This window comes from Salmo salar, chromosome ssa29 (genome assembly GCF_905237065.1).
Source record: "Salmo salar chromosome ssa29, Ssal_v3.1, whole genome shotgun sequence".
Classification (NCBI taxonomy): domain Eukaryota; kingdom Metazoa; phylum Chordata; class Actinopteri; order Salmoniformes; family Salmonidae; genus Salmo; species Salmo salar.
The window spans coordinates 2,621,803-2,693,891 of record NC_059470.1 but is presented as its reverse complement, the minus strand read 5'-3'; the positions used below and the strand labels follow the sequence as shown (position 1 = coordinate 2,693,891).

The window sequence follows — 72,089 nt, the reverse complement described above, 5'->3', positions numbered from 1 at the left end:
ACATCTGTTTTTCCTGCAACTCATCCAAGCTTCCCTGGATCTGCATGCCATATCTCTCTGTGTAACAATACATATTTTGGTTCATTCATCCCTGTTTTCTCAGCTGAGTCTGCTCTTGGGTTCCCCTGTGTCGCTCCGCTTAACAGTTGAGATGTGTCTGTTACTTGAACTCTGTGAAGCGTTTATTTGGGCTGCAATCTGAGGTGCAGTTAACTCTAATGAATTTATCCTCTGCAGCAGAGGTAACTCTGGGTCTTCCTTTCCTGTGGGTGTCCTCATGAGAGCCAGTTTCATCATAGCTCTTGATTGTTTTCGGAACTGAATTTTCAAAGTAATTGAAATTTCCTGGCTGGATGACCTTCATGTCTTCAAGTAATGATGTACTATCGTTTCTCTTTGTCTTTTTGAGCTGGTCTTTTACCAAACAGGGCTATCCTCTGTATACCCACCCCTACCTTGTCACAACAGAACTGATTGGCTCAAACGCATTGAAAGAAATTCCACAAATTAACTTTTAACAAGGCACATATGTTAATAGAATTGCATTCCATGAAGCTGGTTGAGAGAATACCAAGAGTGTACAAAGCTGCCATCAAGGCAAAGGGTAGCTATTTTGAAGAATCTCAAATAGAAAATATATTTTGATTTGTTCAACACTTTTTTGGTTAACACATGATTCCATGTGTGTTATTTCATAGTTTTGATATCTTAGAGCGTTGGGCCAGTAACCGAAAGGTCGCTGGATTGAATCCCCGAGCTGACAAGGTGAAAATCTGTCATTCTGCCCCTGAGCAAGGCAGTTAAACCCACTGTTCCCCAGGCGCCGAAGACATGGATGTCGAATATGGCAGCCCCACCGCACCACTCTGATTCAAGGGGGGTTGGGTTAAATGCGGAAGACACATTTCAATTGAAGGTATTCAGTTGTGCAACTGACGAGGTATCCCCCTTTCCCTTCACTATTACAATGCAATTTGTTTTTAATAAATAAAAACCCTTGAATGAGTAGGTGTGTCCAAACTTTTGACTGGTACTGTATTTGAATTTAATGGACAATAAAGAATATTGGCAGAAATTCTTGTCATTGTAAATAGCGAAAAGGCTACCCACCACAGTGAGTGCTAAAATAGATTACAGTGGAGGTGTCATTATACCCATAAAACCTAGCTGTCAAACAGGAAAATGGTTCTAATCGTTCTTCCACCATTCATTTTTCCCAAAACATCACGCCAAGGTAAGCCCACAAGAAACACAGCCCTTGTTTTAAGTGTTTCTAAAATCCTCTATGGGAAAAATGAATGGTGTAAAAACAATTGGAACCAGTTCCCTAGTTTTATGGGTATTATGACTCATACTGTGGTACTCTATTGTGGTACAATGGTAACGAGAGTCAATAAACCTGTGCTTGTGTTATTAAAAAACATTTCAGATAAATCACGTATACACTGAGTGTACAAATAATTTGGAACATCTTTTTTTAATATTGAGTTGCACCCCCTTTTGCTCTCAGAACAGCCTGAATTCGTTGAGGCATGGACTCAACAAGGTGTTGAAAGCACTCCACAGGGATGCTGGCCCATGTTGATTCCAATGCATCCCACAGTTGTGTCAAGTTGGCTAGATGTCCTTTGGGTTGTGGACCATTCTTAATACACACAGGAAACTGTTGAGTGTGAAAAACCCAGCAGTGTTGCAGTTCTTGACACACTCAAACTGGTAGCCTGGCACCTACTGTACAACCATAACCTGTTCAAAGGCCCTGAAATCTTTTGTCTTGCACATTCACCCTCTGAATGGCAGACTCACACAATCCACTTAGGCTCCCGAGTGGGGCAGCCGTCTAAGCCACTGCATCTCAGTGCAAGAGGTGTCACTACAGTGCCTGGTTTGAATCCAGGCTGTATCACATCCGGCTGTGATTGGGAGCCCCATAGGGCGGTGCACAATTGGCCCACTGTCGTCCGGGTTTGGCCGGGGTAGGCTGTCATTGTAAATAAGAATTTGTTCTTAACTGACTTGCCTAGTTACAGTTTTTGACAATTGCTTACATATGATTTCTGAAACTATAGCTCCTTTTCCCTAGACTCTACACACAAAACCACAAAACACATGCAAACGTCACACATCTCTTGCAAAACCAAACACTTCATTCAAAACTATTTTAACTCTTCTCAAAATTGTGTTTTTGCATCAGAACTCTACACACAAACCATCAAATGATTAGCTCTTATACACGCCAACTACACACGGAAATGTCAAACACTACTATCTTGTGTCTTTTGCATGTTCAGTGTGCAGTCCACGGCAGTTTGTCATAGCACTCAAACGTACATGAATGTGCACAAATATACTGCTCAAAAAAATAAAGGGAACACTTAAACAACACATCCTAGATCTGAATGAAAGAAATAATCGTATTAAATACTTTTTTCTTTACATAGTTGAATGTGCTGACAACAAAATCACACAAAAATAATCAATGGAAATCCAATTTATCAACCCATGGAGGTCTGGATTTGGAGTCACACTCAAAATTAAAGTGGAAAACCACACTACAGGCTGATCCAACTTTGATGTAATGTCATTAAAATAAGTCAAAATGAGGCTCAGTAGTGTGTGTGGCCTCCACGTGCCTGTATGACCTCCCTACAATGCCTGGGCATGCTCCTGATGAGGTGGCGGATGGTCTCCTGAGGGATCTCCTCCCAGACCTGGACAAAAGCATCCGCCAACTCCTGGACAGTCTGTGGTGCAACGTGGCGTTGGTGGATGGAGCGAGACATGATGTCCCAGATGTGCTCAATTGGATTCAGGTCTGGGGAACGGGCGGGCCAGTCCATAGCATCAATGCCTTCCTCTTGCAGGAACTGCTGACACACTCCAGCCACATGAGGTCTAGCATTGTCTTGCATTAGGAGGAACCCAGGGCCAACCGCACCAGCATATGGTCTCACAAGGGGTCTAAGGATCTCATCTCGGTACCTAATGGCAGTCAGGCTACCTCTGGTGAGCACATGGAGGGCTGTGCGGCCCCCCAAAGAAATGCCACCCCACACCATGACTGACCCACCGCCAAACCGGTCATGCTGGAGGATGTTGCAGGCAGCAGATCGTTCTCCACGGCGTCTCCAGACTCTGTCACGTCTGTCACATGTGCTCAGTGTGAACCTGCTTTCATCTGTGAAGAGCACAGGGCGCCAGTGGCGAATTTGCCAATCTTGGTGTTCTCTGGCAAATGCCAAACGTCCTGCACGGTGTTGGGCTGTAAGCACAACCCCCACCTGTGGACGTCGGGCCCTCATACCACCCTCATGGAGTCTGTTTCAGACCATTTGAGCAGACACATGCACATTTGTGGCCTGCTGGAGGTCATTTTGCAGGGCTCTGGCAGTGCTTCTCCTGCTCCTCCTTGCACAAAGGCGGAGGTAGCGGTCCTGCTGCTGGGTTGTTGCCCTCCTACGGCCTCCTCCACGTCTCCTGATGTACTGGCCTGTCTCCTGGTAGCGCCTCCATGCTCTGGACACTACGCTGACAGACACAGCAAACCTTCTTGCCACAGCTCGTATTGATGTGCCATCCTGGATGAGCTGCACTACCTGAGCCACTTGTGTGGGTTGTAGACTCAGTCTCATGCTACCACTAGAGTGAAAGCACCGCCAGCATTCAAAAGTGACCAAAACATCAGCCAGGAAGCATAGGAACTGAGAAGTGGTCTGTGGTCCCCACCTGCAGAACCACTCCTTTATTGGGGGTGTCTTGCTAATTGCCTATAATTTCCACCTGTTGTCTATTCCATTTGCACAACAGCATGTGAAATGTATTGTCAATCAGTGTTGCTTTCTAAGTGGACAGTTTGATTTCACAGAAGTGTGATTGACTTGGAGTTACATTGTGTTGTTTAAGTGTTCCCTTTATTTTTTTGAGCAGTGTATATACAGTATGTATGCATATTCATTATATATTTACACTATAAACAGAAATGCAAGGGGGGAAAAACACAATTGATTTATTTCTCAAAACATATTTTCGGGATGAACAGTAATAGACAAAACAAATACAGTAGAAGATAAACAAATAGGCTTGTTACTATAAAGAAAAAAACAATTAGGGTGCATCCTGTCTCCTATTTGGGTCTGGCCACAGCACCTCATCAACATCACAAGCGATGTTCTCTCTGGCTAAACAGCGGGGGAAGTAGCGTCTGGAGTGGAGTATCCAGCCCTGGCATGCCCCTTCATCTATGTCACCACAGGCCTCCTCCTTGTCCTTGTCCTCGTCCCCTTCTTACTCCTCTTCCCCTAACTCTCACTCCAAAATTGGCCTCCATTGTTGTCCAAATCAAGAAAGCCAACCTGAAGCCTATTTATGGTGCTAAGCTCTGATTTCTAAGTGAAGAAATTAGCTAAAAGTGTTTTCACACAGGTGTAGGTAATCGGTAAATGAGTGTGGCATTTGAATGGCAGTGTTTTCCAAACGAAACACAAGACCTGTTAGTTTTGAATGATGTGTCTAATGTAGAGAACTGTGTTTAGTGTTTTGCAAAAAGAGTGTTTTACAATTGCAAACTGAGTGTAAAGCAGATAATGTGCTTGCAGTTTTGCAGACTTGGTCCGAAGATTAGGTACATGAGTTAATGGTTTCAGTGAGTGTGCCTCAAGTACCACTTTTGTGTGTAAGCGATTGTAAAAAAAAATGTAAATAAAGGTTAAATATAAAATAAATAAATGTTTCAATTGTCTTAAGGTTTAAAAATCCTTAAATTTAATATTTTAATTATGTAATTGTGAAAAATATGAATAACATTCTACCCATGTGTCCACTATAGGGCAATTTGGTTATTTGACTACAGGAAAGGGGTAGCTACCCTGTCTTCTCCCCGTCATCTACACTGATTGAAGTGGATTTCACAGGTGACATCAATAAGGGATCATAGCTTTCACCTGGATTCACTTGGTTAGTCCGTGTCACTGAAAGAGCAGGCGTTCCTAATGTTTTGTATGCTCAGTATATGTGACACATGGGAAAGCATAATATTTATGAACAAATAAATCCCCAAAATAAACTAACACATTCTAGCTCAAAGATCTATACCATGCAGGAAAATGCATAAGGCTGGCCTATAACTGTAGCTGTGGAGTTATGGATTGTAAATATTAATTCATTTCCCTCCGTTCTCTTGATCCATGCAGAATTTAAATAGAGGTACTACTTTACATAAAATGCTATTTCCTTTCGTTTCTCTCTCACACACTTTTCATTGACATCAGAGACATATATACATAATCGTATTGGAGCTGTTAATGATGTTTGCTCTGCATCATTTAAAATGTTAATCATTTGAACAAAGCGACTTGCAGTTTGTGTCTTTATTTACTCATCTGTGTGTGACAAATAGGGAGAAAAGAGTAGATTAGTCTACATTGACAGTGGTGATGTTGCTGTATTTAATGAAAGGAGAGGAGCTTTAGTTGGCAGTTTGGTCTAAGAGTGCAGCTCTGCTTTTATGTATTGGAGTTCATATCTCACTAACATTTCTCAGGACATATTTTCATCGCAGGATTCATCAATACTGTGTGATAAATGATTCAATACATTCATTTTTCCCTCCTCGTCTCGTCTCTACTGTGGAAGAATAAAAACTGTGTGGGGGGACGTATGTGTCTGTGTACGGCTTTACGCTTGTGTGTGAGAGAGCGATACCCGGCGCAATGAGGAATAGATGGTGGCATTAATGGAACTGAGATTCATTTGACAGAGTGCTCGCTAACATGTGAAGTCACTCACAGTTCATACGAATAATATTAACTGTTCATTAGTATGCTGCACGGCTTTCTTTTTTTGGGAAGTCAGTGCCATGGCTGGGCTTATGAGTACATCCTAAAGCTATGCACAACAAGAGAACCCTCATTCCACTCACTGTCCCAGACCTAAATAGTAGGGATGTAATGCATTGTTCCCGACCCAAATGTTTAAGTTATGACTGCATTGGTCCGAGGAACCCAACCGATCCAAATGTAGCATGCATTTGTCAGAAAATCGATTAAAGGTGACGAATCGCTGATTCACAAAAATAGTTTGCTCATATTACTTTCTTTCTACCTTCCGAAAATACCTAATCTTTTGTGACAACTGATACACCCTCTGCTTCACTGTTGAACTAAGCATGTAATGCCCAATAATGTTTGTACAATGTTTTGTGCTGCTACCATGTTGTGTTGCTACCATGCTGTGTTGTCATGTGTTGCTGCCTTGCTATGTTGTTGTCTTAGGTCGCTCTTTATGTAGTGTTGTGCTGTCTCTCTTGTCGTGATGTGTGTTTTTTTTTTTTTTATTATTATTTGTTTATACCAGCCCCTGTTCCCGCAGGAGGTATTTTGCCTTTTGGTAGGCCGTCATTGTAAATAAGAATTTGTTCTTAATTGACTTGCCTAGTTAAATAAAGGTTAAATAAATAAATAAAAATGTATTACAGTGATGGGCAATCCGGCTCTTTTCAGTGAGCCGACTTGTTCAGCTCAGCTCACCAAAAAGAGCCGGCTCTTTTGGCTCCCAAACGGCTCTTAAAAAAATATATGTTTTGTATTTTTTCAAGTCAAACAGTTTGCGATAGTTTGACTATGATTGGTGTTAAAATAATTCTAATTAAATTATTAAATGAAATCATACTCCCCCTTAACCACAATGTATTTAAAAATGCATTGGTTTGTTATGAAAAAGAATGCTATTAAACATTTGCATTTAAAGTATAACTTTTTAATGTGTATAAACAAAGTGCATATAAATGTAACAATTCAAAACTAATACAATCTGAACAACATAATAATAGAATATTGCACCATATCAAAGAAAAAATAAATCACAATGTGCAAAACTGCAGCATCCCACTTAAAACATTAAACTGGTCCCTCTTTTCTCTCTCTTCTTTATTGCCATGTTATAACCAGCAGCACACAGCAATGCTGACCATATTTTGCTTTTAAGAGAGAAATTGCATTCAGAAATGCAAGCTGCCTCACTTTCGAGGGGCTGATGCGGTTTCTTCTCTCAGTAATTATTTGTCCCGTTTTTGAGAAGACCCTCTCAGAGGGAACGGATGTGGCCACTATGCAAAGTCTCCTTGTCATGACTTTATTAAGCTGTGGGTAGACAGAGGCCTTGTTCTTACACCAGCTCAGGGGCTCCTCCAAATAGGATCGGACCTCCATTATGGCATCTGCTGAGGGATTCCTTCGTGCTGCATCCCCAGTTGCTCACTCGTCAAACAGCATCTAAACAGCAGACGTTTGTGGCACTACTGCTGGTGCTTCTGCTCCATCTGATCCCTCTTCTTCCTGTTGCCCTGGTGCCTGAGCCAGCTGACTGCTGGGGCTGTCCCTCCCTGCTGCTGAGGTTATTCTTTGAAGAGCCTCATCAATCGCTCTGGCATCACTGAAGGCTAACTTCTTAAACCTGGGGTCAAGTGCAGCGGTTTCTGATAGCACGTGATTATATTCCATTCTGTGGAACTTTCTGTCCATTGATGAACATAGGGCGTCTATCAACTCAGTCACATGTCCTGTGGTTACATTTGCTTCTCTCTGGTGGCTGGCTGTGATTCTCTGCAGACCCTTACACAGGAGTATCATTTTTGAGACTGTCACATAGCTGAAAAGAGAGAACAGTAACTTATTAGTTTAGGTTCATGTTTTGTCTACTGATACTACATTCTCATCTACTGCTCATATACATATATAATACTCGATTAAATAATGATGTAGTAATAACTGCTTACTGTATCTCTCTCCACTGATCTCCACAGTGACCTGCTCAAAGGGTTCCAGGACTCTGCACACCTCCTCCACCACCTCCCATTCCTCTTGGGTCAGAGCATCAACAGGTGCATTGACAATGGCCAGGGTAGAGATGATGGCAACCTTTGCCTCAAGAAACCGCTTCAACATCTAAAATATTGAATTCGACCTTGTAGTGCAGTCTTGTTTAGGCCTTAGCTCAGGCCTCCCCATCTGGTGTTGTGTAGACTTTAGTTTTTCAGCACCCACTGTGCTCCTGTGGAAGTATTCCACAGCTGCTTTCACTTTGTCCACAGTGGGCGTCATCACCTTCAGAGCATCTCTTACAATCAGGTTGATTGTGTGGGCAAGACATGGATGATGGGTCCATTTTGAAATGTTCAATTATTTGGTTATGTTAGCTGCATTGTTGCTAACACAAGAGACCACTTTTCCATCTACTTGCCATTCTCTGGCCACTCTCAACAGTTCCTCTGTCAAGTTCTCTGAGGTGTGTCTGTCGCTGAACTCATACCAGTCCAGAAGACAGCTAGATATCAAACATTTTTCAATGAAGTGACATGTAACCGACATGTAAGAGGTGGTTATCCTTGATATCCAGCAGTCAGTGGTAAGGCAAACTGCAGTAGCTTTTTGGACTCTTTCCCGCACTGAAACCCGTGTGCTCTCGTGCAGTTGTGGAATAAGTGATTTGAAAGGATTTTCCTGCTTGGAGTTGTGTACATTGGATTTAGACTATTGCTATAATTTCTGAAACCTCTGTCCTCCGCGATCGAAAATGGCTGGAAATTGGTGGCAATCATTTTAGTCAATGCAATATCAATTTGGACTTGTTTTGCTAAAGACATAGACTTTGGCATGAACTGGTCCATAGAAGACTGCGTTGTTGTGGGTTGCGGAGTAGGCCTACTTGACTGAGTGGATACTACTTGACTGGTGGCTCCACCACCATCAATAGCAGGCCCGCTAGTTTCTCGAAGTTCTGCTAAAGCTAGCTTCACAGTTGGGTGCACAGTTCGCATATGCCGGTGTAGGTTGTGCGTAGAACCGGCTTTATATGAGATTTTGTTTTGGCAAATTCTACACTGTGCTCTAACATTGTCTACATTATTAAAATGCATCCAAATGCTACTGTGCTTCCGACTCATTTTCCAGCTGTTGTTTTCACAGCTGTCATTCCTCTCTCTTCTCGGCTGCTAAGTGAGTTGGCTCGGTCCTCCCTCATGCATCTTTGGTTCATTGGTTAACATTTACATTTACATTACATTTAAGTCATTTAGCAGACGCTCTTATCCAGAGCGACTTACAAAATGGTGCATTCACCTTATGATATCCAGTGGAACAACCACTTTACAATAGTGCATCTAAATCTTTTAAGGGGGGGGGTTAGAAGGATTACTTTATCCTATCCTAGGTATTCCTTAAAGAGGTGGGGTTTCAGGTGTCTCCGGAAGGTGGTGATTGACTCCGCTGTCCTGGCGTCGTGAGGGAGCTTGTTCCACCATTGGGGTGCCAGAGCAGCGAACAGTTTTGACTGGGCTGAGCGGGAACTGTGCTTCCTCAGAGGTAGGGGGGCCAGCAGGCCAGTGGTGGATGAACGCAGTGCCCTTGTTTGGGTGTAGGGCCTGATCAGAGCCTGAAGGTATGGAGGTGCCGTTCCCTTCACAGCTCCGTAGGCAATCACTGCATGTCTGATTGACAGGAACAACAGGTGAGGCTGTTAGTCTGAGCAGACAGCCATAACGAATGTGTGTGCGCTGGAGCATTTAGGCCTATATTATTTTATGTCTTTTTTCGTTCTTTGAATTTGTTAATTACATTCATTTAAATCTTTTGATTATTCATATCTTTATTTTTTTATATTTTTTATAAATAGATTCAGATCTTCTGATATGCGAGGCTGGTCCCAACATTAGAGCCAACTCGTTTGTGAATGACCCATCACTAGCATGTAACCATGTTGACAGTCATTAGCCTCTCTAGGGTAGGTGGCACCAAATCGTCCCACCTACGTAACAGCCAATGTAATCCCGTGGCGCATTATTCAAAAACCTAAAAAATGCAAAAACTTCAATTTTTCAAACATATGACTATTTTACACCATTTTAAAGACAAGACTCTCGTTAATCTAACCACACTGTCCGATTTCAAAAAGGCTTTACAACGAAAGCAAAACATTAGATTATGTCAGCAGAGTACCCAGCCAGAAATAATCAGACACCCATTTTTCAAGCTAGCATATAATGTCACATAAACCCAAACCACAGCTAAATGCAGCACTAACCTTTGATGATCTTCATCAGATGACACTCCTAGGACATTATGTTATACAATACATGCATGTTTTGTTCAATCAAGTTCATATTTATATCAAAAACCAGCTTTTTACATTAGCATGTGACGAGCATGTGACTAGCATTCCCACCGAACACTGCCGGTGAATTTACTAAATTACTCACGATAAATGTTCACAAAAAGCATAACAATTATTTTAAGAATTATAGATACAGAACTCCTCTATGCACTCGATATGTCCGATTTAAAAATAGCTTTTCGGTGAAAGCACATTTTGCAATATTCTCAGTAGATAGCCCGGCATCACAGGGCTAGCTATTTAGACACCCAGCAAGTTTAGCAGTCACCAAAGTCAGATTTACTATAAGAAAAATGTTATTACCTTTGCTGTCTTCGTCAGAATGCACTCCCAGGACTTCTACTTCAATAACAAATGTTGGTTTAGTCCCTAATAATCCATAGTTATATCCAAACAGCGGCGTTTTGTTCGTGCATTCAAGACACTATCCGAAAGGGTAAATAAGGGTGACGAGCATGGCGCAATTCGTGACAAAAAAATTCTAAATATTCCATTACCGTACTTCGAAGCATGTCAACCGCTGTTTAAAATCAATTTTTATGCCATTTTTCTCATAAAAAAGCAATAATATTCCGACCGGGAATCTGCGTTTAGGTAAACAGACGAAAGAAAATAAAGCATGGGGTCGACTCGGGCACGCGCCTAAGCCCATAGTACTCTGATCGGCCACTTGCCAAACGCGATAGTGTGTTTCAGCCAGAGGCTGCCTCGATATCGTTCAGCTTTTTCCTGGGCTCTGAGAGCCTATGGGAGCCGTAGGAAGTGTCACGTTATAGCAAAGATCCTCAGACTTCAATAAAAAGAGCCAAGATAAACAACAACTTGTCAGACAGGCCACTTCCTGCATGGAATCTTCTCAGGTTTTGGCCTGCCATATGAGTTCTGTTATACTCACAGACACCATTCAAACAGTTTTAGAAACTTTAGGGTGTTCTCTATCCAAAGCCAATAATTATATGCATATTCTAGTTACTGGGCAGGAGTAGTAACCAGATTAAATCGGGTACGTTTTTTATCCGGCCGTGTCAATACTGCCCCAAGCGTCCCACCTAGCCCATAGAGGTTAACAATGTTTTCGAATAGTAATTTTGTAAATTGTAGCGCTGATTCACCGGAAGCATTTGAGGGAAAATATTTTCTGAATGTCACGCGCCGATGTAAAATGCTGTTTTTATATATAAATATGAACTTTATCGAACAAAAAATGCATGTATTGTGTAACATGATTTCCTAGGAGTGTCATCTGATGAAGATTGTCAAAGGTTAGTGCTGCATTTAGCTGTGTTTTGGGTATTTGTGATGCATGCTAGTTGCTTTGAAAATGGCAGTGTGAGTTTTTTTTGGCAGGGTACTCTCCTAACATAATCTAATGTTTTGCTTTTGCTGTAAAGCCTTTTTGAAATCGGACGTGGTTCGATTCAGGAGAGGTGTATCTATAAAATGGTGTAAAATAGTCATATGTTTGAGAAATTGAAGTTATAGCATTTATGAGGTTTTGTATTTCGCGCGACGCGATTCCACTGGCTGTTGACTAGGGTGGGACGCAAGCATCCCACGTTCCCAGACAGGTTAATGGAAGTGAAACCTTTCACAAAAACCAGGTAAACAGAAATCAAACGTTACGCAACTGTGGCGCACACAAACACTCACAGAAAATAATAATTACCCACAAACACAGGTGGGAAAACGGCTGCTTAAGTATGATCCCCAATCAGAGACAACGATAAACAGCTGCCTCTGATTGGGAACCATACTAGGCCAACAAAGAAATAGAAACATAGATATGCCCACCCAAGTCACACCCTGACCTAACCAAATAGAGAATAAAAAAGGCTCTCTAATGTCAGGGCGTGACAGTAACTGTTTTAAAATCACCATTGGCATTATGGTGAAACCTTGGAGCAGTTTCCTTACTCTTCGGAAACTGAGTTAGGAAGGACGCCTGTATCTTCGTAGTGACTAGGTGTTTTGATACACCATCCAAAGTGTAATGAATAACTTCACCATGCTCCAAGGTAAATTCAGTATCTACCAATTGGTGCCCTTCTTTGCGAGGCATTGAAAAACCTCACTGGTCTTTGTGCTTGAAATTCACTACTTGATTGAGGGACCTTACAGATAATTGCATGTTTGGGGCACAAAGATGGGGTAGTCATTCAAAAATCATGTTAAACACTATTATTGAACACGGAATGAGTCCATGCAACTTATTATGCACATTTTAACTCCTGAACTTATTTAGGCTTGCCATAACAAAGATGTTGTATACTTATTGACTCAAGACATTTCACCATGAACTTTTTGTTTATTCATTTAAAAAAAGCACTACAAACCAAATTCCACTTTAACATTATGGGGTATTGCGTGTAGATCAGTGACACAAAATCTCAATTTAATCAATTTTTAATTCAGGCTGTAACACAACAAAAGTTGGAAAAAGTAATGGAGTGTGAAGGCACTGCCCCCTTACCTTAGTAACAATCAGTATGTATAATACGACACTGTGGGGCTATACAGCAGCATACCACCCAGCTTCCAATTAGCTCATTCATCCCTCCTCTCCCCGTAACTATTCCCTAGGTTGTTACTGTAAATAAAAATGTGTTTTCAGTCAACTTACCTGGTAAAATAAGGTTTTAAAAAAAGGTACAAAATAGAAATGGGAAAACATGCAGCCTCTACAATACGTCTCTAACCCGTTGAATAGAAGTATGCCAAGAACCTGATGGTCACTCTGTGGAGATGGGAGAACCTTCCAGAAGGACAACCATCTCTGCAGCACTCCACCAATCAGGCCAGACGGAAGCCACTCCTCAGTAAAAGGCACATGACAGCCCATTTGGAGTTTGCCAAAAGGCACCTAAAGGACTTTCAGACCATGAGAAACAAGATTCTCTGGTCTGATGAAACCAAGATTGTCACGTCTGGAGAAAACCTGGCACCATCCCTACGGTGAAGTATGGTGGTGGCAGCATCATGCTGTGGGGATGTTTTTCAGTGGCAGGGACTGGGAGACTAGTCAGGATCGAGGGAAAGATGAACAGAGCAAAGTACAAAGAAATCCTTTATGAAAACTGCTCAGGCCCTCAGACTGAAGTGAAGGTTCACCTTCGATTACGACAAAGACCTGTTGGAAGGTGGCAAAAGTCTCTGAATGTCCTTGAGTGGCCCAGCCAGAGCCTGGACTTAAACCCGATCAAACATCTCTGGAGAGACCTGACAATAGCTGTGCAGCAATGCTCCCCATCCAAACTGACAGAGCTTGAGAGGATCTGCAGAGAAGAATGGGAGAAGCTCTACCACCTGTGGGTGGGGGGGGGGGGATACTACAAAGCTGTTTCAATGAGTTAGCCAGCTAACTTGTTGAGTAAATGCCCATCTTTTTGTTGTTGTTATTTCAGAATATTTAGGAAAGATAGCTGACTAAGTTATTGATCTTGATTTGTAGTATACCCCTCTGGACATTAATGTGCTATTGACCAGTAGACCATTGTGCCCTCCAAACCTGTTGACATGTCCTGTTTAATTCAGCACAGTTGATATTAAAGGAGAGAAGAGCTGTCAGAAGCTCTGTCTGTCCTATTGTAAACTCTCAGTGCTTCCATATAATAACCTTTCCAGGGCAAAACACAGGTAATTTACTGTCAGCCACCTCTAATAAACCCCTGTTCAGACCCGGCTGTCCCTGAGAGAGGCGTCTGGACTGGACCAGGGGATTTAATTAAACCTGCTGAGTGTCCCATTCCACAGTGACACACACAGACTGGAATAATGACACATACAACAACTCGCTCTGTCTGGATGGATGATAGCTGTCTGCCTTTGTCTGACTACCTGTCTGTCCAAACATAGCCACACACTGGATGATGTCTCTAACCAGGTTCCCATACAACCTTTTTATGCGAGTAAAGTGCTTGTCTGTAAAATATCAATAACAAAAAAATACACTAGACAAGGAGGGATTTTTTTCAGTAAAATGAATCATGCGAGAAATGTTTGTGGAAAAACATTTATGCGCAAATATCAGTTTAAAAACCATGATATTGAAGTAACTTGGAATCACACGATGACATGTTGTGTCGTTCTCCCACCACGACTGCGTGGCCAAACACGACTCAAACACCATCATTAAGTTTACTGACGACACAACAGTGGTAGCCCTGATCACCGACAACGATGAGATGGCCTATAGGGAGGAGGTCATAGAATTGGCAGTGTTGTAACAGGACAACAACATCTCCCTCAATGTGAGCAAGACTAAGGATCTGATCGTGGACTACAGGAAAAAGAGGGCCGAACAGGCCCCCATTAACATCAATGGGGCTGTAGTGGAGTGGTTCGAGAGTTTCAAGTTCCTTGGTGTCCACATCAGCAACGAACTATCATGGTCCAAACATACCAAGACAGTCGTGAAGAGGGCACGACAAAACCTTTTCCCCCTCAGGAGACTGAAACGATTTGGCACGGGTCCCCAGATCCTCAGAAGGTTCTACAGCTGGACCATTGAGTGCATCCTGACCAGTTGCATCACTGCCTGGTATGGCAACTGCTCAGCATCTGACCGTAAGGCGCTACAGAGGGTAGTGCGAATGGCCCAGTACATCACTGGGGCCAAGCTTCCTGCCATCCAGGACCTATATAATAGGCAGTGTCAAAGGAAAGCCCATAGAATTGTCAGAGACTCCAGTCATCCAAGTTATAGACTATTTTATCTGCTACCGCACAGCAAGCACCAAGTCTAGGACCAAGAGGCTCCTCAACAGCTTCTACCCCCAAGCCATAAGACTGCTGAACAATTAATAAAACCACCACTGGACAGTTTACATTGACTCCCATACCCCACCCCCCCCCCCTTCTACACTGCTGTTACTTTCTGTTTATTGTCTATGCATAGTCACTTCAGCCCCACCTACATGTATAAATTACCTCAACTAACCTGTACCCACGCACACTGACTCGGTACCGGTGTCCTCTGTATATAACCTGCTGTTCTTTGTATGCCATTTTTATATTTGAGAATTAACCAATGATATTAGGCCACACTTGGCCATGACTACAGACCACCTGTGTGTCTTTTGACACTATATAAACGAGTCATCCCGCAGTGTTTGTGATTATACCCTGATGAAGACAGCTTGGTTTCGAAACGCTGGATATTACATTTTTGCATCTGAGCTCATAGAGTGTGCGGCTCTCCTTTATTTGGCGCATGTGACAAATAAAGTTTGATTTGATTTGCTGCAGAGGATAAGTTCGTTAGAGTTACCAGCCTCAGAAATTACAGCCCAAATAAATGCTTCACAGAGTTCAAGTAACAAACACATCTCAACATCTACTGTTCAGAGGAGACTGCGTGAATCAGGCCTTCATGTTCGAATTGCTGCAAAGAAACCACTACTAAAGGACACCAATAAGAAGAAGAGACTTGCTTTGGCCAAGAAAAACAAGACATTAGACCAGTGGCTTTTTCTTGTTTCTCCAGTTCTAAGAGTGTAGGAAAATGGAAAAGATAAGAGGTTGGTGGTGTGGATAGAAGGATGGAGGGAGATAAAGAGATAAAGAGGAGAGAAAACACCTCTTCCGTCAATGTGTGTTGTGGAGAAGCAGCAGCTGAACTAACACACATTCCATTAGGCAGTAAATATTGACTCAGCAGTGAACAACTGGTTTCTATTGCACAGCAAACAAAAGCATTGTGTGCCTGTGTAGTGGACCTGCTGGGGCTGAATGGCATCTGTTTGCAGATTACACTGATGGTAGATTGATAAGTGGGCTTCACTGGGTAGCCCCTGTACTGCTCACCATGAGGGTCTATGGTGGTATTTTCTCATCTGTCTCTCAAAAGCGAGCTGTACACAAAACAGCCTATTTCACCATTGAACAATCTTTTGTCAAACATGTTCATGCCTTGGGAGTGTAAAGTTGAGCTGTGTCCAACTGTTCCACAATAAAATTATTGTTTGAAAGGTACACTTTCAAGTTAGCTGTAGCCTACATGTCTTGTTCACCAACCTTGAACTGATATTTAGTTTCATATTTGTAATTTGTTTATTTAACCTTTTTTTTAACTAGGCAAGTCAGTTAAGAACAAATTCTTATTTTACAATGACGGCCTACCCCCGGTCAAACCTTCCCTTAACCCGGACGACGCAGGGCAAATTGTGCGCCACCCTATGGAACTGCAGATCACGGCCAGTTGTGATACACTATTTAAATAACATTCCAAACTGGTCACACTTGTAACGCAGCCTGTCTTTCAGTCAAAACCTGTCATTGCGCAAACATTTGGATTGTAAACATCTCTCACCACACAACCATTGATTCAAAATACAAGTTTATTGCAAAATGTAATGAGAACATTGGTTTAATCACCAAAACACAACATAATATATTTTCAATTAAATTTTAACTACCAGTTAATCCAGTAGCAATTAATGCAAGATACATGTTTCAAATTGCCCTCAGAAGTGCTGAATGTAATATGCTACAGTCCTGTAAATTATAGCATATTACATAGTGTTCACATTAGACAGTCCACTTTTATAAAATTGACAGAAAATCTATAATTTCCATAATATCTATCCAATTTGTAATCAAAGGTGTGATCAATGATGTAAAAAAAACATGTATTTTTCAGATATAATTGCAACATAGGTGTACTGTCTGTAATCAAATAAAGAAATTAAATGAATAAAATGAAATGGATGAAAATAAAGCAATGATTAGCACGCAATAATTGACAGTTGATCTTTTCAGATTGAGGTGAACTAATCTGGCAGCCTCTGCCATAGTAAGACCTCTGTTTACCACATGTTCAATGACAATGGCCCGTGGACAAGGGGCCCATCAGAGAGGTGGGCATGGGCCCCATCAAAGAGGTCAAAGAGGTGGGCATGGGCACCGTCAAAGACGTGGACATCAGAGAGAGGGAGGTAGATGTCAGGGAACTGTTGTGTCTAATGAAGTCTGGGCTATCGCTGTTGAACATGTGATTAACATAGGCCTTACCATGGCAGAAGCAGCCAGATTAGTTCACCCCAATCTGAAAAGATCAACTGTCAATTCGATCATGAGAACATTTCACCAAGAAAACCTGCAGGATATGCACTATGCTTTACCATTAAATTTACAGTAAATTACATATTGTAATGCATGTAAATTCAAAGCACATTACAGTATGATCTATTGACCATATACTCTGTTCTATCCTCAGAATTGACAGAAGATCACATGGTGGTGGCCGTGGCCGTGTGCTGACCGACTAGCAGGAGAGAGCAGTGGTGGTAATGGGGAGGGTCAGGAATGACATATGGCTGTCCGAAATAAAGCAGGACATTGAGGAGAACGATAACACCTTTGCCAATGTGGCATCCATCAGCCTACCAACAATCACCTGCCTTTTGAAGAGGCACTAGGTATCTATTAAACACATTTACCTGGTTCCTTTTGAGAGAAACAACAACCGGATGAAACATTTGCAGGCAAAGTATGTTCAGGTTCAGCACTATATACATGTTACTATTTGATGCACATGCTACTTCACTATATATATATATATATATATAACCTTCATTTAACTAGGCAAGTCAGTTAAGAACAAATTCTTATTTACAATGACAGCTTACCGGGGAACAGTGGGTTAACTGCCTTGTTTAGGAGCAGAACGACAGATTTTTACCTTGACAGCTCAGGGATTCGATCTAGCAACCTTTCGGTTACTGGCCCAAAGCTCTAACCACTAGACTACCTGCCGTCCAATATCATATTAGAACTATACTGTAAAAATAACTAACCAAAATATATTTTTAGAGGGTGATGGTGCTTGATGCTGCTGTGAACCATCACATGTATATCTTTGTTGATGAAGCAGCTTCAACCTGGCCAAAACTCGGCTCCGTGGGTGCAACCTCATTGGCCAAGTGCCTGGACAACGTGGGGAAACATCTCCATGGGTGCAGCTATCTCTGAAGATGGTGTAGTAGGACGTAGGCCATTACTTAGATCCTACAACGCTGCAAACCTCATTGTATTTCTCAATGAAATTGAGCAGGCCTGTCAATATGAAGGGGTCAACTTTGTTATTGTGTGGGACAATGTCAGGTTCCACCATGCAGAGGTGGTTCAGGTATGGTTTCGGGCCCATCCCCGATTCGTGACCCTATACCTGCCCCCATACTCTTCTTTCCACAATCCTATTGAGGATTTTTTTTTGCATGGAGTTGGAAGGTGTATGATCGCCATCCCCATGAGCGTGCCACCCTCCTTCTCTCAGAGGAGACATTTGACGATTCTTTCATTTATAGTTTTTACAGCCCACTCCCAGCACACACACACAATTATTTTAATTTATTTAAAGGTTGCTAGATCGAATCCCTGAGCTGACAAGGTAAAAGTCTGTCGTGGCTCTTAAAAGAGCCTTTGGGTTCGTGGAGAGGCAGGCAAGCGACAATGAGTGTGGTGGTGTATACTACTGCGTGTGTCTTGCCAGAACGGTGGAGAGACCAGCTCTCAGACTCTCAAGGAAGAGGTCGTTGCCCTCATCTGTGAGATGCATGCCATCCCTACAGTACTTCCCAGTGTGTCCCAAGTCGTTTCCACTGAGGTGGATGACTATGATGTCAGGGGGAGCAGCAGAACAGGCCCTCTGCTGGCGCAGAACATGGAGCAGCCAGTGGATCCACGAATGCCCAACAAGCCAGGTTTCCATGCCGATGTCCATGTTTTTTATTCAATTTTTTAAGGGGGTAGATCAGCTTTAATATTGCAGATAGATTGTAGTTCCATCAACGTAATTGTCTATATCACTTCCAATCCCCCATATAATCCCCCATACAATCCCCCAAATGTATTTTATATTTGAGATTCTTTAAAGTAGCCACCCTTTAGCTTGATGACAGCTTTGCACACTCTTGGCATTCTCTCAACCAGCTTCATGAGGTAGTCACCTGGAATGCATTTCAATTAACAGGTGTGCCTTGTAAAAGGTTAATTTGTGGAATTTCTTTCCTTCTTAATGTGTTTGAGCCATACAGAAGATATCCCTATTTGGAAAAATACCAAGTCCATATTATGGCAAGAACAGCTCAAATAAGCAAAGAGAAACAACAGTCCATCATTACTTTAAGACATGAAGGTCAGTCAATACGGAAAATTTCAAGAACTTTGAACGTTTCTTCAAGTGCATTCGCAAAAACCATCAAGTGCAATGATGAAACTGGCTATTATGAGGACCGCCACAGGAATGGAAGACCCAGAGTTACCTCTGCTGCAGAGGATAAGTTCGTTAGAGTTACCAGCCTCAGAAATTGCAGCCCAAATAAATGCTTCACAGAGTTCAAGTAACAGACACATCTCAACATCAACTGTTCAGAGGAGACTGCGTGAATCAGACCTTCATGGTCGAATTGCTGCAAAGAAACCATTACTAAAGGACACTAATAGAAGAAGAGATTTGCTTGGGCCAAGAAACACGAGCAATGGACATTATATCGGTGGAAATCTGTCCTTTGGTCTGATTAGTCCAAATTTGCGATTTTTGGTTCCAAACCCTGTGTAGGTGAACAGATGATTTCTGCATTTGTGGTTTCCACCATGAAGTATGGAGGAGGAGGTGTGATGGTGCTTTGCTGGTGACACTGTCTGGGATTTATTTAGTATTGAAGGCACACATAACCAGCATATCTGCCACAGCATTCTGCAGCGATATGCCATCCCATCTGGTTTGTGCTTAGTGGGCATCAGACTTCCTGTCCTCCACAATCACCCGACCTCAACCCAATTGAGATGGTTTGGAATGAGTTAGACCGCAGAGTGAAGGAAAAGCATTCCTCTTGAAGCTGGTTGAAAGAATGCCAAGAATGTGCAAAGCTGTCATCAAGGCAAAGTTTGGCTACTTTAAAGAATCTCAAATCTATTTTGATTTGTTTAACACTTTTTTGATTACTACATGATTCCATATGTGTTATTTCATAGTTTTGATGTATTCACTATTATTCTACAATGTAGAAAATATTAAAAATAAAGAAAAACCCTTGAATGAGTCGGTGTGTCCAAACTTTCGACTGGTACTGTATATAAATATTTAATTTATTTGGTAAGGAAGTTGGGGACTCTACCTCTCTCTCGATGTGCAGAATTTATTTTATTTAACTTGTGATTTGTAAAATAGTTTTTTGTTATATTCATATGCATGTATTGGTGATGTACAATGGGTGAGAGAAACAGCCAAAACATTTACCTCGGGTCTCTTGTTCAAAGATGAACAACAGACCTGAAAATGATCTCCCTCCCTGAGGTTGATGACTTCAGGCATGGTGGGGATGGTGGGGATGCCAGTCTGTGGAGAGGGTTCCAACCCGTTAGTGTTGGGAGGGGAGACTGCAGGTTCCACCCACTGCTTTGACATAAATAAAAGAGAATAATTACATTCTGTTACATGCATGAGCTGCATCCAGCAACACCTATTCATGAAGGTAAAGAGATTAAAACCCAAAAGTAATTCTAAATAGCTAACAATGACCTAATCCCACATTGGGAATTTTATTTTCACTTTCAATTCACGATTAACCAGATTAAATCATCAACTCAGAATATAATTCCAAAATACAAATGCTAGCTAGAGTAGGTAGACTTGACCCCAATCCACAGTATTTTAGACCTAACCTAAACTCTCTAGTATATACAGCATGCCAGTAATAGTTTTCATTGCAAGCTCTCTTTCTCTGAAGAGGGTAAATGATGGTGGGAAATTCAGAGAATGCGATTTAATTGGCATTCAGGCGGAGTAACTGTTCTCACTCTGCCGATCAGAGGGCCAGCGAGGCATGACAAGCATACACTATCTCATACTTTTCATTAGGCCATAGCTGGGACTGCATGGGGCTGGTGTCATCTATGAATGTTATGCTCTGTCTGATAGTCCCAAAGACCTTTACGCAAAAAAAGCAGGATACAAACCAAACAATGTGCCAAAGCAGCTCTTGTTCAAAGTCTGAAATGCAAATCAAGGAAATGAATAGCCAGACAGATTTTTAACTGGACAGAATTATGAGTGAATAATTAAACTGAATTTAGATAATCAATTAATAACTGTCACCAAAATGATTAACAGACTTAAAGTTACATTTATTTCCAGCCATTCATTGAAAAATGCTATAAGTATAACTTCACAACGTCTGTAAACAAAATATATTTTTAATTATGTCTCTATTATCAGGCATTTAGACATTAAGGAATGCTTGCTTGTGTTTTTAACAAACAAAGGACTGATTCTTTTTCAGTTCTGTTTCATTTGTTATAATGTTTCTGTCACAGCTCCATTCTGCAGAGACTTTGGAGTGACTCATTGCGAGGTGGAGACCAGACCAGACCAGAGCTGTGCCCTCCCCTTTCTAAGTACAAGTCCACTTCCAGGAAATGAGAGAGCTTGGCACTGGCCAGGCAGAGCAGCAACAGCAGCAGCAGAGCAGCACAGTATTGTTGGGAAATGGATGGAGTGATCATTCAGAGGCCTAATTATGGGGAATCATCACCAAGCTGATCTCACAGAGAGGGGAAATGACCTCACAGAAGGAAAATCACCGTTCCAATGTGAGGAGAACACCAGCTCATAATAAGGGAATTAAATGGTCTTCGTTCTAAATGGCACCCTATTCTCTACATAGTGCACTACTATTCCCTATATAGTGCACTGCCCTATGGGCAAAAGTAGTGCGCAATATAGGGAATAGGGTTCCATTTGGGAAGCTACCCTCAGTCCTGAGTAATGTCTCTGAAGGAGGATGAGGGGTGTGAGGGTGTCATGTCATAACCTCTAATAGCTGTTTGGCTTGGTTGACTCTTAAAACCCTAGAGGAGACTATGGTTAGGACTGATTGTTGTACAGAGCTGACTTTGAAGGGTGGAATTGACAATATGCAATCAGACATGAAAACCAGAGCTTCTGATGGTGAGATTGCTGTCTCATCTTATATGAAGAGGAGGCTATTATGTGGTGTGTTCATAGGAAAAGTACAGCACTTAAATTAAAGCCTAACAACTGAGCCCTCAGCAGGTGCATGACTTTTGTCTTTCCAATGCTTGCCTATTTTGATCTGGGTGGCCAAATATTTGGCAAGCGAGGTTGGGAATGCATTAATTTGAACACAAGCCCCTAATAACAAATGCCTAATTTCCAGCCATAAATATTTCTGGAAGGTGGTATTCACAGCAAGTGACTGTTAATAATATGCAGTATAGAACAATTATGTCATAGTGTTTGGTCTCCCGTGTGAGAAAGACACGAGCTAGCTAGAGCAAGAGCCCTTCCCCAGCCCTCCCCATAGCAATACTGTATGCAAATGTGGAACAGCCTGAGTATGAGAAGCTAATAGAGTCGAGCAGAGCAGAGCCCGGTTACTGTGTGACTGTGTTCTGTGGGTGAATGACATCTGTAAGACATTCATTTAGAGAGAGGGGGATTTATGTAGAACGGGATGTGAATTGGAGCAACATTCCATGGGAAATGAATTGGGAGAGTTGTGTTCTTTTTGTCCCATTATACCTTTACTATGTGGATGTCTGTGGAAGGTGCAGGGTGATACAGAATGTATTTAAATTGTACCCATGAAATGCAGACAGGACTACATTTCTTTGCATTTACAGTCATGCTGTGTGGTGTATGGGCTCAATTCTGTTACTTGAAAATAATGTAACTTTCTAAACTTATTTTCTACTTTCTCTGACTCAAAATCACCTGATACATGTCCTTAGGGCTTTAGTATTTAAGTGAATAATTAATGTTTGACCATACGGGTGTCCTACAAAGTATGCAGGAGTATATTCAGGAATTACTTTGTTGAGATGAAGGGAGAGGCACATTAATATTCTGTGTAAGTATTTTACTTTCCAAAAGCATGTGCTCATTTCTGGATAAGGATTAATTGAAATGCAAATATCAAATACAGTTAATACCATCCTTAATACACATGAAGGTAATTACTTCATATCCAAAATTAAATAGACCACACAGGTTTATCACAAATGGAATATACAAAAGTAGCCTAACTTAAATAACAAATACATGTTGAATAATACATTTTTAATCTGTATGTGTATTGCTATTGTGTTCTCTCCCTGGAGCAGTTGAGGACATTGTAAAATCAGTGAATTACTTCATTCTGCAGGTCTATGAGGAAATGTAAGGGGACAGCAGGCAGCTCTTCGGAACTCCTAGTGAAGGTGTCATTCAGGTGTCCATGCACCATGTTCACATTATGGAAAAATAGTAACATTTAACCATTGTAGTTATATGTCACCAATGTTTTGCAGGATGGTTGTAGGTACAACTTAGTACCTACTTTCATATTCTCAATATCAACACAACTGGTACTCCTACTACATCCTTTCTGTGGTGGAGATACAGGGAGAACATCAGAGGCGGGGGCAGAAGCTGAAACTAATCCAACATTTGTCGAAGCTCTGGCAAATTTGAATGGATGACACTGTTAGCACAAAGTAAACATTTGCAAAGTGTGAAATTAGAATACACATATCTCTCTCTCTTTCACTCTCGCTCTCTCCCTTCCTCCACTCGGAATGACAAGCGGAGAGGAGGCAGTTGTCATGGTGATTAATGCAAATGTTTGGAGCTAACCTGGAGAAAGGATAGGAAGGGGTTTTCAGTCCTTGAAACAAACTAATAAAGGTCTCTGTTCTCTCCGGGTGTAGGGCTACTCTTTCAAAGATTGAAAATCATACTGGATTTTATTAGAGCTTGATATCCCCCTTAATGTAAAAACATGCAGTTTTTTGATTGCGGGAGCAGAGGTATTTGAATGGCTGGAACAATTCCCTAGGTGTGTCACAATGTCCTTTGAAAAGGTTGAAAAATAACCAAGGGAATATACAGTGTATGGATTTCAAAGGAACATATTGCCTTTACAAGGTATTATTAATATAAAAAAACAAATTTTTAAGTAAATATTAGCTTTAGTCTGAAGCCGAAAAAGACTGGAAATTCAATTGCTAATTAGACCTATGCACTAACAAGGATTTTCAGCATAATTAGCTTGACTAGTGCTAGAGTACTGTAGAGTTATCAATCTACTGTACTTCCAACAACTGTCACGACTTCCGCCGAAGTTGGTCCCTCTCCTTGTTCGTTCGGCGGTCGAAGTCGCCGACCTTCTAGCCATCGCTGATCCTCTTTTCATTTTCCTTTGGTTTTGTCTTGTATCACACCTGGTTCCAATCCCATTCATTATATGTTGTGTATTTAACCCTCTGTTCCCCCTCATTGTCCTTGTCGGTGATTGTTTGTTTGTAAGCTATGTGCAAGATATGTTCTGGTGTGCGACGGGTTTTGTACCCACTTGTATTATTTTGTATATTTTGGTTTTCAGAGTTTGAGAACTTATTAAACTGCTCCGTTTTATACCAAGTTCGATCTCCTGCGCCTGACTTCCCTGCCACCAGCACGCATCCTTACAACAACAGATGTACTCACATTGGATTGGTTGATTAGGATTCAAACCTTCTCTCAAACAGCCTAATACATACGTACTCAAAGAGTAGGTTTATCCCATTAATGTACTTGGAAATGTAAACGTGTTTTTCAATGTAAGACATCATCCCATTCCACTCATTTAAACATTATGGGGAGGTTTTCCCGGACACAGACTGAGCCTAGTCCTGGACTAAAAAGCAAGATCAATGGAAAATCTCCAGCCAAAATTATTTTTAGTCCAGGACTAAGTGTAATCTGTGTCTGTGAAACTGCTCCTTAACCTTACATTTGACCTAGCCTAATACATAAACCTACTCAGATTGGAAATGGACAAGGTAGTTGACAGCTTTTGAACATATTTTGAAGCTATACATGGTTTATGTTCCTGTTATAAACAATGGAATAATGCAACCTTATATTTTGGGTTATGATAGCGTAAGAAAGTTGTGCTATGCTCAAGACATTTAGAAATTATAGTATTTAAAGGGTCAATCAGATTGCTTCATACATTTTTGGACTTTTATATGATTTACACACCCATTGATTTTTTAAATAATATAACTTGTATAATAAATGCCTCATGAACTTGGTCCTATTGTTATACCCCATCAGAAGCCACATATTTGCTTGTTCTACTAAATTTTTGTAAACAATGCGATTTTAAACAAACACTGTTTTGCCTCTGTATATGGTTAAAATGGTAATTTTGTATCCATAGCTCTATTGATGAATTGCAGCTTTTTACCAAAACAGTGGCGGGGCGTTGGCTTTGTTGTTGTTTGAACTGCAGATTGCCCTTTTAAAAACCAATGGGTATATATCAAGATTACAAACATTGAACAGATTCCCAGATGGAAGATTGCATTTTACCTGAAAAAAATGGACACGTTTACAGTACCCTAATGGACTAAACTCAATGTGAGTACATCTGTTGTTGAAGTACAGTAGATCAAAGCTACAGTACTCTAGCAGTAGTCAAGCTGCTAATGCTGAAAAGCCTTGTTAGTGCATAGGTCATATTAGTTATTGAATCTCCTGTATTTTTCGGCTTCAGACAAAAGCTAATATTTCACTTAAATTGTATTTTTTGTATTCATTTCCATGGGTTTTTCCCGGGAGGTCTGATAATAGCTGAAGTCCTGCCACCAAACATTATTACTGTGCATTATAACTATTTGAAATCGCATAAAACAACATGGCTGTCAATGGCAGCCTAAAGTGGTTGGTTTTCAAAATGGTACAGCTCTTTAACAGTTTAAGCTAGAGACAGTAGAACATCTGTAAAAAGGTCTTACAATTACAAAACTAGTTTACGAACTATATAAAGATGTAAATGACCTTTTGCATATATTTGCATTAATATTACGATTTTTGTATTTTGAGTTTTGCACTCTGCAATTTCATCGGATGTTGTCGTAGTAGAACGCTAGTGGGACACCAATCCCAAAGAGCTTTTAGAAACTATAGTTTTGGCAACTCGGTTAGGACATCTACTTTGTGCATGACATGTCATTTTTCCAACAACTGTTAACAGGCAGATTATTTCACTGTATCACAATTCCAGTGGGTCATAAGTTTACATACACTAAGTTGACTGTGCCTTTAAACAGCTTTGAAAATTCCAGAAAATTATGTCATGGCTTTAGAAGCATCTGATAGGCTAATTGACGTCATTTGAGTCAATTGGAGGTGTACCTGTGGATGTATTTCAAGGCCTACCTTCAAACTCAGTGCCTCTTTGCTTGACATCATGGGAAAATCAAAAGAAATCAGCCAAGACCTCAGAATTTCTTTTTTAGACAAATCTGGTTCATCCTTGGGAGCAATTTCCATACGCCTGAAGGAACCATGTTCATCTGTACAAACAATAGTATGCAAGTATAAACACCATGGGACCACGCAGCCGTCATACCGCTCAGGAAGGAGACACATTCTGTCTCAGAGATTAACGTACTTTGGTGCGAAAAGTGCAAATCAATCCCAGAACAACAGCAAAGGACCTTGTGAAGATGCTGGAGGAAGCAGGTACAAAAGTATTTATATCCACAGTAAAACGAGTCCTATATTGATATAACCTGAAAGGCCGCTCAGCAAGGAAGAAGCCACTGCTCCAAAACCGCCATAAAAAAGCCAGACTACGGTTTGCAACTGCACATGGGGACGAAGATCGTACTTTTTGGAGAAATATCCTCTAGTCTGATGAAACAAAAATAGAACTGTTTGGCCATAATCACCATAGTTATGTTTAGAGGAAAAAAGGGGAGGCTTGCAAGCCTAAGAACACCATCCCAACCGTGAAGCATGGGGGTGGCAGCATTATGTTGTGGGGGTGCTTTGCTGCAGGAGGGACTGGTGCACTTCACAAAATAGATGGCATCATGAGGCAGGAAAATGATGTGGATATATTGAAGCAACATCAGTCAGGAAGTTGAAGCTTGGTCGCAAGTGGGTCTTCCAAATGGACAATGACCCCAAGCATACTTCCAAAGTTGTGGCAAAATGGCTTAAGGACAACAAAATCAGGGTATTGGAGTGGCCATCACAAAGCCATGACTTCAATCCTATAGAAAATGCGTAGGCAGAACTTAAAAAGTGTGTGCGATCAAGGCGAAGAATTCACCCAACTTATTGTGGGAAGCTTGTGGAAGGCTACCCGAAATGTTTGACCCAAGTTAATAAAGGCAATGCTACCAAATACTAATTGAGTGTATGTGAACTGCTGACCCACTGGGAATGTGATGAAAGCTGAAATAGCTGAAATAAAGCATTCATTCTACTTTTATTATAACATTTATTATTTTTATTAGGATTAAATGTCAGGAATTGTGAAAACTGAGTTTAAATGTGTATGTAAACTTCCGACTTCAACTGTACATGCAATACCAAATAATGACAAAGCGAAAACCGTTTTTTCTTATACATTTTTGCAAATTTAGACCAAATAAATAACATATATACCTTATTTACATAAGTATTCAGACCCTTTGCTATGAGACTCGAAATTGAGATCAGATGCATCCTGTTTCCATTGATCATCCTTGAGATGTTTCTACAACTTGATTGGAGTCCACCTGTGGTAAATTCAATTGATTGAACATGATTTGGAAAGGCACACACCTGTCTATATAGGGTCCCACAGTTGACAGTGCATGTCAGAGCAAAACCAAGCCATGAGATTGAAGGAATTATCCATAGAGCTCCGAGACAGGATTGTGTTGAGGCACAGATCTGGGGAAGGATACCAAAACATTTCTGCAGCATTGAAGATCCCCAAGAACACAATGGCCTCCATCATTCTTAATTGGAAGAAGATTGGAAACACCAAGACTCTTCCTAGAGCTGGCCGCACGGCCAAACTGAGCAATCGGGAGAGAAGGGCCTTGGTCAGGCAGGTGACTAAGAACCCAATTGTCACTCTCACAGAGGTCCTTTGTGGAGATGGGAGAACCTTCCATAAGGACAACCATCTCTGCAGCACTCCACCAATCAAGCCTTTCTGGTAGTGTGGCCAGAAGGAAATCACTCCTAGTAAAAGACACGACAGCCCGCTTGGGATTTGCCAAAAGGCACCTAAAGGACTCTCAGAACATGAGAAACAAGAATCTCTGGTCTGATGAAAGCAAGATGGCCTGAATGCCAAGCTTCAGGTCTGGAGGAAACCTGGCACCATCCCTACGGTGAAGCACGGTGGTGGCAGCATCATGATGTGGGGATGTTTTTCAGTGGCAGGGACTGGGAGACTAGCCAGGATTGAGGGAAAGATGAACGGCGCAAAACAGAAGAGAGGACCGCCATAATACCATTGAAAAAGAATACAACTGGGGTATTTTTGTGTATGGACATCTTCGTAAGAGATTGGATTATTGTACCAGTGTTGAATGTCCAAATGAAATAGCTAAGTAGCTATTATGTTAATGTGTTATTATTATAGGTAAAAGTTGTTGCTTTGCTTGTTGAACGAGTTGCTGGGAAGTGACTTTGTTAGCATTAGCTTGCTAGCTCCATTTATTTAAAAGAAACCAAAGGGGACTGTTACAGAATCCCCCTGTCGAGGGTGCTGTGGTACTAATTTCCAGTGTGTGTGTTGTTGTTTATGTTTTTATTTATTTAAAAAAAATTCTACATTGTAGAATAATAGTGAAGACATCACAACTATGAAATAACACATATGGAATCATGTAGTAACCCTCATTTTTTTAAATCAAAATATATTCAATTCTTTAGGTTCTTCAAAGTAGCCACCCTTTGCCTTGATGAAAGCTTTGCACACTTTTGGAATTCTCTCAACCAGCTTCATGAGGAATGCTTTTCCAACAGTCTTGAAGGAGTTCCCACATCTGCTGAGCATCTTACACAGACTAGAGGTGTGTTTTGGGTCATCGTCCTGTCTAAATAAATCCCCAACAGTGTTATCAGCTAAGCACCCCTACACAATCACACCTCTTCCTCCATGCGTCATTGTGGAACCACACATGCGGAGATCATCCGTTCACCTACTCTGCGTCTCACAAAGACGCGGTGGTTGGAACCAAAAATCTAAAATTTGGACTAATCATCCACCGGTCTAATGTCCACTGCTTGTGTTTCTTGGCCCAAGTAAGTATTTTCATCTTATTGGTGTCCTTTAGTATTGGTTTCTTTGCAGCAATTCGACCATAAAGGCCTGATTCACGCAGTCTCCTCTGAACAGTTGATGTTGACATATGTCTTTTACTTGAACTCTGTGAAGCATTTATTTGGGCTGCAATCTGAGGGGCAGTTAACTCTAATGAATTTATTCTCTGCCCTTAAAGGTCAATCTGGGTCTTCCTTTCCTGTGGCGGTCCTCATGAGAGGCAGTTTCATTATAGAGCTTGATGGTTTTTGCAACTGCACTTGAAGAAACTTTCAAAGTTCTTGAAATGTTCCGCATTGAAAGACCTTCATGTCTTAAAGTAATTATGGCCTGTCGTTTATCTTTGCTTATTTGAGCTGTTCTTGCTATAATATGGACTTGGTATTTTACCAAATAGGGATATCTTCTGCATACCACCCCTACCTTGTCACATCACAACTGATTGCCTCAAATGCATTAGGAAGGAAGAAATTCCACAACATAACAAGGCACACCTGTTAATTGAAATGCATTCCAGGTGACTACCTCATGAAGCTGGTTGAGAGAATGCCAAGAGTGTGCAAAGCTGTCATCAAGGCAAAGGGTGGCTACTTTGAAGAATGTCACATATTAAATATACACTGCTCAAAAAAATAAAGGGAACACTTAAACAACACAATGTAACTCCAAGTCAATCACACTTGAAATAAAACTGTCCACTTAGGAAGCAACACTGATTGACAATAAATTTCACATGCTGTTGTGCAAATGGAATGGACAACAGGTGGAAATTATAGGCAATTAGCAAGACACCCCCAATAAAGGAGTGGTTCTGCAGGTGGGGACCACAGACCACTTCTCAGTTCCTATGCTTCCTGGCTGATGTTTTGGTCACTTTTGAATGCTGGTGGTGCTTTCACTCTAGTGGTAGCATGAGACGGAGTCTACAACCCACACAAGTGGCTCAGGTAGTGCAGCTCATCCAGGATGGCGCATCAATGTGAGCTGTGGCAAGAAGGTTTGCTGTGTCTGTCAACGTAGTGTCCAGAGCATGGAGGCGCTACCAGGAGACAGGCCAGTACATCAGGAGACGTGGAGGAGGCCGTAGGAGGGCAACAACCCAGCAGCAGGACCGCTACCTCCGCTTTTGTGCAAGGAGGAGCAAGAGGAGCACTGCCAGAACCCTGCAAAATTATCTCCAGCAGGCCACAAATGTGCATGTGTCTGCTCAAACGGTCAGAAACAGACTCCATGAGGGTGGTATGAGGGCCCGACATCCACAGGTGGGGGTTGTGCTTACAGCCCAACACCGTGCAGGACGTTTGGCATTTGCCAGAGAACACCAAGATTGGCAAATTTACCACTGGCTCTTACTCACTTACTGTACAGAATCTTCTCACGTTTTGGCCTGCCAAATGAGTTCTGTTATACTCACAGACACCATTCAAACAGTTTTAGAAACTTTGGAGTGTTTCCTATCCAAAGCTAATAATTATATGCATATTCTAGTTTCTGGGCAGGACTAATAATCAGATTAAATCGGGTACGTTTTTTATCCAGCCGTGAAAATACTGCCCCTAGCCATAACAGGTTAATAAGATTATTTCTTTCATTCAGATCTAGGATGTGTTGTTTAAGTGTTCCCTTTATTTTTTGGAGCAGTATATTTTGATTTGTTTAACACTTTTTTGGTTACTACATGATTCCATATGTGTTATTTCATAGTTTTAATGTCTTCAATATTATTCTACAATGTAGAAAATAGTAAAAAAATAAAGAAAAACCCTTGAATGAGTAGGTGTGTCCAAACATTTGACTGGTACTGTACGTGGTTATTAGATACAGTCCTTACATATTGTGCTATTGCAGTTCTGTTCCATTTTTATTCACTGTTGTAGCCATTTTATATGCATACATTCATCTTGATCTATTCATTGCATTCCAAATGTATAACTCTCTGTTTCTGTACCTTTACAGAACCATTCCCATGTTTATCTTCTCCTGTGTGTGAATAAAGTTCCTGTGTGTGTTTAAAGAATATTTAGAAGATAAATACACAACGCACAGGGCGAAAGGTCAATTGAGTACTAAAGGTCTGTCACGACTCCTGCCGAGGGTGACTCCTTGGGAGTTTCCATCGGTGCCACGTCGGTGGAGAGTTCAGACCAGGTTTCCACTGTGCGCATTCCCCCTGAGGATGCCGATTTGACTCTCGCCTTCTGTAAGAAGAAGGCGACTGAATTACCAACCCATCGACAGGGGGATTGTATGATAAACCTCCTGGCAAACGCTGCACTTCCCAAGAGTCACGTGTACCCCTTGTCTCAGGAGGAGACGTTGGCTATGGAGACATATGTCACAGAATCTCTGAGACAGGGGTTCATTCGGCCCTCCATCTCACCCGTCTCCTCGAGTTTCTTTTTCGTGAAGAAAAAGGGTCTGCGTCCGTGCATTGATTACAGAGGTCTCAATTCCATCACAGTGGGGTTTAGTTACCCACTACCTCTCATCGCTACGGCAGTGGAATCATTTCACGGAGCGCGTTTTTTTCACAAAACTGGATCTCAGGAGCGTGTATAATCTGGTGCGTATTCGGGAGGGAGACGAGTGGAAAACCGCATTTAGTACCACATCGGGCCACTAGGAGTACCTCGTCATGCCGTATGGGTTAAAGAATGCTCCAGCCGTCTTTCAATCATTTGTAGACGAGATTCTCACGGACCTGCATGGGCAGGGCGTGATAGTGTATATCGATGACATCCTGATTTACTCCACCACCCGCGCCGAGCATGTGTCCCTGGTGCTTGGGAGGTTGCTGGAGCATGACCTATATGTCAAGGCTGAGAAGTGTGAGTTCTCCAAACGAGCCGTCTCCTTCCTGGGTTATCGCATTTCCACCTCGGGGGTGGTGATAGAGTGTGACCGCGTTAACCTGTTAGGGCTAGGGGGCAGCATTTGCACGTCTGGATAAAAAAAATGTACCCGATTTAATCTGGTTACTAATCCTACCCAGTAACTAGAATATGCATATACTTATTATATATGGATAGAAAACACTCTAAAGTTTCTAAAACTGTTTGAATGGTGTCTGTGAGTATAACAGAACTCATTTGGCAGGCAAAACCCTGAGACATTTTCTGACAGGAAGTGGATACCTGATGTGTTGTATTGACTTTAAACCTATCCCATTGAAAAACACAGGGGCTGAGGAATATTTTGGCACTTCCTATTGCTTCCACTAGATGTCACCAGCCTTTACAAAGTGTTTTGAGTCTTCTGGAGGGAGATCTGACCGAACAAGAGCCATGGAACGATGATGTCCCATTAGACACCTGGCGCGCGAGTTCATGTTGGGTACCCTCGTTCCAATACGTTATAAAAGAGTATGCATTCGTCCACCTTGAATATTATTCATGTTCTGGTTAAAAAGGCCCTAATGATTTATGCTATACAACGTTTGACATGTTTGAACGAACGTAAATATATTTTTTCCCCTCGTTCATGACGAGAAGTCCGGCTGGCTTAGATCATGTGCTAACAAGACGGAGATTTTTGGACATAAATGATGAGCTTTTTTGAACAAAACTACATTCGTTATGGACCTGTGATACCTGGAAGTGACATCTGATGAAGAGAATCAAAGGTAATGGATTATTTACATAGTATTTTCGATTTTAGATCTCCCCAACATGACGTCTAGTCTGTATCGCAACGCGTATTTTTCTGGGCGCAGTGCTCAGATTATTGCAAAGTGTGATTTCCCAGTAAGGTTATTTTTAAATCTGGCAAGTTGATTGCGTTCAAGAGATGTAAATCTATAATTCTTTAAATGACAATATAATATTTTACCAATGTTTTCTAATTTTAATTATTTAATTTGTGACGCTGACTTGACTGCCGGTTATTGGAGGGAAACGATTTCCTCAACATCAATGCCATAGTAAAACGCTGTTTTTGGATATAAATATGAACTTGATAGAACTAAAAATGCATGCATTGTCTAACATAATGTCCTAGGAGTGTCATCTGATGGAGATTGTAAAAGGTTAGTGCATCATTTTAGCTGGTTTTATGGTTTTGGTGACCCTGTCTTTGACTTGACAAAACATTACACACAACTCTTCTAAATGTACTGTCCTAACATACTCTAAATTTATGCTTTCGCCGTAAAACCTTTTTGAAATCGTAAAACGTGGTTAGATTAAGGAGATGTTTATCTTTCAAAGGGTGTAAAATAGTTGTATGTTTGAAAAATTTGAATTTTGACATTTATTTGGATTCAAATTTGCCGCTCTTGAAATGCACCTGCTGTTGATGGAGTGCACCACGGGTGGCACGCTAGCGTCCCACCTAGCCCATAGAGGTTAAGGCCGTGCGTAATTGGCCGACTCCAGCCACGGTGAAGGAAGTGCAGCGGTTTTTGGGTTTTGCCAATTACTACCGGAGGTTTATCCGGGGTTTTGGCCAGGTACGGCTCCCATTACCTCACTACTGAAGGGGGGACCGGTGCGTTTGCGTTGGTCGACAGAGGCGGACAGGGCTTTGACCCAGTTGAAGGCACTGTTCACTGATGCACCTGTGTTGGCGCACCCGGACCCTTCTTTACCATTCATAGTGGAGGTGGACGCGTCCGAGGCTGGGGTGGGTGCCGTGCTATCTCAGCGCTCGGGTACGCCACCGAAACTCCGCCCCTGTGCCTTCTTTTCTAGGAAGCTCAGTCCGGCGGAGTGTAACTATGATGTGGGGGACCGGGAGCTGTTGGCTGTGGTCAAGGCTTTGACCGTGTGGAGACACTGGCTTGAGGGGGCTAGACACCCTTTTCTCATCTGGACTGACCACCGGAACCTGGAGTATATCCGGGCAGCTAGGAGACTGAACCCGCGTCAGGCACGGTGGGCCATGTTCTTCACCCGGTTCCAGTTCACCATTTCATATCGACCAGGTTCCATGAACACGAAGGCCGACGCACTGTCCCGTCTTTATGATACTGAGGATCGGCCCATCGATCCTACTCCCATCCTTCCAGCCTCTAAGCTGGTCGCACCGGTGGTATGGGAGGTGGACGCGGACATCGAGCGGGCGCTACAGCTGGAGCCTGCGCCTTCCAACTGTCCAGCAGGGCTTAAGTACGTGCCGCTTGGTGTCCGTGATCAATTGATTCGATGGGCTCATACGTTACCCTCGTCGGGTCATCCTGGGGTGGCGAGGACAGTGCTAGGCCTTAAGGGGAAGTACTGGTGGCCCACCTTGGCTAAGGACGTGAGGTTTTATGTCTCTTCCTGTTTGGTGTGCGCCCAGAGTAAGGCTCCTAGGCACCTCCCTAGAGGGAAGTTACAACCCCTCCCCGTTCCACAAAGGCCGTGGTCCCACCTGTCGGTGGACTTTCTCACCGATCTTCCCCCGTCTCAGGGGAATACCACGGTCTTGGTAGTTGTGGATCGGTTTTCTAAGTTCTGCCGTCTCCTCCCGTTGCCCGGTCTCCCTACGGCCCTACAGACTGCGGAAGCTCTATTCACCCATGTTTTCCGGCACTACGGGGTGCCGGAGGACATCGTTTCTGATCGGGGTCCCCAGTTCACGTCCCGTGTATGGAGGGCATTTGTGGAGCGCCTGGGGGTCTCGGTCAACTTGACCTCCGGTTATCACCCCGAGAGCAATGGGCAGGTGGAGAGAGTTAACCAGGAGGTGGGTAGGTTTTTGCGGTCGTACTGCCAGGACCGGCCAGGGGAGTGGTCCAGGTACATACCTTGGGCCGAACTGGCCCAAAACTCACTCTGCGACTCACCATTTCAGTGTGTGTTGGGCTACCAGCCGGTCCTGGCACCGTGGCATCAGAGCCAGACCGAGGCTCCTGCGGTGGAGGATTGGGTGCAGCGCTCCAAGGAGACCTGGGGGCAGCCCAGGAGGCCCTTAAAGAAGCAGGGGGACGACAGAAGAGAAACGCTGACCGCCACCGCAGTGAGGCCCCCGTATTCCAACCAGGGGACAGGGTCTGGCTCTCGACCCGAAACCTGCCCCTTCACCTGCCCTGCCGGAAGCTGGGTCCGCAGCGTGTAGGGCCCTTCAAAGTCCTGAGGAGGATAAACGAGGTGTGTTACCGATTACAACTTCCTTCGTATTATCGTATTAACCCCTCGTTTCATGTGTCTCTCCTCAGGCCAGTGGTAGCTGGTCCCTTACAAGACGGTGAGGTGTCGGAGGTCCCCCCGCCCCCTCTGGACATCGAGGGGCCCCCGGCGTATACAGTACGTACCATTCTGGACTCTAGGTGCCGGGTGAGGGGCCTGCAGTACCTCGTGGACTGGGAGGGGTACGGTCCGGAGGAGAGGTGCTGGGTGCCGGTGGGGGACATACTGGACCCAACACTATTGAGGGATTTCCATCGTCTCCACCCGGATCGCCCTGCGCCTCGCCCTCCGGGTCGTCCCCGAGGCCGGTGTCGGCGCACTGCAGGAGCCGCACGTCGGGGGGGTACTGTCACGACTCCTGCCGAGAGTGACTCCTCTCCCTGTTCGGGTGGCGCTCGGCGGTCGTCATCACCGGCCTACTAGCTGCCACCGATCCCTTTTTCCCTTTTCTGTTGGTTTTGTCTTGATTGTTTGCACTGGGTAGGATTAGTGTTTAGTTTAGTATTTAAGCCCATTTCCCCACCTGTTCTGTGTGCGGGCTTACTTTCTGTTGTCATCTGTTGTTTATGCAGTGGTACGTGTTATAGGATCCTTGTGTTTGTTGGATCAAACCCAGTTGTGTTTTCGTGGGTGTACTTTTCTTTTACGGTGCAATTCATTAAAAGCCCGTTAGCAACTACTCCTGTTTCCTGCGCCTGACTCCATACCCACTACTGCAAGCGTTACAAGGTCAATAGGACTAAAAGTCAATAGAGTACTAACGATCAATGGAAATAGTGTTTTTTCTGTAATAGGGGATTAATAAGACATGGGAGGAATTTCAGTCTGGGTCTCATAGCTACATGGCAAGTTCTCATTGGTCCAAATTGTTTATACATTGAACCTGAAATTGGATACTTGTTATTTGGCCATTAGCCCAGTTTTAGCGATTCTAACTGGTCAACCACAGGCTAGGGCTGGGTTATGAAGTACATCCTGTCCCTTTGTTCTGTGGAGAGAATCACAGGAGACAATCACTGAAGAGAATCACTAAGGACAGGGGAGAATGAATATCTACCTCCGCACATGATTTGTTCTCTTTGAATAACCTATTTTTCGCCCCGATTTGCTTTGGAGTCTGTGCTATTGAAACATAACATCAACTGCTAACAGTTGGTGCCGTGTCCCGGATTAATTGGTCTGAACAACAACAAGAAAACTCATCAACTGTGTGTTGATCCAGAAGAAAGAAAGAAGGCTGACCGCAACCCACCACGGGATTCAACTCTTAATCTCCTGATTGACTGCTAACATATTGCTGGGTGAGTCTAGACCGATATCATTTAAAAGAACCAAAGCAGGCCAAAATTAGTGCATGCAATGAGTGAAACTTATCTGTGATAAGGTTCAAGTCCTTTGTTCTGTTATGACAGTGGTTCCCAAACTTTTAGAGTCCCGTATCCCTTCAAACATTCAACCTCCAGCTGCGTACCCCTTCTAGCACCGGGGTCAGCACACTCTCAAATGTTGTTTTTTGCCATCATTGTAAGCCTGTCTCACACACAACACACTATACGTGACCCGAATCAGGAAACTAGGCGCATGTCGCAACCTAGCTAGCTATCTAGTTACATTTCTTAACAAAAGACTCGTCTTAGTGTGCCAGAGCGCAGAATAACTGATGAATTTTTGAACGCTCAACACCCGTTGAATATGTCTGTTGTCAGTAAACATCGGCAACAAAGCGTAATTCAATTGTTGCCAGCAGCACAGTTACAGTCACCAACGCTCTGGATAACCAGCTCTGCTAGGGTGAGTAAAATGGTCAGAGTGGGGTGTTCTCTTATTATGTGTCTGGAAGTAGCTAGCCAATGTTAGCCAGTTAGCTTGGGTGCTTGACTGTCGTGAGGTGAGAGCTTTCGGAACAACCCTACTTATTGGCCAGAGCATCCAGTGTGCACTCTGAAAGCGAAACTCTCGGAATTTATGAACGGACAATCTGACATCACAGTTGTAGTCACCAACCCTCAGGATAACATAAAAATCTAACCTGCTCTGCTAGGGCGAGTAATGTTCAGTGAGCTGTTCTCTCTCTCTTAGATGTCTGGAAGTAGCTGGCAAGTTAGTACAGAACACTCGGATCAACCCTTAAAGAGATGGGCGGGGCTAAGGCTTAACAGGGTGTGAACAATACTGAGTGGGTTTAGACAAAGAAGGGCTCTCCTGCATAAGGGACGCCGATGGCATTACCATTATGGTTGATAAGGATCTCCATATTGCAAATGTATGGTCCCTTACTAGATGTCCGCGAGTGTTATTAAAATAGGCCGACGGACTCAGGTCGTGCCCCAGGGCCAGATCTTCCGGGAAGTCATCAAATAAAGTCTCTCGGACATTTGGTTCCCGTTTTATAAAATGTGGTCATTTTTCCACTGTTCCAGAAAATTCCACCAGATTGCGACTGGCTGCTTATTGCAAATGGACAAAACATCACCAAACAGACATGGCCGTTTCTCCTAAACAGAAAAGACTTTGAAGACGAAACATGGTGAGCACAGGTTTGGCCAAATGGGCTTTTAGTCCAGAAATAAGATGGCGTCGAGAACTCAAAATGTGTTGAGGCAAGGCCCATTTTCTGGGATTAAAGGTCAAAAACGGCAATACAGCTCTAATTTGACCGCTTCACGTCAAAGTACATAAACCTACGGTGTAAAGGGGAAAAACAACAGCCACTTATCTATCGGACTTTAAGATAAACAATTCAATGTCCTTTTGATTATGGTTAAAGAAATGTTTAGTTTTTTTTCAAAAAAGGTATAAATCTAGTTGAGGCGTGTTCAGACGAATCCATTAACGTTTTAGTGACAGGGGGCAGTATTCAGAAATTCGGATGAATGACGTGCCCAAATTAAACTGCCTACTACTTGGGCTCAGAACGTAGGATATGCATATTATTAGAAGATTTGGATAGAAAACACGCTGAAGTTTCTCAAACTGTTTGAATGATATCTGTGAGTATAACATAACTCATATGGCAGGCAAAAACCTGAGAAAAAAAACAACCAGGAAGTGGTTTGTAGTTTTTCAAGACAGGGCCTATTCAGTATACAGTGACTTAGGGTTCATTTTGCACTTCCTAAGGCTTCCACTAGATGTCAACAGTCTTTAGAACGTTGTTTGAGGCTTCTATGGTGAACAGAGAGCGAAGAAAGGAAGTTGGAAGTTGTTGACTCAGGAAAGGACATGAGTCCAATGGCCCACGTTCACGTGAGAGGTAGCTGTGTTCCATTATATTTTTCAAGACAATGGAATCGTCCGGTTGGAATATTATTGAAGTTTTATGTTAAAAAGGCCCTAAAGATTGATGCTATACATCGTTTGACATGTTTCTACAAACGTAAATAGAACTTTTTTTGACTTTTCGTCATGAAATTCTCGGCGCGCTTCCTACATTTGAAGTAGCTTACTGAACGCGCTAACAAAGAGAACAGAAATGATGGACTTTATCAAACAAAACAACATTTATTGTGGACCTTGGATTCCTAGGAGTGCATTCTGATGAAGATCAAAGGTAAATGAATATTTTTAATGCTTTCCCCATTTGCTTTCCTCGTGAAGCTTTTTTGAAATCTGTCACAGCGGTTGCATTAAGGAGATGTTTATCTATAATTCTTTGAATAACAGTTTAATATTTTATCAATGTTTATGATGAGTATTTCTATAAATTGATGTGCTCATTCACCGGAAGTTTTCAGAGGAAAAGCATTTCTGAACATTACGGGCCAATGTAAAATGGGGTTTTTGGATATAAATATGAACTTTATCAAGCAAAACATACATGTATTGTGTAATATGAAGTCCTATGAGTGCCATCTGATGAAGATCATCAAAGGTTAGTGCTTAATTTTAGCTGTATATCTGTTTTTTGTGACGCCTGTCCTTGCTTGGAAAATGGCTGTGTGGCTTTTATTTTTTAGGCACTGTCCTAACATAATCTAATGTTTTGCTTTCGCCGTAAAGCTTTTTTGCAATCGGACAACGTGGTTGAGTTAAGGAGAAATGTATCTTTACAATGGTGTAAAATAGTTGTATGTTTGAGAAATATGAATTATGCGATTTTAGCTGTTTGGAAGTTGCCGCCCTGCTATTTCACTGGCTGTGTCCCACATGCTAGCATACCACATAGCCCATACTAGTTAAGGCGGGTTTCAGAGCTCTACGTGATTTCTGTGATTTTCTGAACTCATACACACACAGTCAATGGGGAGTGACACCGTGTGAGGCTAACAGACACAGAGCCTGCAATAGTTACCTGCGTTCGAACTATCAAAGAACCGTCAGACCTAGAGCTCTGAAACTTTATATACATGTTCTAGAGTTTAAGTCGATAGTGCACAGTGAGTTATGTGGCTCTAGAAGGTTTTCTGGCTGAGAAACAGCCACGTCCATTTGCAATGACTTCAATTCATTTTGAACATTGCGAAAATGACGACATTTAGAAAAGTCCCAGTATCACAATGCTAGGTGCATTGAAACCGCCTCGGCCCATAGAGACAGATCCTAAAGGTTCTGTCCGATAGGTATTTCAGGAACCCCGTAACAACGCCCGGAAAAAGTAAATTTTCAGGACTGATTAAGGTCACTGCTCGGTCTCCGAATGACCGATCGAGCCAAAACTCGGGATTTGGGGTCGCCTCAGCTAGGCCTATACATAATGTCAGAACTGGACCCGCGGCTAGAACGTAACTATGTGTTTTAAGTTTTTATTATGGTTTAACCTGTTTTGGATAGGGGGCAGTATTTTCACGGCCGGATAAAAAAACGTACCCGATTTAATCTGGTTATTACTCCTGCCCAGAAACTAGAATATGCATATAATTATTTGATTTGGATAGAAAACACCCTAAAGTTTCTAAAACTGTTTGAATGGTGTCTGTGAGTATAACAGAACTCATATGGCAGGCCAAAACCTGAGAAGATTCCATACCGGAAGTGCCCCGTCTGACCATTTCTTGGCCTTCTATAGCCTCCTTATCAAAAATAGAGGATCTCTGCTGTAACGTGACATTTTCTAAGGCTCCCATAGGCTCTCAGAAGGCGCCAGAACAGGGAATGATGACTCTGCAGTCCCTGGGCGAAAAACAGTAGGGGTTTTGGAAAGTGGTCGTTCTGAGACCAATGACACGGGCGCACGCGTGCATGTGAAGACTCCATTTTCTATTTTCAGTGTTTGAACGAAAACAAGGTCTCCCGGTCGGAATATTATCGCTATTTTACGAGAAAAATTGCGTAAAAATTGATTTTAAACAGCGTTTGACATGCTCCGAAGTACGGCAATGGAATATTTTGACATTTTTTGTCACAATACGCGCCGGCCCGTCACCCTTCGGATAGTGTCTTGAACGCAAGAACAAAACGGAGCTATTCGGATATAACTATGGATTATTTGGAACCAAAACAACATTGGGTGTTGAAGTAGAAGTCCTGGGAGTGCATTCTGACGAAGAACAGCAAAGGTAATCCAATTTTTCTTATAGTAAATCGGAGTTTGGTGAGTGCCAAACTTGGTGGGTGTCAAAATAGCTAGCCATGATGGCCAGGCTATCTACTCAGAATATTGAAAAATGTGCTTTTGCCGAAAAGCTATTTTAAAATCGGACACAGCGATTGCATAAAGGAGTTCTGTATCTATAATTCTTAAAATAATTATGTTTTTTGTGAACGTTTATCGTGAGTAGTTTAGTAAATTCACCGGAAGTTTTAGGTGGGTATGCTAGTTCTGAACGTCACATGCTAATGTAAAAAGCTGGTTTTTGATATAAATATGAACTTGATTGAACAAAATATGCATGTATTGTATAACATAATGTCCTAGGAGTGTCATCTGATGAAGATCAAAGGTTAGTGCTGCATTTAGCTGTGGTTTTGGTTTTTGTGACATTATATGCTAGCTTGAAAAATGGGTGTGTGATTATTTCTGGCTGGGTACTCTGCTGACAATCTAATGTTTTGCTTTCGTTGTAAAGCCTTTTTGAAATCGGACAGTGTGGTTAGATTAACGGGAGTCTTGTCTTTAAAATGCTGTGAAATAGTCATATGTTTGAGAAATTGAAGTAATAGCATTTCTAAGGTATTTGAATAACGCGCCACAGGATTCCACTGGCTGTTACGTAGGTGGGACGATTTCGTCCCGCCGGCCCTAGAGAAGTTAAACTTTGCACATACTGCTGCCATCTTGTGGCCAAAATTGAGTTTGTGCCTAACCTGGAATAATACATTGTAACCTTTCTCTTTAATTTCAAAGTTGAAAAAATAAATGCATGTTTTTTCTTTGTATTATCTTTTACCAGATTTAATTGAACATTTCCACAAACTTCAGTGTTTACGTTAAAATGGTATCAAGAATATGCATATCCTTGCTACAGGTCCTGAGCTTCAGACAGTTAGATTTGGTATGTCATTTTCGGCAAAAATTGAAAAAAAGGGTCCAATCCTTTTAGAATAAGACTAACGTAATAAAATGTGAAAAGTCAAAATCAAATCAAATTTATTTTTATATAGCCCTTCGTACATCAGCTGATATTCTCAAAGTGCTGTACAGAAACCCAGCCTAAAACCCCAAACAGCAAGCAAAGCATGTGAAAGAAGCAGGGTGGCTAGGAAAAACTCCCTAGAAAGGCCAAAAACCTAGGAAGAAACCTAGAGAGGAACCAGGCTATGAGGGGTGGCCAGTCCTCTTCTGGCTGTGCAGGGTGGATATTATAACAGAACATGGTCAAGATGTTAAAATGTTAATAAATGACCAGCATGGTCAAATAATAATAATCATAGTAGTTGTCGAGGGTGCAACAAGCACGTCCGGTGAACAGGTCAGGGTTCCATAGCCGCAGGCAGAACAGTTGAAACTGGAGCAGCAGCACGGCCAGGTGGACTGGGGACAGCAAGGAGTCATCATACCAGGTAGTCCTGAGGCATGGTCCTAGGGCTCAGGTCCTCCGAGAGAAAGACAGAAAGAGAGAAAGAGAATTAGAGGGAGCATATTTAAATTCACACAGGACACCGGATAAGACAAGAGAAATACTCCAGATGTAACAGACTGACCCTAGCCCCCCGACACAAACTACTGCAGCCTAAATACTGGAGGCTGAGACAGGAGGGATCAGAAGACACTGTGGCCCCATCCGATGATACCCCCGGACAGGGCCAAACAGGCAGGATATAACCCCACCCACTTTGCCAAAGCACAGCCCCCACACCACTAGAGGGATGTCTCCAACCACCAACTTACCGTCCTAAGACAAGGCCGAGTATAGCCCACAACAATCTCCGCCATGGCACAACCCAAGGGGGGGCGCCAACCCAGACAGGAAGACCACGTCAGTGACTCAACCCACTCAAGTGACGCACCCCTCCCATGGACGGCATGGAAGAACACCAGTAGGCCAGTGACTCAGCCCCTGTAAAAGGGTTAGAGGCAGAGAATCCCAGTGGAAAGAGGGGAACCGGCAAGGCAGAGACAGCAAGGGCGGTTCGTTGCTCCAGCCTTTCCGTTCACCTTCACACTCCTGGGCCAGAATATACTTAATCATAGGACCTACTGAAGAGATAAGTCTTCAGTAAAGACTTAAAGGTTGAGACTGAGTCTGCGTCTCTCACATTGGTAGGCAGACCATTCCATAAAAATGGAGCTCTATAGGAGAAAGCCCTACCTCCAGCCGTTTGCTTAGAAATTCTAGGGACAATTAGGAGGCCTGCGTCTTGTGACCGTAGCGTACGTGTAGGTATGTACGGCAGGACCAAATCGGAAAGATAGGTAGGAGCAAGCCCATGTAATGCTTTGTAGGTTAGCAGTAAAACCTTGAAATCAGCCCTTGCCTTAACAGGAAGCCAGTGTAGGGAGGCTAGCACTGGAGTAATATGATCAAATTTTTTGGTTCTAGTCAGGATTCTAGCAGCCGTATTTAGCACTAACTGAAGTTTATTTAGTGCTTTATCCGGGTAGCCGGAAAGTAGAGCATTGCAGTAGTCCAGCCTAGAAGTAACAAAAGCATGGATTAATTTTTCTGCGTCATTTTTGGATAGAAAATGTCTGATTTTTGCAATGTTACGTAGATGGAAAAAAGCTGTCCTTGAAACAGTCTTGATATGTTCTTCAAAAGAGAGATCAGGGTCCAGAGTAACGCCGAGGTCCTTCACAGTTTTATTTGAGACGACTGTACAACCATCCAGATTAATTGTCAGATTCAACAGAAGATCTCTTTGTTTCTTGGGACCTAGAACAAGCATCTCTGTTTTGTCCGAGTTTAAAAGTAGAAAGTTTGCAGCCATCCACTTCTTTATGTCTGAAACACAGGCTTCTAGCGAGGGCAATTTTGGGGCTTCACCATGTTTCATTGAAATGTACAGCTGTGTGTCGTCCGCATAGCAGTGAAATTTAACATTATGTTTTCGAATGACATCCCCAAGAGGTAAAATATATAATGAAAACAATAGTGGTCCTAAAACGGAACCTTTAGGAACACCGAAATTTACAATTGATTTGTCAGAAGACAAACCATTCACAGAGACAAACTGATATCTTTCCGACAGATAAGATCTAAACCAGGCCAGAACTTGTCCATGTAGACCAATTTGGGTTTCCAATCTCTCCAAAAGAATGTGGTGATCGATGGTATCAAAAGCGGCACTAAGATCTAGGAGCACGAGGACAGATGCAGAGCCTCGGTCTGACGTCATTAAAAGGTCATTTACCACCTTCACAAGTGCAGTCTCAGTGCTATGATGGGGTCTAAAACCAGACTGAAGCGTTTCGTATACATTGTTTGTCTTCAGGAAGGCAGTGAGTTGCTGTGCAACAGCTTTTTCTAAAATTTTTGAGAGGAATGGAAGATTCGATATAGGCCGATAGTTTTTTATAATTTCTGGATCAAGATTCGGCTTTTTCAAGAGAGGCTTTATTACTGCCACTTTTAGTGAGCTTGGTACACATCCGGTGGATAGAGAGCCGTTTATTATGTTCAACATAGGAGGGCCAAGCACAGGAAGCAGCTCTTTCAGTAGTTTAGTTGGAATAGGGTCCAGTATGCAGCTTGAGGGTTTGGAGGCCATGATTATTTTCATCATTGCGTCAAGAGATATAGTACTAAAACACTTTAGTATCTCCCTTGATCCTAGGTCCTGGCAGAGTTGTGTAGACTCAGGACAATGGAGCATTGGAGGAATACCCAGATTTAAAGAGGAGTCTGTAATTTGCTTTCTAATGATCATGATCTTTTCCTCAGAGAAGTTCATAAATGTATTACTGCTGAAGTGAAAGCCATCCTCCATTTGCGAAGGCTGCTTTTTAGTTAGCTTTGCGACAGTATCAAAAAGAAATTTCGGATTGTTCTTATTTTCCTCAATTAACTTGGAAAAATAGGATGATCGAGCAGCAGTAAGGGCTCTTCGATACTGCACGGTACTGTCTTTCCAAGCTAGTCGGAAGACTACCAGTTTGGTGTGGCGCCATTTCCGTTCCAATTTTCTGGAAGCTTGCTTCAGAGCTCGTGTATTTTCTGTATACCAGGGAGCTAGTTTCTTATGACAGATGTTTTGAGTTTTTAGGGGTGCAACTGCATCTAGGGTATTGCGCAAGGTTAAATTGAGTTCCTCGGTTAGGTGGTTAACTGATTTTTGTCCTCTGACGTCCTTGGGTAGGCAGAGGCAGTCTGGAAGGGCATCAAGGAATCTTTGGGTTGTCTGAGAATTTATAGCACGACTTTTAATGCTCCTTGGTTGGGGTCTGAGCAGATTATTTGTTGCAATTGCAAACGTAATAAAATGGTGGTCCGATAGTCCAGGATTATGAGGAAAAACATTTAGATCCACAACATTTATTCCATGGGACAAAACTAGGTCCAGAGTATGACTGTGGCAGTGAGTAGGTCCAGAGACATGTTGGACAAGTGAAGACTTGTCCAACAAGTGAAGACTTTCCAAATGCACTGTAGTTAATTAAATAATTAAAAGGAACATTTTGATTATTAGCATAATGGATATTAGTATTTTAGGCATATCATGTGAATAAGGCCTCATGTAAAATCATTGTCAAAGCGCATGATATACTGTTGCATGACAAACAGGTGCTGTTAGATCAAATTATGTTTCTGCCCATTTGGAACAGTGTAAACACTAAATTATAAGTAATACCAGAGAGTCTGTTCTAATTAAACCAAATTGTAAAGCCTTTTATACAACATAGCAAAGTTTAAAAACAGCAAGATTTGGGAAATTGCTTTTTCCAACATTTTGCGGTTGCATGAGGCTTGGTGATAGAGATAGGCCTGATCACCAACAACGACGAGACGGCATATAAGGAGGTCAGAGACCTGGCCGTGTGGTGTCAGGACAACAACCTCTCCCTCAAAGTGATCAAGACAAAGGAGATGCTTGTGGACTATAGGAAAAAGAGGGATGAAGTGGAGCAGGTTGAGAGCTTTAAGTTCCTTGGTGTCCACATCACCAACAAACTAACATGATCCAAGCACACCAAGAAAGTCGTGAGGAGGGCACGACAAAACCTATTCCCCCTCAGGACACTGAAAAGATTTGGCATGGGTCCTCAGATCCTCAAAAGGTTCAACAGCTGCACAATCGAGAGCATCCTGACTGCCATACCAGGCAGTGATGCAACCAACTGCTTGGCCTCCGACCGCAAGGCACTACAGAGGGTAGTGCGTACGGCCCAGTACATCACTGGGGCCAAGCTTCCTGCCATCCAGGACATCTATACCAGGCGGTGTCAGAGGAAGGCCCTACAAATTGTCAAAGACTCCAGCCACCCTAGTCATAGACTGTTCTCTCTGCTACCGCACGGCAAGTGGTACCAGAGCACCAAGTCTAGGTCCAAGAGGCTTCTAAACAGATTCTACACCCAAGCCATAACACTACTGAAGATCTAATCAAATGGCTACCCAGACTACTTGCATTGCCCCCTGCCCCCTCTTTTACTCTGCTGCTACTCTCTGTTATTATCTATGCATAGTCACTTTAATAACTCTACCCACATATATACACTACCGTTCAAAAGTTTGGGGTCACTTAGAAATGTCCTTGTTTTTGAAAAGAAAAAAAGTGTCCATTAAAATATCAAATTGATCAGAAATACAGTGTAGACATTGTTAATGTTGTAAATGACTATTGTAGCTGTATCGCCAGATTTTTTATGGAATATCTACATAGGTGTACAGAGGCCCATTATCAGCAACCATCACTCCTGTGTTCCAATGGCACGTCGTGTTAGCTAATCCAAGTTTATAATTCTAGAAGGCTAATTGATAATTAGAAAACCCTTTTACAATTATGTTAGCACAGCTGAAAACTGTTGTCCGGATTAAAGAAGCAATAAAACTGCCCTTCTTTAGACTAGTTGAGTATCTGGAGCATCAGTATTTGTGGGTTCGATTACAGGCTCAAAATGGCCAGAAACAAATAACTTTCTTCAGAAACCCATCAGTATATTCTTGTCCTTCTATGCATAGTCACTTTAATTACTCTACCCACATGTACACATTACCTCAACTAATTGGTGCCCCCGCACACTGACTCTGTACCAGTACCCCCTGTATATAGCGTCGCTATTGTTATTTTACTGCTGCTCTTTAACTATTTGTTACTTTATTTTGTATTTTTTTTAAACGTATTTTTCTTAACAGCGTTGTTGGTTAAGGGCTTGTAAGTAAGCATTTCACTGTAAGGTGAATACCTGTTGTGTTCGGCGCATGTGACAAATACATTTTGATTTGATCACAGAATCAGTAGGATATTAAACAAACACTCAAATAGGCAACAAGCAGGAACAGAAGCATAGGGCTGAGTGACTCACTCATTCCTGGCTTTTGTTCAAAATAAGTTATATTATAATGCAGAGTTAAAGCCACGTTCTTTCTGATTGTCTTTAGCATATGCGGTCTCTATTGCTACACCTCATTTCGTTTGATTGCCTACGGAGCTGTGAAGGGAACGGCACCTCCATACCTTCAGGCTCTGATCAGGCCCTACACCCAAACAAGGGCACTGCGTTCATCCACCACTGGCCTGCTGGCCCCCCTACCTCTGAGGAAGCACAGTTCCCGCTCAGCCCAGTCAAAACTGTTCGCTGCTCTGGCACCCCAATGGTGGAACAAGCTCCCTCACGACGCCAGGACAGCGGAGTCAATCACCACCTTCCGGAGACACCTGAAACCCCACCTCTTTAAGGAATTCCTAGGATAGGATAAAGTAATCCTTCTAACCCCCCCCTTAAAAGATTTAGATGCACTATTGTAAAGTGGTTGTTCCACTGGATATCATAAGGTGAATGCACCATTTTGTAAGTCGCTCTGGATAAGAGCGTCTGCTAAATGACTTAAATGTAAATGTAATGTAATGTTTGAATTGTTATGTAATTATAATATATTGATATAGGGGTTGATGCATTTTTCATTTGGGCAAATCAGGTCTGTGATATTGAGTTAGAAATGTAACACCTTAGAGGACTTAACCTTGAATACATTGCAAGTTTGCCCTTTTTGGCCATTAGGCTACATCTATTGGTAGTCTAAACTGTGGCACAATTTGGGGGATTTTTTCACACCCATCTGAGCTATTAGACTATCCTTTTGTAAATTAATTAAGGTGTGAATGTTTCAGTCCCAGAATCTCTCTCCTCTGGCACTAGAGTTCTGCATCGGGCAAAAAAAATAAGGTGGCATGTGGTCCGAGTTGAGAGAGAACTTGGGTAAATACAATGGCGCAACTACAATTGACATGTGGACTGACAATTTTCAAAAGATAGGACACTTTTGCCTTAAAGCCCATTACATAAACAAAGAGTGGGTGTTATCTACCATGGAGTGGGACAGTGCAGCTCAAAACTGCAGATAACATAAGACCAGCTATTGTGAAAGAACACTTGTGGATATTGTTGTTTTCCTCTATCCAATGGTTCCAAAGGATAGAGCATCACTTACAGATTGATTTGTGATTTCAGAGAGAGGCCAGCTGTGAGCCTGTGACCAGGCACGGTGGATGACATCCTTTTCGTGCAAAGCAATTTGAAGAAATCCAGTGATGGACTGTTTTGAAGTTATTGTTTTAGTATATTTATTTGTTCTCTAATATTAGAAGACGCTTTAAAGCGATTTGAGTTGTCAATATGCCGCATTGCATTGTGAAAATAAAAATGTATCCTTCTTAATTAATGGCATGGTTTCTTTTTAGCCAAATGTTGAATCAACATGCAGACAACTTAATGCAGGAAGAGGAATAATAGCCTACCTTCTGTAGTCAAAAACAATTAGGTTTAATAAATGTATTTTATTTTGTTGGGTAACAGATCGACTCTTGGAACACAATATGATCCTTCATTCAGAAAATAGAAGGGTGCAGTGTGATATCCTATGGGTTGGACAATACTTCTCTTCTCAATCATCTTCAAAAAACATATACTGAAAATCAACCAAAATCAACCTTTAAATGTTGTATTATCCAAATGCTGAAAGTGAGTGGCGCAGTGGTCTAAGGCACTGCATCGCAGTGCCAGCTGTGCCACTAGAGATCCTGGTTCGAGTCCAGGCTCTGTTGCAGCAGGCTGCGACCGGGAGACCCATGGGGCAGTGCAATTGGCCCAGTGTCGTCCAGGTTAGGGCAGTGTTTGGCCGACAGGGATGCATTTGTCCCATCGTGCTCTAGCGACTCCTGTGGTGGGCCGGGTGCATGCACACTGACACAGTGGCCAGGTATATGGCATTTCCTCCGACACATTGGTGTGGCTGGCTTCTGGGTTAAGTGGGTATTGTGTCAAGAAGCAGTTGGGTTGTGCTTCGGAGGACGCACGGTTCTCGACCTTCGCCTCTCCCGAGTCGGTACGGGAGTTGCAGCGATGAGACAAGACTAACTTCCAATTGGATACCACGAAATAAGGGAGAAAAAGGAGTAAAAAAATTACATTTAAAAAATAACGTACGTGGGCGACAGAGAAAAACTAAATGGTGCAGTTTGAAGCCTTTTGCCACATGTTGCTCAGTTGGTAGAGCATCACGCTTGCAATGCCAGGGTTGTGGGTTGCATTCTCGCAGGGTACCAGTATGAGAAAATGTAAGTCACTCTGCATAAGAGCGTCTGCTAAATTACCAAAATGTAATGTGGCGGGTGTGGGTCTGGCCAGGTGTGATGTAGTTGTGTCTTGTATTGTCAAATTAAATATTTGAAATAAATTTTCCCCCAAAAAAGGAAAAATGACAAACTTGCAACACGCATCAGATTATTCATTATGATTAATTTTCTTTCCATTCTTCATTGTAACCACAATGTCACAAACAAGTGAACACATTAACTTGGTCAAAACATTTCTTTATTAAGATGATCAGAAAGAATGTTGGTGCCCATTTATTTTTATCCAAATCCACAAATGAGTGAGTCACTCAGCTTTATGCTGACAAATATAGCTTAATACTGCAAAATAGACTACTAAATAGGCCAAGCTTAAACTAATAAATTAAATTGCCTAAATAAACTAGTACATTTCATAAATAAATGAATTAGCTCAGGTCTTGAAAATATGGGCAAACTTTTCCCCTCCCTACCCTTGCTGGACACTTTCATTCAGTTTTTTCTTCACATCAGCAAAGAAGGGCTCCGTGTTTCAGAAACTCACTTCATAAAGAGGGGCTAATCACTTTTTCACACGATGGTAAATAAAGGCACTTTGTTATTTAGAATTATTTCTTTCTGTGTTTAAAGGGAGAGAATCCAAAAGCCTACTGTGCCTATTTTATTGAAATCGTTAGTCCACATGTCAAGTGTAATTGTATTTGCGCCATTGTATTTACCCAAGTTCTCTCTCTCTCTCAACTCCGGTACCACCCACAAGCAATTTTTGGGTTGTTACCTGATGCAGGACTCTAGTGCCAGAGGGAAGAGACTCTCAGACGGAAACATTCACACCTCCATTCATTTACAAAAGGCGCAATGACAGAATTACGCAATTTATCACTATCTGCCACCATCTACCGCAAAGTATTGCGGAATAAGCTCAAAACTTTTAATTGAGGAAGCACCTTAGGCTACACCAGCAGTCAGACTGTTACTAGGAGGGTGGATGTGGGTGGTCTATATTTCATCTCTCGCTGATCATTTCTGTCATGCCCTGATATCTCATTCCCCCCTCTCTCCCTCCCCTTTCTATCTTTCTCTCTCCTCCTTCTCCCTCCAAGTGTGTATAATGAGCTCCACAACACTCTCATGGCCATCAGTGACAAGGACAAACTGCACTGGTGGAAGAACACACACCTTGGGCATTCAAACTGACTGGCCTCAGTTCCAGGTGCAACGCAACGCAACAACACACACACACAGCGGGCTAAGGAAAGTTAATGGGGCGTAATGGAGTGTACTGTAATATAGCAGGATATAGACTTCAGCCCCTTTGTTATTCTGAGAATTTGTCTAATGTAGTGAACAGTGTTACAAGCTAATGTAGCAGACTGTATAACAGTAGTGTATGGTCCAACAATGGGACCATTATTAGAGACTGCTGGATGATAATATACTGGACTGGTCTGCCTTGTTGTTCAATGGAGTCTAAAAACCTCTTTCAGGAGTGGGCACCAGAAAAGAAAAACATTCTTTGCAAGGTAGAGGTACAACAAGGCACAATAGAGGTGAGCATGTCTCCGTCTTTATGACCTAATGCTACAGTACAACTCTACCACCTGGATTCGGTCTTATGTAGCAAAATATATGCGTTATATAAAAGTAGAGACTTTGAGCTACAAAATGGTGTTTCATACACTGCATTTGAGGAACAATGGGAAAGTAATTCTGCTTTGAAAGTCGATCAACTTGTAAACTCACTTTTGAGAAAATCGCCTTTGAATGTTTTGCTATCTAGTGAAGAGCTCTTCGTCGTCTTCACACATCAGCATCGTTCACACCCTCACCCTAAATTAGCTCCACCGATATCTTTTCGCTCTCGAAGCGCACACTTGATGCTCTGGCCGAGGATTTGTTTAGCTCTGGACAACATGAAAACAGCCTAACCAGCTCTGCTGGCAACAATTTCATTATGCTTTTTTGCAGACGTTTACTGACACCGGCCATATTCAACAGGTGTTGTACACACGTAACGTTAGCTAACGAGCCAGCCAGCCAATGTTAGCTAGTTAAACAATAAACAGTGCCAACAATGCCACACTGCTGGGAGCTAACCAACCATGTTCAACATTAGCTAGCTAACATTAGGCTCTAACTAGTACAGCACACGGCTCTGGGAAATGATTAATAATGTCAGCTAGGTAGCCAGCCAGCTAACGTTAGCTAGCTAACAGTACACTTTAGCTTAAGACATACAGTATAGCTTGCTAGCTAGGTAAACAATGTACCTAGCTAGGAAGCCAGCCAGCTAACGTTAGCTAGCTAGCTAACAGTACACTTTAGCTTGAAATGAAACCACTTTGTCGAAATTAGAAAACATGTAATATCTGAAAATGTAACGTTAGCTAGCTAACGCTAGATTATCTTAACTGTATACATCATTGTACATGGACGAGTCTCCCTGTCAGGAATGCCATGGTTGCCCTTAGTTTGAAGATGTAATCCGAAGACAGGTGTTTCCTCCATCTCTTTAGCTATCATACTCTAATTCCACTGATTTCAAAACTTGATCCTCCAGAAAGTGGAGAGCCACACTTATGCAGCTCCACTACACAATACATTTTAAAAAAGCCGCGTTCGACAGGATTACCAACACAGACTGACGAGCTTCTATGGCAGACCAATTGGAACTTTTCTCTCGGCATGTCCAGCCCACTCATTATCTCAGCCAATCATGGCTAGTGGGAAGGTTGCTAACTTTTTCTGTGGCTTAACCATCAAGGCTCATAATTTAACAATTGTATTCGTATTTACACATGGCATATGAGTTTGTTATTAAGTCTCATTAAAGTTCACATGTTCAAGGCATTTCATTCAAACGTCTCTCCTGTGAAGTCGTGAGTTGTGAAATACGCCTAGTTTCCTGATAATCACATCACACCAGTGAAGGCTCCTCAGAGGAGGAAGGGGAAGACCATCCTCTTTAGTGAATGTCATAAAAATAAAAACTATAAAACATTTTAAAAGTTTTCCTTTTTAGATAGAACTATACTAAACATAATCACGTCACCAATTAATTGATTAAAACAAACTATTTTGCAAAGAAGGTCTACAGTATACTCAACAGCACTCTAGGGTAGCACCATGGTGTAGCCGGAGAACAGCTAGCTTCCGTCCTCCTCTGGGCAAATTGACTTAATACAAAACCTAGGAGGCTCATGGTTCTCACCCCTTCTATAGACTTACACAGTAATTATGACAACTTCCGGAGGATGTCCTCCAACCTATCAGAGCTCTTGCAGCATGAATTGACATGTCCAACTAATCAAAGGATCAGAGAATTAATCTAGTACTGAAAGCATAAGCTACAGCTAACTAGCACTGCAGTGCATAAAATGTGGTGAGTAGTTGACTCAGAAAGAGAGTAGTTCAACAGTTTTGAACAAATTAGTTTCTTCCAAAATGAAGGAGAAGCAAGAGAGAAATAGAGAGAGATTTTTTTTTTGCAGTTTCACTTACTTAGCTAGCAAATGCAGCTAGCTAGTTTAGCCCACTGAAACACCCTGCTCAAACAGAGGGATGCTATGTTGGCTGGCTGGCTATGACTTTCCAACACAACACTGGAACTCTTCCAAGTCAAGGTAAGGTTTTACTAATTTATTGTCACCGGGGCCCGTTACGGCATGATTGTACGATTGTAGCGGGTTTACTAACGCGTTAGTTCTATTAGCTATGCTGATGTTACTTTAGCTAATATGGTGACAACGATATAGGCTGTGTGTAGCAGTTCGACTTGGAAAGGTTTTTTCACCTGGTCACATACAGCTGGTGTGTTGTGCATTGAAGTCCACAAGCGAAGGGAAGGGGTGAGAGGACAAGAGCGCATAGATGCGAGAAGGAATACAACGTGGCTGCTATGAAAGTGAACTGTGTTTACGTGTGATCAGGGATATATTCATTCCGTCGATTCTGTTGGATAACCTTTCTTAAAAATGGAAGCAAACTAAACAAAACAGGGATAAACATGCCTGAATTTGTCCAATATAATCTGTTGTAAACAGTCACTCATAGGCTAGGTTGTAGAAACCTCATGATGGGTATAGGAAACATTTGAGTATCATGAAGTAGCCTAAACCTATCACTGTTATATTGAACTGGGTGATTGGAATATGAATGACAGTCATCCAATATGCTGTAATAGAAATAAGGCCATGCTCATGAAAAAAAATCATCCTCCCTAATCTTAAACGGCACTGGTCACCACTGCATCACTGTGCAATGTTACCAAATAAAAATCTTGATATCATCCTGGCCAGATTGTACGATTTGCTTCAGTTTGTTTGTCACATTCTGCGATTAGCTTGTGAGGCTGTCAGCCGATGTAAGCTACGTCAACTGCAACGGTGTATTTGATCTGCGCCTCTCTATGCTTATGTGCAAGTAAAGAGAGTTCGGAAAAACTCAAAGTAGGCCTATGCATCTTAGAAATAGTTTTCACATACAAATTTGATATGTCCTAATTCAGAATCAAATAGGCTTCCCCAAAATAACATGTTTGCTGTGGTAGAATGTTTATTTTGATTGGCATTTATAAAAATCCCATCAGGTAGCCTGATTTCAGATGTGTCATGTAAACAAGATTAGGGAAATTGTTTTTCTTGCACAGCATGTAAATGTTTTAAACAAACTATTAAATTAATCTGACTATTCACAATAATCATATTATTATGTGCATACTCAGTGCAGGCCATGTTCCTGTTGGTCAGGCACCAGGTTCGGCTCGTAAGACTAGCCACACTACATGATCAAAGCAAAAAGAATCGGACACTGCCAGAACTTTGTCGAAGTCTACAACCGCACGTATTGGTACTTACTCGACAGACCTAGACCCTGTCACACTGAAGAGCCAAGATGTCCAACAATCATTTATGAACAAGAATTTTCCAACTACTTGAACATTTGGTCTGAGACGGCAAAAATCGTTGCATAAGACGGCTAAAATCGTACAGCCTGCAAACGCCTTAAGGAGTTGGCGTCATTCTGTACTCCCTTACCATCTCATTATGATTGGTTTGTTAATTGTTTGTAGATAGTGGCATGTCTCCTCGGCCTCTGTGTGTGTGTATATATATATATATATATTCACTAACGCAGCGATCAGCTTGTTGGAGGTGAACTGGGAGCACAGTGCTGTAGCGGTGGGACAGAGGAGACGGCAACAAAGAGGGCTTTGTCCTGAGCCCTACACTTCGAATCAGGTTAGCGAGGTAACTTTGGTCAAAGCCGAATTCAACTCGGGATAACTGGTGCCATGAAAGTGGCTCACCTTTTAGCCAGGTACATATCTATGGCAATGAATCCTTCAGAACTAACCTTCTCCGGGGCATTTCTATGGAAAATTACTGAGGATGATAGTGGACGATATTGCCACTCCCATATTCAATCTCTTAAAGTCTAAAGGAAAGTGTGTGGCCTCAAGTCCACTACCAATGAATAGCAAAGCACCCTTTACTGGCTCAAAACAGCCGACCAATCAGCCTGTTACCAACCCTTAGTAAACAAAAAAAAAAATGTGAAAGGTGTTTGTGCAGGTGGGAAACGGCAGTGTGGAGTGCAATAGAGATTGCTTCTGTGGATCTGTTGGGGCCGTATGCAAATTAGGTGATACTAGGGTTCCTGGGATAATGGTGTTGATGTGATCCATGACCAGCCTTTTAAAGCACTTCATGCCTACAGATGTGAGTGCTATGGGTCAGTAGTCATTTAGGCAGATTGCCTTGGTGTTCTTAGGCACAGGGACTAGGGATGCGTGTAGATACGCGTGACAAAGGTACTGCTTCATCTGTTGCATTGTTAATGGGGGACATAACATTTATCTTCACACATCAGGGGATCAACAAGAGTGCCATAGCTCCATGGAACAGATATCCTGTAGTTACTGTATATCCCATTATGGGGGGTTTCGTTATTTGGAAGTATCAGGATTGGGTGAAGGCAGTGCTTTGGCTGAGAGTTTCCTTTTACGAGGGTAGAGACTTTGTTTTTGCCAGAACTCTCAATTTCTAACAGGTATGAACACAGAAGTTAATCACGCTGCTGACCAAATTACACAAGATTTTACTTGGTTAACAGAGAACATTTCTAATAAATGTATGTTGCAGCAGCCAACTCTCTGTATGACATTAGAACAATAGTAGAGGGCGACAGCAGATGGGACCATGCTAGTTCCACAGGCTTCCATTTGAAAAACTCTGGGCCCGTTATCCAGATTCAGACTAAAATAAAATGTTCAATGGAGATTCACCATTGAAAAGTGTTTCTTGATGGGATACTACAGGATTTTGGCAATGAGTTTTGGCCTGATTGATGGAGTGCTGCAGAGATGGTTGTCCTTCTGAAGGTTCTGCCATCTCCACAGAGGAACGCTAGAGCTCCGTCAGAGTGACCATCAGGTTATTGGTCACCTCCCTGACCAAGGCCCTCCTCCCTCATTTGCGCAGTTTGATTTTTATCCATTTTAGGATCAAGGCTATAACCTAACAGAATATGGAAAAAGTCAAGGGGTCTGAAAACTTTCTGAATGTACTGAAAATATTGTGGCCATGCTTCACTGATCTTGCTGCAACAAATTCCTTTTCACCCACAGCATGGGATGTCCATGATATTGAATAGAATAAGTCCATGTACTTTGTTGTACTTAAATTTTTAATCCTTGAGTCTAGCCTTAGACATTTAATGACATGTTACAATAAATTATCCTTTAACATTATTATTTTGGTCCCTTAGCCTGCAAAAAAAATATCCTAGTCTCTAAATTCCCCATCCATTAACATCCTATTGTACCGTTTATAGACAGGGCAAATAACATTGAAGAAAGATGTCAAACAGTTCCGTGTGTACATAAACAATCAGTTTCGAATGGGGAGAGATGGACTGATCTTTTACAGAATCTTGTTTACCATTGGTTTTGATAACACTGTAGCTGCTTGGACTAAAACAAAATGTGAATGCCCAAATGGGCCAATAGCAAACTCCCAGAATCAGCAGTCTAACAGATTCTATGCCAGCAAAACATTAATTAGTAATGCAATACAAGGTAAGGTCTGTCCAACTAGAGCTTGATAATTACAATAAATCTTTAGGGTTTTTCCCTTGCTTGGTTGGAGGGGGGGATATTGGTGTACAGTGAGACTGGTCCCTCAGTTCTCTACAAACCCAAAGCACAGACATTGTTGAACGCAGCACTATCACTTTCCCTTCAAGTCAACCTTGTCTTTACACAAACCAAAAGCTTCATGCCCTAGTGCTAGGGTGCCTCTGAAAGGGCACCCTATTCCATATAGTGCACTACTTTTGACCACCGAACATAGGGGTCTGGTTGAAAGTAGTGCCCTATAAAGGGAACAGGGTGCCATCTCGGACTTAGCCCTATAGTCTCATCAGGTTGTTTTTTACCGTCGAGCTACATTTTTAATTAACACCAAAATGTGGAACTACATATTGTACATTTGTTTAATAATACATTGTTTAAAGTGCTCTACATGATGACTTGAAGATATCCCTTTAAATTCTATTTACATGGGTCTTGTTCTGATTCGACTGAATGTACTATATAGACAGGTTATAGCAAAACAAAAGCACCCTGATGATCTAACAGAGGATCTTTACTCTGCATGCTATAAACAAACACTTTATTCACAATCTACATATGGGCTAATAGGCCTAGCTGTCTCTGAAAACAAGGAACGGTGCAAGTAAGTTCATGTGAAATTGAGCCTTAATAAATATTTTCAAATCACCCATAAAACGTGACCCCCACCAGGAGAAAACCAAACCACAAGTCTTGGTCACTTACATAAGACACCATTAAGTGAATTAATAGTGCATTATCAGGTAGAAAAGATGGAATATACAAAATCGAGTCCTAAAGGCATAGATGAGTGAGAAAAAAAAAAGCTTCATGAATGAGTCAGTTAAGTAGGCAATAGCGATTTCTCCAACAAAAGAAAGTACTGAATACAAAAAAAAAAGCTTTATGTACAATATTGTAACATTTAACTGTTCGTATTTAGCTGCTGTTTTATTGAAATCTATTTGCAGTCCTGATTACGGAATAACAGGAAAAGCAAATAAACTCTAGAACCATGCTACACCTGTCTATGATACTGAAGTTATAGTATAGTTTGTTGCGTTATAACTTCTAAGCACATTAGCTGTGTTATAAAAAACAAGCTATGTACATATTGCACATTTAATAACTGCACCAAACACTAGAAAAAAAGCTCACATAGTGGAGTTTCTGCCCTGCTAAATGGAGGGGATACAACATCACCTCCTACCACAACTCAAGGCTTCTGGCAAAAGCATTTTTTAATTTAAAAAAAATAAATAATTAACTCAGTCTCGCTGCTGCTTGACAGGCAGGTAGACACTTTCCTCAGACACCTGTACTCACGACCACAAGGAAACAGAACTTGTTCCCATACCATTCAGTCCACAGAAACACCGGTACAATAAGACCTTTGCTTCCTCCTCTTTGCACACTGGCAAGTCAACCCAGTCAGACATTCGCAGTCCACACATGCTTACCTTAGTTTTTGTGAAGTACCAGTGTATCGGTTGTCCAGGAGACAGTTGCGCCACCTCAATACATCATGCCACACATACAATGCATTAATTTCATTTTTTTTGTCTTAACTTCTCTTTCCCATTCCTTCCAGTCCCTCAATTAAATTGTCTACTTCCTTCCATAATTTTGTCATTAGTTTTCTCCAAGGGGTTCGTCCATCCCGGAGGCACTGGGTATGGTGCAAAATGGCATGCTTTGGCTTGAACACGCTCCCCTAGCTCAGTCTTCTGAAGGGCAGTTCAACCATGAGACTGGTTATGAGACGACATTCCCCTTTGCTGCGTTAGTTCGTTTCACTAAATGGCTTACATTGCTCCGCGACGCTCAGAGGTGCCTCTTCATGTGGAGGGCAAGGTGATCGGACCTGGAGAAACACCTGGAGGCAAACCGAGAGATGGAAAGTGTGAACTGGAGCGTACTACTACAAGTACAGATCCCAAATGAACACAGGCTGGCAATATAATTACATATTTTAAGAATAGAATTACACATTTGACTAAGCATTTTCAGGAAGCACTTGTTAACAATGCAATGCTATTCACATCAATGAATGAACAGACATACTAACAACTCACACTTGAGTAAATGGTATCAAGAGGGATTGTGTAAACACTCAGGTGCAGGTGGTCTCAATTCTAGATAGCATAGTGATGGAACATAGTGATGGAGCTTACCTTTCACAGTGACTGCATTTAAATGGCTTGGCCCCAGTGTGCTTCCTGAAGTGTCTAGTTAGCTCATCACTCCGTGCAAATCGCCACTCGCAGCCCTTCCATGAACACCTGTATGGTTTTTCACCTATGAAATAAAAATCAACTGTGAAATTAATGCAATACTGTACAATCAATTTTTAACCTCCAGTCAATGTGAAACATGCTGTGTGCTAAGGTCATTGTAAATTGTCATCTTTCTTCTAGTCAATGACCTTTGGTAGTAAAGAGAATGGAAGTGACATGGCGGTAATCACTTGACAGACAACTTTACTCAGACACTACAATAAATCTAGTCTAATTCCAATGAACCTGTTACAGAACTCAAAAACATGTTAGGACCACAGAAAGTCCTCTTATCCGTTGGACGTAATTGCAGTCTTAAAGAGTCCGAGCTCGTAGAGAAAGCCACACATGTAATTTCACACTGCTAATCAAAAAATAGGGAATGGTCAGTCTCCCCTTTCCCATGCTGAAACTAAATCTGTTTTGAACAGCAATAGCTAACGGCTGTATCCCAAATCGCACTATTCCCTATACCTACAGTGCATTCGGAAAGTATTCAAAACCCTTGACTTTTTCCACATTGTTACGTTACAGCCTTATTTTAAAAATGGATAACATGTTTTTCCTCAATCTACACACACCATACCCAATCACGACAAAGCGAGAAAAAAAACGTAACTGAAATACCTTTACATAGGTATTCAGACCCTTCCCTATGAGACTTGAAATTGAGCCCAGGTGCATCCTGTTTCCATTGGTCATCCTTGAGATGTTTCTACAACTTGATTGGAGTCTACCTGTGGTAAATTCAATTGATTGGACATGATTTGGAAAGGCACACACCTGTCTATATAAAAGGCCCCACCGTTGACAGTGCATGTCAGAGAAAACAAAGCCATGAGGTCGAAGGAATTGTCCTAGAGCTCCGAGACAGGATTGTGTCAAGGTACAGATCTGGGGAAGGGTACCAAAACATGTCTGCAGCATTGAAGGTCCCCAAGAACACTGTGGCCTCCATCATTCTTAAATGGAAGATGTTCGGAACCACCAAGACTCTTCCTAGAGCTGGCCGCCCGGCCAAACTGAGCAATCGGGGGAGAAGGGCCTTGGTCAAGGAGGGAACCAAGAACCCGATGGTCACTCTGACAGAGCTCCAGAGTTCCTCTGTAGAGATGGGAGAAACTTCAGAAGGACAACCATCTCTGCAGAACTCCACCAATCAGGCCTTTGTGGTAGAGTGACCAGATGGAAGTCACTCCTCAGTAAAAGGCACATGACAGCCCACTTGGAGTTCGCCAAAAGGCACCTAAAGACTGACCATGAGAAATTGTATATAGTGCACTATGACCCATAGGGCTCTGGTCAAGGTAGTGCACTATAAAAGGGAATGGGGTGCCATTTGGGCCGTAAACCAAGTCCCTTCCATCCCCATATGCACTGTGGCTGCCTTTCAGTGTGACCGTCTCCCCTTCCCCTCAGCATTCAGACACATTCAAGGTAGATTAGGTCACAGTCATGCGTGGCTAATATTCTGAGTAACTGCACTGTGGCACTGACTGCATGAGGACTCGCAACAAACTGGATCTGGAACTTTGATTACATTACACAACTAACAAACAAGACATACAATACCATTTGGTGAAATAAAGAATAGCAATTTCTTGCAGTTAAATAACATGACTTCTGTGTAATAGTAATGAAGGCAAGCTAGTCATGGCTCTCATCAATAGCATCATGCCAAAAACGCTAGACCCCCTACAATTTGCATACCGCCCAAACAGATGACGCAATCTCAATCACACTCCACGCTGCCCTTTCCCACATGGACAAAAGCAACACCTACGTGAGAATGCTGTTCATTGAATGCTGAGCTGTAGTTAGCACCCACAAGGTGCATCACTAAGCTAAGGACCCTAGGACTAAACACCTCCCTCTGCAACTGGATCCTGGACTTCCTGACGGCCTCCCCCAAGTGGTAAGGGTGGGCAACAACACATCTGCCACGCTGATCTTCAAAACTGGGGCCCCACAGGGGTGCATGCTTAGTCCCCTCCTGTACGCTCTGTTCACACACACGACTGCATGGCCAAGCATGACTCCAACACCATCATTAAGTTCTGACGACAACAGTGGTAGGCCTGACAACAATGAGACAGCCTATAGGGAGGAGGTCAGAGACCTGGCAGTGTGGTGCCAGGATAACAACCTCTCCCTCAACGTGATCAAGACAAAGGAGATGATTGTGGACTACAGAAAAAGGAGGATGGAGCACACCCCCATTATCGTCGATGGGGCTGTAGTGGAGCAGGTTGAGAGCTTCAAGTTCCTTGGTGTCCACATCACCAACAAACGATCAAGGGCCAAACACACCTTTACAGTTGTGAAGAGGGCACGACAACACCTTTTCCCCCTCAGGAAACTGAAAAGATTTGGCATGGGTCCCCAGATACTCAAAAGGTTCTACAGCCGCACCATTGACAGCATCTTGACCGGTTGCATCACCGTCTGGTATGGCAACTAATCGGCATCTGACCGCAAGGAACTACAGAAGGTAGTGCGTACGGCCCAGTACATCACTGGAGCCAAGCTTCCTGACATCCAGGACCTATATACTTTGCAGTGTCAGAGGAATGTCCCAAAAAATTGTCAAAGACTCCAGTCACCCAAGACTTCTCTCTACTACCACACGGCAAGCACTACCGGAACGCAACATCTAGGACCAAAAGGCTCCTTAACAGCTTCTACCCCCAAATGGCCACCTGAACTATTTACATTGACACCACTCCTCCCCCCCTTTTTACACTGCTGCTACTCACTGGTCATCTATGCATAGTCACTTTACAAAGAGCTTGACTACCCTGTACCCCAACACATTGACTCGGTATCGGTACCCCCTGTATATAGCCTCTTTATTGTTATTTAATTTTCTTGTTACATTTTGATTTTACTTTATTTAGGAAATATTTTCTTTACTCCATTTCAAGAACTGCATTGTTGGTTAAGGGGCTTGTAAGTAAGCATTTCACGGTAAAGTCTACCTACACCTGTTTCGGCACATGTGACAATTAACATTTGATTTGAAGTGAGAAAGCTTTGTGCCATCAATGTCACTTTGGCTCAGGTTGTCGTTTTCTCCCCCCAAGGTTATGCAATGCAACACAATGTAAACACCAAAGACAGAGGCTTTCGGTGTGATAGCATAGCGAAATGTGTGTTTCACAACCTGTATGAGTGCGCTGGTGTGCTTTTAAGTGGGAACTCTTTGTGTAAACCTTGCGGCATCCGTTGAAGTGACACCTGTGCACCTGTCTCCTCCCATCCGGCAATGGATCTCCACTGTCCAGCCTAGTCTTTCCCGAGTTCTTCCCGATGCCGCCTGTCTGCATTTCTACCGGCAAGTGCAATTCCGTGTGTACGCTTCCCCAGCCTTGTGAGATGCTGGGTTCCGAGCTGACCTCTGGGGAGGATGGTGGAGTGCTAATGATACAAGTGCTAAAAGGTCCAGAACAGGCCATTGGGTTTGAGGTAAAATTGTGTGGTTGCGTGAGCTCCCCAGAACTGTCTGATGCTTCGCTGTTGGCGTCAGAGTTTACACTTTTGGTTTGCAAGATTGGGCTATCCTGATTGTCCTCTTTGACCAGAGGGATCTTTGAGTCGGAGTCAATCGCTTCATCCCCACAGGCCAGGATCAGCTTGCTCCACAGGTCATGCTCGTGCGTCTTGAACTTGATATTGGACGTTGTTGAGACGTAAGGCTCGCTCTGTAGATACCGTTCCAACTCCAAGCATGTCTGGTTGAGGAACAAACAAAAACACATGATTAGAATGCATTAACCTCTCTAGGGTAGGTGGCACCAAATCGTCCCACCTACGCAACAGCCAGTTTAATCCCGTGGCGCGATATTTAAATACCTTAAAAATGCTATTACTTCAATTTCTCAAACATTTAACTATTTTACACCATTTTAAAGACAAGACTGTCCTTTATCTAACCACACTGTCCGATTTCAAAAAGGCTTTACAACGAAAGCAAAACATTAGATTATGTCAGCAGAGTACCCAGCCAGAAATAATCAGACACCCATTTTTCAAGCTAGCATATAATGTCACATAAACCCAAACCACAGCTAAATGCAGCACTAACCTTTGATGATCTTCATCAGATGACAACCCTAGGACATTATGTTATACAATACATGCATGTTTCGTTCAATCAAGTTCATATTTATATCAAAAAACAGCTTTTTACATTAGCATGTGACATTCAGAACTAGCATACCCCCCGCAAACTTCCGGGGAATTTACTAACAATTTACTCACGATAAACGTTCACAAAAAGCATAACAATTATTTTAAGAATTATAGATACAGAACTCCTCTATGCACTCGATATGTCCGATTTTAAAATAGCTTTTTGGTGAAAGCACATTTTGCAATATTCTAAGTACATAGCCCAGGCATCACAGGCTAGCTATTTAGACACCCAGCAAGTTCAGCCTTCACCAAAATCAGATTTACTATAACAAAAATGTTATTACCTTTGCTGTTCTTCGTCAGACTGCACTCCCAGGACTTCTACTTCAATAACAAATGTTGGTTTGGTCCCAAATAATCCATCGTTATATCCAAACAGCGGCGTTTTGTTTGTGCGTTCTAGACACTATCCGAAATGGTAAATCAGGGTCGCGAGCATGGCGCAATTCGTGACCAAAAAAAAAAAAAAAATAGAAATATTCCATTACCGTACTTCGAAGCATGTCAACCGCTGTTTAAAATCAATTTTTATGCCATTTTTCTCGTAAAAAAGCGATCATATTCCGACCGTGAATATCCTTTTTGGTAAACAGACAAAGGAAAAGAAAGCTTTCGGTCGACGCGGGCACGAGCCTGAGTCTCACAGTACTGTAACCAGCCACTACCCAAACGCGCTACTTTGTTTCAGCCAGAGCCTGCAAAGCCACGATTCAGCTTTTTGCCGCCTTCTGAGAGCCTATGGCAGCCGTAGGAAGTGTCACGTTACAGCTAAGATCCTCACTCTTCAATAAACAGAGACAAGAAGAACGACACCTTGTCAGACAGGCCACTTCCTGCATGAAATCTTCTCAGGTTTTTGCCTGCCATATGAGTTCTGTTATACTCACAGACACCATTCAAACAGTTTTAGAAACTAGTTACTGGGCAGGAATAGTAACCAGATTTAAATCGGGTACGTTTTTTATCCAGCCGTGTCAATACTGCCCCCTAGCCCTAACAGGTTAAAAATCAATTTTTATGCAATTTATCTGGTAAGAAAGCGATAATATTCTGACCGGGAATCTGCGTTTCGGTAAATAGAGGAAAAAAAGACGGGGGCGACCAGTGCATGCGCCTAAGCCCAATGTCCCCTGATCGGCCACTTGACAAAGGCGATAATGTGTTTCAGCCTGGGGCTGGAATGACGACATTCAGCTTTTTCCCGGGCTCTGAGAGCCTATGGGAGCCGTGGGAAGTGTCACGTTACCGCAGAGATCCTTTGTTTTAGAAAGAGATGTCAAAGAAAGCCAATAAATGGTCAGACAGGCCACTTCCTGTAAAGGAATCTCAGGTTTTTGCCTGCCATATGAGTTCAGTTATACTCACAGACACCATGCAAACAGTTTTAGAAACTTTAGGGCGTTTTCTATCCATATCTAATAAGTATATGCATATTCTAGTTACTGGGTAGGAGTAGTAACCAGATTAAATCGGGTACGTTTTTTATCCGGCGGTGTAAATACTGCCCCCTAGCCCTAAGAGGTTAATAGAAAAGATCACAAGGTGCATTGCATTTCAGACATCTACCAGACCACCAACAAAAGCAGTAGTAGCAACAGCATTGATGTCTTATGACATCATAGTTGTGCTACTTGTTTATTTTTGGCTCACAGGGTAGAACAGCTGGGTAAACCAAAGCCTCACAAGTTCAAACATCCCCAAGACTTATGCATCTTCCTTCCCCCCAGAATGCAGTCATTCAGTTCTCCATTCGTTATAAATATATTCAGATTTGATCCTAGATCTTGAAGATTCATTAAAAGCAGGGTCATCTGCTTGGAGGTATAGCAGGATGTAGGTTTGACAAGAACAGCTGAAAATAAATAATCTGCCCTAAGCAAAGGGCATTACTGCCCCTTCCACAATCTTAGCCAATCATTTCAAGTTGCATTAGTACCTACTCATGTGCACAGGAATTGGTCACTGCTGACATTTGATACAGTTTGGATATAAGCATACTGAAATACACTGATCGACATGCAAATTAATGCAACGTGTTTCAGAGGAATAAACCTTATGGTCAGTATTATTGAGTGAGAGATCAGACTATGGTTTTTATAAGCAAAATACCTTTTCAATTATTTTGAAAAAAAAAAAGTTATAAATTAATGGAAGTCCATTCCCGTCAATACTATATAAAAAATGTTTCGATAACACACATAGGATATGTGTTTCTTCATTTGTAGCATTGTGTGGCGATTTCAATCTATCCATGTTGCAGAGATCAGCACAGCAGGGCTGCTGGCAAATGTATGGCGAGATGGCATTTGCAACAGCACTTGATTTAGTTTAATAATTTTTTTTACACAAAAGCATTGAAAACCGGGAGAAAGTACTGTTGTTTAGACTGATTTGCCTTATGTAAACTTGTGCACAATTAATCGGTGTTTCAATCTGAACTATAGCCTACTGATAACCACAGTTTTAGGTATCCTAGAGAAGCCTATGTCCTCTGATCCCCTCTGGCCAGGGGAAAGGAAGTGGTAACATCATGGATTTATAGCGTAAAATATACCCATTTATTTGTGTTAATAGAACATTTGAATGTGATAAAATGTGGTTTATACGGATGACATACTATGTGAGTAACTTTCGCTAACAACTGCAAGCTAGCTAGCTAGATTGCACAGATTGAATGGATAAATGTTTGTTTTTTGACCTGTCCCCAAATGAATATAGTTGGTTCAGAGTTCGTTTTGATATTTCAACCTGCTGTCCTCATCGTCTGGTGTGGGTGGACACAATCAACGTAAGCCTCACACGTGCGGTCTGGTCAGCATGTTAGGAAACTACTTGCATCAATTTCAATCACATATGATTAAGATTAAAATTGGGGTCTGTTATGCAAGACTATTGGTGTAAATTATATACATTGTCAAAATTAAATGAATACATTTTAGGCTGGCTATATTCTGGTTAGGCTACTTTGCAGCAACAAAACATCCACTTACGAACGAGGTCAGCTCCACAGCATTTTGACTTGACATCTCCATTATTAAGCTACTTGAACCAAAGAATTGCTTTCGAGTTCATTTCTTTGATTCATAAAGGCTTGCACATGCAAGATCTTAAAGAAAATATCAAACCACTAGGCTACCCTACCAGATACTAGTCACGTCCCATTAATTACAATGCAGACTCCCGAGATGTCAAACATTGCCACACTGAACAAGACTTGTGCCATACATTGACTGGTAGCAATGGTCTCCTTCGAATCAACAAGCTGTATAAAACGCCATATCTTTTGCATCTGTGGCTAACCGGTGAGGCTGGTTGGGCCTCCATTCAGAGATGTCCATATAAATAAGAAATAGACTATGCTTGGTTATTTTTTACATGTTCTAGACAAGACCATGGTTTCCCAAACTTGGTCTTGGGCCCCGTGCACGTTTTGGTATTTGCCCTAGCGCTACACAGTTGATTCAAATAATCAAAAACTTGCTAAAGAGTTAGTTATTTGAATCAGCTGTGTAGTAGTACCTGGGCAAATATCAAAACGTGCACGGGGGCCCAAGACCAAGTTTGGGAAACCATGTTCTAGGGCTTTCACGCACGCTGAGAGTTCGAATTTGACACATCCAGATGGACATGGAAATCTGCATGTTTGAACTACTGACAAGTTGACAAAAATATACATTTTGTGTAAAACTGAAGAAAGAAAATGAATGCATGGGCAACTGTTTGACCACAGACTAATAGAGGACATTTGAATACAGTCAAAGTGCATTCATAAGATAAAGTATTAATTGATACAGCTGTTAAATCAACAGTTTCAAGTTATAAGAAATAATATTAGGCTACCTGCTGCCAATATTCCTCCAGTGATGGTAAGGCTGAAAAGTAGCCCGTGTCGTGTACAATCTGAAGTTCGTGAAAAATGCTGCACATGGGTAGAACATCCATTTCAAATCCGAAATGTGGGCAAAAAACCTGCGATTCAACAAGATCAATATGTTAAAAATGTTGGTCAATCTCGAACAGGCAAGTAAGATCCTTGTTTTACTTGCACATATAAAGTGCACTGCACGTTTCGCTGCCCCGTTGACAGACGACTGTTCCTCGCTGGTGTTGAAGTTACACTATATACAAGCGCTGAACTAAACGCAAAGCCAGTAACATGTAACTTCCGTATTCAAACCTAGTAATTTACCCAACACCTCGTGACAATGTTACGCTTTTGGAATGTTAACGAATGGAACTCGAATCAGTTTGCCCGAGCGCATATGCTCAAATTCGTTTTGCATGGCACGATGCCCCGGGTGAGCGGAGTTTGATATTTTAGACCATTACATTGGTCCTTAAGTGTAAGCGCCATCACACGGGCCACCGGACCATGCAAAACGAACTCCACCTAAAATATCACAACCAATCATAATCGTTTCCTGACATAATTTGTTCCTGTCAATTTTTTTATTTGTGAATTTGACTCATATATCCTTTACATTCATTGGACAGCTATTTTTAGAAGTGGTGTGTGTGTGTGTGTGTGTGTGTGTGTGTGTGTGTGTGTGTGTGTGTGTGTGTGTTATTGCCTACTCTCTTCGAGTGTCAGTGAGTTGCGCCTCTGCAGTTTTCGCCACAGAGAGCGCATTTGAGCAGCAACAATGTTTCCTGGTTGAAGACATTTCAATGTAGTATACTTTCTGCAAGTTAATCACCTCTAAAACTAAGTTTGCGACAACACTAGATAGCCAGATTAGCTAGCTAGCTCAAAAACTAGCTTGTCGAACGTTAATGGAAACTTTCACGACCAGAACCAAAGGAAAGAAATGGAGATCGTCCAGATGGACAATTAACCACAAAAGATGGTATGATTTTGGATACTCCTCTTCAGAATGTAACTGTGGGGGGAAATACTGCAATGGGTGATGAAAATGTGGTGAGCACGGACAACAATGCTCACAACTTGAGCCCCTCCAGTCCCCAGCTCAGGCCGTTACCTTATGACCCCTGCACTCCAGTCAAGCCCCAGGGGAAAAAGATGAGAGGCCAAGAGGGTATGTCACTTCTTGAGATGCAAAACAATATTGTAATGCCTTTGACAGCAAAGATAGATGAAAGGGCAAATGGCTTGGAGATCATGGTTAGGGCGAATACGATGAAAATTGAGGCCATTAAAAAATCTGTTGACTTTATCTTTGGAGAAGTGAAAACCCTCAAGTGACATGAAGAAAATGGAAGTTATCTGCCAGTAAAATTAAAAGAAGGTGGCTGAACTCGAGCAAAAGGTGAATGAGGCGGAGAGATACCAGCGCAGGTGGAACCTGAGGCTCCATGGAATTCCAGAGAAGGCGGGTGAGGACATCAAATGCAGAGTTGTTGACATCTGTGGAGCTGTCATTCCCGAATTAAAAGCCAAACTTTAAGAAAATGTAGACATCGTCCATTGTTTGGGAATACTCAAGGATCAAGACAAGAGACAGAGGACAACCATCATCCAGTTCACCAACAGATCTACACGGGATCTTCTCTGGAGGCGAGCGAAGAATTGTGAATTCCTCATCAAGCAAAAATTGAGGTTCACGGAGGATCTGACCTCAGCAGACAAAGTGACAAGAGAGAAACTGTAGCCGATGGTGGCTACAGCTCGAAAGGCAGGGAAAACTGCATTTTTTTATCGGTGCAAGAGTGATCATCGATGGGAAAGAAATGCGGCCAAATCAGAACATTTAAGAGAGAGCCAGAGTCTAACTCGGACAGAACTGTCAGGCCAAAAAACTGATTGCCAGGTGAAAAGCAGCCCTTTATTATAAAAATTTTTACACAAACACTTGAATGAGAAAAGGCTGACCTGAGAACTGGTAAACTAAACACTAACTATAGGTGAATAACTGATTATTGTAAAGTCTACACAATGTCTCCCCCTTGTGGGAGTAAGAATACTTTGGTAACTTTGTGATCAATATTTGTTATTTTTTTATGTTGGAGAGGTTAATAATTGGATGGAAATCCTTTTGAGTTACATATCCTTAGGAAAAGCTTCTATTAGCATAACAAGGTTGTTGGTTGTTTGTCTATCTCTTTGTTCAATTAATGTCAGGGGTATTCGTAATTTACTCAAGCGTAAGGCTATTTTCCTATATTGCAAACGGTTTAATGCAGACTTTTACTAATAATAAGCAAGAGACTCATGCTTGTTCTTCCAATCTATCTTTTTGGAAAAATCAATGGGGTAACGATATCTGGTTATCATATGGCAACAACCACTCTCTCCTATTGTAGAGAAAATTGGAAAGCGATTTAACTCCTGGTTATTAAGAGATCTTTCTTTATCTGGATGTGTACTTTTATCAAAATCTGAAGGTCTGTCCAGATTAGTTTATACCTCCCTTGCCTTGGATGTTCCTCTGTCAGTAACTAAAATGGTTGATACTAAATTATTTAACTAAACCTCATTATTTAAGAAAAGTGGTAATATGTAGCTCCCAAAGTGAGGGAGGGTTGAATGCTCTGGATTTTAAAACCTCTAATATAATATTTAAGATTAAATGGATACAAAACTATTTAGGAAATAAGGATTGCATTTGGAATATCATCCCTAATTTAATATTCGAACAGATTGGTGGTCTAGAATTCTTACTCAAATGCAACTTTGATATGGGTAAAATCCCTATTAAGCTTGCAAACTTTCATAAACAAGTACTTGTAACTTGGAACCTCATGTACAAACACAATTTTTCCCCACATAGGTATACAATCTTGAATAATAATGACATAAAATACAAAAACAAGTCTTTATTTTTCCAGAACTGGTTTGACAACAACATTATTTGGGTTAAACAATTATTGAATAATGATCGATAATTTTATGATTATCCAGAATTTATTAGAACACACAATGTTACATTCACTCCTGAGCAGTATCCAATTGTTGTTAGAGCTATCCCTAAAGGTGCTATTCTTCTTTTAGGAGAATATAACAATACTCCAAGTGCAACTGTTGAGGATTTTGTAGCCTCAATACAATTAGAAGGAATTGACATTTTAAACTATAAATGTAATAACATGTATATAAGGAAACTGTCAATATGTTACATTTACAGGAATGCAGCCCTAGGACAAGTGAACTGGAACAAAGTTTCGTTGTTATCTGGTAAATATTGTATATCTAATAAGATGAAAGAAGTATCATACAAACTCATTCATAGAATCTACCCTGTAAAGGACTTTATTATACACAGATTTAAAATAGCTATTGATAGCAAATGTGTATTTTGTGGTTGTGACCCAGAAACTCTTGACCATTTATTTTGGGACTGTTCTTATGTCAGAAGATTTTGGAGTGAGTTAGAAGATTTTATTTTAAAAGAAACTAAAATTAATTTTAATTTGAAAGACTCTGATATTATGTTTTATTTTGATCCAAATGATATGGACCCTGATTTAACTTTCATTGTTAATTTGTTTATCTTTCATGGAAGATTCTTTGTCCATAAAATGAAGTGGGCAGAGAACAAACCCCTCTTCACAGTATTTAAGATAGAATTTAAATATTATTTTGAAATTATCAGTAAATGTAAAAACAAAAAAGCAATACGCACCATAAAAGTATTTAACAAATTGAAAATGAATCTTGATATGTAATACCCCTGTCTGTTAGGTTTATGTACTCTTGTTTGTATATTTCTGTTTTTTTGTATTTGTTGTGTGCATAATAAAAAAATAAAAAATAATAATACATTTCAATGTAGTATGATTGTTTGACAGGTTCAACATACAGAACAGGACGAGTAGCTTACTTTTCTGAAACAGTATGTTTAGAAGTTTTCCGCAGATTCACACACTGGCAGATCTTTCTAGTAGCCTAGTGTTAAATAACGTGCCATGGAATTTTTCAGCAGCCCGCAAGCTATGCTGCAGTACAACGTTACCTTTATACAATGTACTTCATCTTATGAGGTGGTGTTGACTGGAGGGGCCTGTGACAGGCTGATACAATTGACAGCCAAGTGGTAAATTGCATTTTGTTAAAGAAAGGACAAAACTTTTTGATAATGCACTTCACAATCAAAATAACTACTGCTTGTATCTGCTTGGCTGAGTAATTAACCTAATAGGTTATCAAACTGGTATTTATTTTTTGATACACCTTTTCACATAATACACATTACCATTGTTGATGAAGCTGTCTGTCATCAGGGCAATAACCCGGGTCAAGCTAATTATGTCGTCACTAGTTACCACAGCCACAAAGTCATAAACTCTGCCTATTTCTTCAATTTTTCTTCTTAAAATGTGATTTTAAACCTAATCCCAAACTTTACTCTAACATTAACCACACTGCTAACCCTAACCATAAATTAAGACCAAAAAGCTAATTTACAATATAGCCCTAATTCTATGCTTAATAGATGTAGACTGACTGTAGCTCTAAATTGTATTAGATTCACCATTACGGTTTGTTGCTCCTAGTTCACTGTGTTAATAAGACTCCGACATAGCTGTATCCATTATTTTATTTTGCCTTAGACAATACAGAATACACAAACTAACTTGAAAATCTGTCTTGTAGGCTAACGCTAGCTAGCCTGCCTTGCTAACATTGTCAAATGATAACATTACATAACCAGCAGTATCTAGACAATATACACATTTGTGTGAGCCACAACCTAAATAAGTTGTAATGAGACAGCTACAGTGGCTTGCGAAAGTATTCACCCCTTGGCATTTTTCCTATTTTGTTGCCTTACAACCTGGAATTAAAATAGATTTTTGTGGGGTTTGTATCATTTGATTTACACAACATGCCTACCACTTTGAAGATGCAAAATATTTTTTTATTGTGAAACAAACAAGAAATAAGACAAAAAAAACAGAACTTGAGCATGCATAACTATTCACCCACCCAAAGTCAATACTTTGTAGAGCCACCTTTAGCAGCAATTACAGCTGCAAGTATCTTGGTGTATGTCTCTATAAGCTTGGCACATCTAGCCACTGGGATTTTTGCCCATTCATCAATGCAAAACTGCTCCAGCTTTTTCAAGTT

General features: G+C 41.8%; 1 protein-coding gene across 2 annotated transcripts; it reads right to left on the bottom strand.

The window, feature by feature from the left end:
* Positions 1–42,290: 42,290 nt before the first annotated feature.
* Positions 42,291–67,298, bottom strand: LOC106590028 (Krueppel-like factor 6). 2 transcript variants are annotated; one of them, XM_045710831.1, is made up of 5 exons: positions 66,902–67,298; positions 62,031–62,598; positions 58,766–58,889; positions 58,401–58,467; positions 42,291–42,343 (listed from the first exon to the last, which is right to left on the bottom strand). In XM_045710831.1, the coding sequence occupies exons 1-4, from the start codon at positions 67,001–67,003 to the stop codon at positions 58,416–58,418; spliced, it is 846 nt and encodes a 281-aa protein (XP_045566787.1). In that variant the 5' UTR covers positions 67,004–67,298; the 3' UTR covers positions 42,291–42,343; positions 58,401–58,415. The 2 variants fall into 2 exon arrangements, with proteins under 2 accessions (XP_045566787.1, XP_014035994.1); XM_014180519.2 differs by lacking the exon at positions 42,291–42,343 and having other exon boundaries at positions 57,848–58,467; positions 66,902–67,297.
* Positions 67,299–72,089: the final 4,791 nt, after the last annotated feature.

Excerpts from the sequence above, each read along its gene's own strand:
- LOC106590028 (XM_045710831.1), bottom strand. The coding sequence starts at position 67,003 with ATGGATGTTCTACCCATGTGCAGCATTTTTCACGAACTTCAGATTGTA. Across the intron at positions 58,890-62,030 it reads ACACCAGCGCACTCATACAG|GTGAAAAACCATACAGGTGT; the intron begins GTTGTGAAACAC and ends TTTATTTCATAG. Across the intron at positions 58,468-58,765 it reads AAATGCAGTCACTGTGAAAG|GTGTTTCTCCAGGTCCGATC; the intron begins GTAAGCTCCATC and ends GTTTGCCTCCAG.